At 29.0% G+C, this 69405-nt stretch overlaps 5 protein-coding genes across 11 annotated transcripts; 3 read left to right on the top strand and 2 right to left on the bottom strand.

Moving 5' to 3' along the window:
• The first annotated feature begins 8849 nt into the window (after positions 1 to 8849).
• LOC132943826 (uncharacterized) lies at positions 8850 to 14076 on the top strand. Its single transcript, XM_061012945.1, has 3 exons — positions 8850 to 8920; positions 9016 to 9277; positions 13642 to 14076. The coding sequence occupies exons 2-3, from the start codon at positions 9168 to 9170 to the stop codon at positions 13871 to 13873; spliced, it is 342 nt and encodes a 113-aa protein (XP_060868928.1). The 5' UTR covers positions 8850 to 8920; positions 9016 to 9167; the 3' UTR covers positions 13874 to 14076.
• Positions 14077 to 19889: 5813 nt separating this feature from the next.
• On the top strand, positions 19890 to 35183 carry LOC132943663 (LIM homeobox transcription factor 1-beta-like). 3 transcript variants are annotated; one of them, XM_061012687.1, is made up of 7 exons: positions 19890 to 20285; positions 29091 to 29280; positions 30316 to 30554; positions 31274 to 31413; positions 32283 to 32484; positions 33467 to 33568; positions 33919 to 35183. In XM_061012687.1, exons 1-7 carry the CDS (start codon positions 20219 to 20221, stop codon positions 34200 to 34202), a joined length of 1224 nt encoding a protein of 407 aa, XP_060868670.1. In that variant the 5' UTR covers positions 19890 to 20218; the 3' UTR covers positions 34203 to 35183. The 3 variants fall into 3 exon arrangements, with proteins under 3 accessions (XP_060868670.1, XP_060868669.1, XP_060868671.1); XM_061012686.1 differs by having other exon boundaries at positions 29088 to 29280; XM_061012688.1 differs by lacking the exon at positions 33467 to 33568 and having other exon boundaries at positions 29088 to 29280.
• A 1922-nt stretch (positions 35184 to 37105) lies between these two features.
• On the bottom strand, positions 37106 to 45181 carry LOC132942446 (uncharacterized). 3 transcript variants are annotated; one of them, XM_061010838.1, is made up of 8 exons: positions 40720 to 40736; positions 40516 to 40598; positions 40152 to 40334; positions 39938 to 40076; positions 38620 to 38825; positions 38153 to 38406; positions 37851 to 38058; positions 37106 to 37501 (listed from the first exon to the last, which is right to left on the bottom strand). In XM_061010838.1, the coding sequence occupies exons 3-8, from the start codon at positions 40329 to 40331 to the stop codon at positions 37385 to 37387; spliced, it is 1104 nt and encodes a 367-aa protein (XP_060866821.1). In that variant the 5' UTR covers positions 40332 to 40334; positions 40516 to 40598; positions 40720 to 40736; the 3' UTR covers positions 37106 to 37384. The 3 variants fall into 3 exon arrangements, with proteins under 3 accessions (XP_060866821.1, XP_060866822.1, XP_060866820.1); XM_061010839.1 differs by lacking the exon at positions 40516 to 40598 and having other exon boundaries at positions 40720 to 45181; XM_061010837.1 differs by lacking the exon at positions 40720 to 40736 and having other exon boundaries at positions 40516 to 40707.
• A 131-nt stretch (positions 45182 to 45312) lies between these two features.
• LOC132942447 (U6 snRNA-associated Sm-like protein LSm2) lies at positions 45313 to 48651 on the bottom strand. Its single transcript, XM_061010840.1, has 4 exons — positions 46346 to 48651; positions 45778 to 45845; positions 45630 to 45720; positions 45313 to 45568 (listed from the first exon to the last, which is right to left on the bottom strand). The coding sequence occupies exons 1-4, from the start codon at positions 46346 to 46348 to the stop codon at positions 45446 to 45448; spliced, it is 285 nt and encodes a 94-aa protein (XP_060866823.1). The 5' UTR covers positions 46349 to 48651; the 3' UTR covers positions 45313 to 45445.
• Positions 48652 to 48998: 347 nt separating this feature from the next.
• On the top strand, positions 48999 to 54442 carry LOC132942445 (uncharacterized). Of its 3 annotated transcripts, none has more exons than XM_061010835.1 (7): positions 48999 to 49351; positions 49705 to 49958; positions 50030 to 50285; positions 50364 to 50486; positions 50599 to 50760; positions 51144 to 51382; positions 51849 to 54442. In XM_061010835.1, exons 2-7 carry the CDS (start codon positions 49753 to 49755, stop codon positions 52042 to 52044), a joined length of 1182 nt encoding a protein of 393 aa, XP_060866818.1. In that variant the 5' UTR covers positions 48999 to 49351; positions 49705 to 49752; the 3' UTR covers positions 52045 to 54442. The 3 variants fall into 3 exon arrangements, with proteins under 3 accessions (XP_060866818.1, XP_060866819.1, XP_060866817.1); XM_061010836.1 differs by having other exon boundaries at positions 48999 to 49570; positions 51867 to 54442; XM_061010834.1 differs by having other exon boundaries at positions 48999 to 49570.
• Positions 54443 to 69405: the final 14963 nt, after the last annotated feature.

Raw genomic sequence — 69405 nt, 5'->3', positions numbered from 1 at the left:
CCGTTTTCTAGAAAAAAATGTTATTATTTTGTAAAATTACAATAATATATACATATTTCTTTATTTAGAATAAATTGTGTATATTATGCAACAAAACGAAAATAATTATTTATTATTACAGCCGGAAAATACACAAAATAATCGAAACCAGGGGAATTTAGAAATTTGCACGGAAACTCGTGTTAAAATGTTGTGAATACATTTCAAAGTCAATATTATTTCAAAAATGTTAACTGTAGTTTAAATTGTGATATTCGATTCAATGAACATATTAATATATTATTATCAGTTTAAAATCTCATATTATTATACACTCATGATTCGCTGAACAATCCAAGGATGTATCATGTATAAAAACCTATACTCTGGCGGGCTTTTCATATTATGCAATTGGAAAGCATAAGCACACCGCCGTCTATTTGCATTCATGTCAAGAATTTCATCCCCCATTACGTGGCTGTTTCACGGATGGTTTTATAAAAGCGCGGGGGAAACGGTGAGTGGGAGTGAGAGAGTGTCGGTGTTGGTGATGGAAGGGGGGGGCAGATAGTAGAGTGGGGCTGAGAAAGAGAGTGGGGATTGAGAGAAACAAAGATAGAATGAGAGGCGACATCCACGGGGTGCTTTGCGAGCGCGGATGGATAAGGGACGAACGCTGGGTACAAAAATTCCACGGCGTGACTAACAGCTCGGAAACAGCTGTCTACCCTTCCTCGTAGATTTTTGGCAACCCCTGACAATATTAGATACAGCTCGTTTTGCTCGTGACGGATGACCCTCAACATTCCTGACCGACTGGAATTCACTAGTGTCGCCCGCACTTGCCCCGTCACGGTCCACGAACTTTTTTTCTTCTACTCAGTCCTCATCCCCATACGCGCAGTACACATTGTAAATGCGATATGCTTGGTTTTTCACAAAATATACTGACACGCTGAAAAACATAAATCCATGTACAAATATCTGATGTAAAATTATCCTGATAAATTGTCTGATAAAAATAATCCAAGGGATGTGTATGTTATAAGTATAGGACTTTTATGCTCTAAAAAACCTTAAAATATGCTTGCAATTATGCCCTAGAGAATCATTATAATATATGTTATTAACATATGTATTAAGAAAAAAATCATAGTATTGAATGAAACCTTTTTATTTTAATACCTAGATAATATTTTAAAAATTATAAATTGTATAATTTACAACAAAAAAATTTTATTTTAACAAACAATTGATTTTAATTTCCGATTTGTTTCTCACATTGTGAGAATCACATCGAGTGTTATAGGGAATCACGCGTGTAGTGCACCGATAAGTAACAATGTGAGTGATCGGCGAGGAAAACAAACACTAATTTTAAATTAACTATTTTCTATACATTATCATAGTAATGTCTCAGGTCCAGGAAATCTATTTAAAATTAGGTTTTTTTTGTATTGAATAATAAACTTACACATATGTATAAAGAACAATTGTAAAATATGCATTAATAAATAAAAAAAATGGTCAAATACGCAAAATATGCAACTATAAATTTTAAAAATAAAAACTCGTATTGCTATTTAACATATTTCTATATTACTTAGCTAGTTTTAAGTTTGTAATAATTATTTAAAAACATGCAAACTTCTACAAGTCCCTACCCCTAGTTATAAGCATATTTGAGTACTTTTTAGCTCATAAAGTTCTGACACTTGATATAATATATAGTTTCCTACTGTAGATTTCTAATGAGGAATCATATTTCGTGAAGTACATAGAGCTGTTTTTCTATATGACATCTGCTCCTAATATCTGTATATTATATGTATGGCAGATAAAAATAATATTGCGGCTCTCTTTAATAAAAATGCGTAGGTAGAATATTCTGAAAAAGAGTTTGGCAATGTTTATCTTTTTATTTTGTATGTTTGTTTTAAAAATAATATTAGAAAACGTCATCAACATTTAAAAATTGGTTTTTGTACCTATAAAATTGAAATATTGTTATTTATTATAGTTAATACTTCTAAGATAGTTACTTCTAAGATAAGACTAGTAGAAAAATAGATGGATAAATGGGTGGATCTAATAATTATTAATAATATTGGAACACAATAAATATATTATGTTATAAAAATATAAGTATAACTTACGGCAAAATTAATTGTTAGTGACATCACTGCGACATTATTGAGCTGAAAATAATCTTATTTTAACAATAATAACACAATAGTCAATAACTATTACCAATAACAACTTGTGTATGTACAACTACCTACTACCAACGTGTGTACATTTTTATATTTTCTTTGAACAATTTCTGTCATATTTGCCATCTAATTTAAGTTGCCGAAAAGACAAATTATTATTGTATTATAGACATTTTATGTTGTATTTTGAGTAAGTTTTTAAGTGTATGAAAAAAATAGGTACCTATCATGATTCACAATAATATTTTTAATAATTTAATATCAACATATTATGAATAGTTAAATATATAGTGGAACCTTGATAAGTCAAACCTCGATAAGTCAAAAACCTTTATATGTCGAAATAAATTCCGTTCCTTTGCCTAATCTATCCTAAGCTAACATAACCTTAGTAATTCGAAAACCTTTAATACCTAAGTAAGAAAAATTTAATTTCCTTTGAATTTCGACATATCGAGGTTCCCCACTGTATTAACATTTCTGAGTTATACCAATATATACCTCAAATGTATTTTTATTCATAATACAATAGTACCTACCGATGTTAAAGAAAACTCTAATTAAGGCAATTAGCAATAAATTAAACTCTGTTTTTTGTTTTATAATTTTTTTTAAGAAAGATCAATATATCTTGGTAGTATTTACTATTTATTATTAGGAATAATATTAAGCTAATATTGTAAAACGACTTTATATGAAAATATAATATGCATTTTGGTAAATAAATAAACAGCATATTTCAATAAATTATTACGTATATTACATTAAACGATTATTCAAAAAATAATTTAAAAAGTATGACATTGTGATTATACATGTTTACAAGAAGATATAAGAATTAACTGTGAAAAAAAATAGTAATCAATAAAATGTGTACTAAAATAAATACATTTTATATTGCCAATATATTTCCGTATGATTGGCGTTGAATAACTGCAGAACAGCTCCTGATAATTTTCTAAAAATATACATTTATGATTTACAATTGAAGATAATATAGATAATAACTAATAAGTTATATAATATGTTTAATCAACAAGCAATTATTAAGTATAATTTGATATATAAAATTACAATAAAATAATTAATAATATGAAAGGGTGAATAAGTCATAATGAGTCAGAAAATAATAAATTATATACAATTTTATAAAAATTGAAAAGATTTGGAAAATAGGTACCACAATTGTTTTACAATGGTTGCACTTAATGATACGCATCCATACATAATATAGAGAATGGCTTATAGCCTTTAGGATAACATGATTCGATTTAGATATTTATATTTTATACTTAACAATGTTTAATGTTATACATAATTATAAATTATCACATAACTACTACTTACTATATATATATACATAACTACTATATATTATACATATATACATACATAATGTATATACATATATACATAAATAATTAAAATAATGTTTTTAATTATTATACTTATTTCAATGCATACTCACGCATTTGGTAGAATAAATATTCATCGACGAAGGAGAGTGATGTATGGATTGTAAGACACTGGGTTAGTGTAGGCGTACGGTGGGTAGGTGTACAACGATGCGTAGTTATTAGGTGGGTAGTAAAGTAAAACTTAAGATGATGCAACAGCGACCAAAGCCAAAGTGGCCACAATCAATAACTATGAAAAATATTTATTTAATAATAATTCATAGAATGTAGGGGGTATTTTATTTTACAAGCAATCCAGTATTCTACTTTTTTTGTTACGATGAATGAAATATTTTGTAAAATAATTTTCGCATATTTTGTAGATACCCAAAAATTGTATTATAGCTACGGGCAAATAATAATTATTGACAACTCGTGCAGTTTTTAGAAAATAAAGAAAGACTAATACAATTTATTCAAATATAAGTATACAAAATAAACTAATTTGAAAAGGGAAATTTAAAACTCGAAACATTTTTAAGCATTGCACTACAACATAATATCATAGGTAGGTACTGATGAATTTCAGAAAAAATTTTTTTCAATCTCCAGTAGTCATTAGCCTCTAGTCCAAGAACACTACAATACATTTATAAGTACGTACTAGCTACAAGTTACAACTACCTATACAATATTGTATTATTATCTATATAATTCTACCAAAAAAGGGAATATTTATGTCGTACTTACACCTCCTATCATACCACCATAGATCCAATCAATCAATTGGGAAAAAAATGAGCACAGATTGATATTAAGAAAGTTCAGTTTAAAAATAACTTCTTCTTGATTTGAAAAAAAATATAGCATCCTTATAGGTAGTAAAAACATACTTTTTAACAATGTTTTGACTATTTTGAGACAAGCAATCTCAGTTTTAAATTGTTTTTAGGTTGTAATGATTACGCATTTCTTTTAAATATAGGTATTTTAATGATGGGATAGATATCAAGATTCAAGGACAGCAGCTGTACGATGCGACTTTACAAGTTTATTAACGTAATAATGTAGGTACCTATTGTAGCTTGGCGAGTCGTAAGTCGTAATACCTACTGAATATAGCCTATAGGAATATCTGAATATCCTATATTATATAATATATATTGAAATACATTAAATCATCATCTTATTTCTTTATTTTCCATTGATATTTACACATCGCTGAACTATGAAAAGGAGATAACTATAGTTAATAATAGGTCCACCACTATTATGATTTATGACCAAGTATCTTTATTTTATTGTTACTACTTATTATTATAACATAGGTAGTGGAAAACTAATAACTATAATGTATATAATAATTTGTAGAGTGACTAATATTTATATATATAATGAATATTATACCTGTATACTAGTATGTGGGCATATAGCTATTTATATTATACACTATATTAATATATAAGTTAATAATTTATATCATTTAATTTGCTAAATTGATCGTAGTTTTCGGTAAATTTAAAGAAATCTTATTAAATCTTGGGAGGGGGTTAGTGTAATTGTGTTGCACGCATTTTTCTCCTGTCGTGTTTACCAGTGTTGCCTCTACGACTCTACCCTACCTCCACTCTTTAAAACGTAACTTATTGTACTATCCCCAAAGCAATCTGTGTTTATGTGTACGTGAGTGTAGTATATGTTGTGTTTGTATATAGGAACAGCAGTAATTTTTCTTCTGGATTTTTCACTTATACATACCGAATCAGTTTGCCTGCTGCTCTTTTTCCACTAAGTCGTTGCGTGATTAATGATGAAATTTAATTAAAACTGCCTCAAGACACTATACCTTGAAAAATTATTGAAGAAACGACATACTAAAAATGCAATAACAACATATAAAAAATAGAAAATGTCAGTTTGTTGTTGGAGGAGGGAATAATTTTACCAATAAAACATATTACGAGTACACAGTTAAACATATTATTTGCAGAATCGCGAAAAATATCCGAAGTAAAAAAGTCCGGTATACAATAATATTTTAAATAATTTATTTAAAAAAAATATTCAATAATTTTAATTAGCAACAAGTCGTTTTGTATAAAAAAAATCAAATTCATTATTTATACAAAACCAACATACATACATAATAATAATTTCTATCAAAGTGTGATATTGCAGATATTAGTACCTACCAGACTATTTGTTAATTTTGTCAGGTTACCTATATATTATATTTATATCAATACTAATTGGCATATTAATTGTGCATCAAATCGTAATTTTCCTTTTACCTCATTTTATTTACTGGAGTTTTTCAACATGGTCTATTTTTAGGCTTTAAACTTTTTTAACTTTGAATTTTTATGTCTTGGACATTTTAACAATATATTTTTTGGTAGTTTACCCAATATATTATACGCTATGGCGTAAACAGCGATTTAATAAATATATGGGGGGGGGGGGGGGAACCAAAAATTACTATTTAAACTTCAACATGATACAGATCCGTATAACAATTAATAGCATTAATAGCAATATATACGGATTCCACCGCAGTACCAGCATATATATAATACATATTATTATGTAATAATAAGTTTATTTTTTCCTTTAAAATGAAAATATACTTACCTATATTTAAGTTTAATAAAATCAGCCAAATATTACAGACTGAAGCGTAATTGAAGTGGCAAGATGAGGAACTTGCCTCCTGAAATTTAATGTAAGCGGTGGGGGGGAAGAATGTTACATTTGCCTCTCAGATATGCCAACAGTAGACATTTTTAAATCTTCGAAAATAAAGAAAGAATGCATTTCATACATTTATAAGTTAAAAATATTTTTTCCTCAAATTATTACATATAGGATATAGTATCTCCTCTCATAGTAATCTCGTGTTGGCTGTTGTAATAATATGTTGACGCAGTGTCAACTGTATCGCATTATCTGGGTTACAAAAATAACCCAATAATATTATTTCATAAATTATGATTACATGGTTATCATCATATTATTTTTTTCAAATAAGTTAAAGGACCTTTACTCTTAAATATCTAGATACTTAATATTATTTAACGATATGGGTGACAACGATTTGTATCTTATACTCACTTATAGCTATTAAATGAGTTTTAAGACTTGTGTAAAAACAAACAATAAGGTTATAGACTTATGGTTTCAATTTTGGTGAATATATTATTTTTACCTCCTCCCAAATTTGTTTATGCAGTTTTTAGTTACGCCACTAGTTCACACAAATCGTTAATATGTTGACAGTTATTTTACTTAAATATCAATCAATGTATTTAACATATACTTATGAATTCTCATTATGATGCATTCATGCATACCAATTCTCAAATATTTTATTTTCATATTTTAATAAAATTATTTTATTTTATGACATATTGTTGTGTATTTTAATCATCTAGTATAATACCACTATCTAATAATTAATATACAAATATAAATCAATGTCTAAAAATATGTTATTGGCTTGTTAATTACAGTTTACGGTAATATAAACTAAAATATTATTGAACTTCAATGTCGTTTAAGTGTCATCACATTCATAAAAAAATTATATTTTTAAACGGTTTCTGGATACTTGGGAGTTGGGATATGGTTTAATTTTAACCATTTTCTATGAATATTACATAAAATATTGTAGATAACTACAACAACGTTGTCATCATAAGTTCTAACTTTCAAAGTAACGACCACATACTGGGATTTAGCCAGTAGGTACTTAATGAACTGTTTATAAATAGGTAGGTATATATATTATACTAGAATGTACAATGTACTTAAGTAGGTACTTTTCATTATAAACAGGCAACAGCGCATTATTAAACATAATATTAATATATATCATACATGAAACAATTTGATCATAAAAGCTACAATATGGAGCAACGTGACACTAGCACATTGCAATTATGTCATGCGAAATAAATTGCACATTATCTGTGTTCTCTCTTTGGTTTCTTATCATATTTTAATTTTTAAGTGAGTTATGACATAACCAAACTAAAATATTAATATTTGAAAATGCTCATAAATCACTTAAACATAAAAAAACTAAGTTCAAAGTTTGAAAATCTATAATATTAATCTGAACTGCAAAAAAAATTTGAACACTTCAAACGTTTCAAAAAAAAAAAAATTTCCTGGTGTTTATAGTTTATTTTTAAACTTTTTTTGTCTATTACCTCTTTAATCGATGAAAAATACACCTTTATTTTATACTAGTTAATTATTTTGACATAAACTAAGAAGTTTGATTCGACATTTAGTTCAAAAGTTTTGTTAGGATTCAGTTTGGTATTAAATGAAGTGTTTTGATGAAGTGTTTGGTATAGGTACGTGTTCGTTTCGAATTCGACATCACACTCTGTTGTTCAGTTCGTTTTCGGTTGGACATTCCATTAAAATTTCAGTTTGACTTTCGACGTACGATTGAAAAGTTCGGGCTATGACCATATATTGAGTTTGACACTCCTAATAATAAAAACCTATTTAATAACTAATTAGTGGTAAATATTTTTAAGTGAAGGCCTCTTTACCTGTAAGAAATAATACTCAATAATCTCATTATTTTTAAAATAAATATTGAAATTTTAAACTTGCATAAAAAAGTGTTTTTATAATTTCATATTTACAGCCTTCCACAATTTACAATGGTAATATTGTCTTATAATGTTAATAATTAATGCATTGTTTTATCATAATATTGTTAAGTATACGGAAATTATTCTTTAAGTTATGTGATAATTTTTTAAATTAAAATTCAATCTTTTCAAAAAACATATTTTTTATTATTTGCCAATACGTATTTAATAGGATGTTAAATAAGACAACTTGCTTGTTTATTTATGCCCGTGTTTTGTTAAGTCATATAACCCCAATTCCTATTATAATATTTAAGCAACCATACATTTTACGTATATTTTATACAGTATTTATAGTCCTTGCCCGGTTTAATTTGTTCATATTAGATAAACATTATTTGTACCCATACTCCATAGCATACCTAATGCATAATATTGCACAAACAACAAAAATATAAAAATGTACAATCTAATCGAACGTAAAACATTTGATATAAGAGCCAATGTTGGACAAACTATCGTTCGTCACAACGTTCCAAGCCTTGGAGGAAAATAACATAAATAACTAATAGTTTTTATTTTGTCCCTATTATATATTGTGTACGGCGCGTCAATGCAGCTGCAGCTGCAGGCTGGAAGCCTGGAAAATATTTTGGTCGACCCTGCGGCCTGCATGGCTGCAATCATAATTCATTATTCGTGAACACTGATCGTGATTCGAGTTCGTACAATATCGTAGTTTGTTTATAATATTATCGATTTACATGGACTGTAATCGCTATTCAATGTGAATTTTATCGTTGACGGTCAATTTAGTTACAAGACATTAAACTGCTACTACAGGTCTGTGAAAGTGTGAACTCTTGAACGTAAATATACCAAGTTTTCCACCGCAACAATTGTCGACCGTTCTGATTCACAATATTTCAATTGCGTGGACGTCCAGTCGGTCCGTACGACATACAATCATGTTTACAAAAATCATGTCGCAAATGAATAACAAAGGCATCCCGTTGACACCAATGTCCAAGAAAATGATGCCAAGACTGTACAAGACTACCGTCGCTTTGAAAACATGGTAATGCATTCTATTCGAATATAGTAAACTATGTTATCTCAGCAATAACCGATGACAATAACAACAAATCAAATAAAAACATTTTTTTTTGTTTATAAAACACAATCACTGAAACACGTAAAATACACGTCTATAGCTGGTGTAACGATACAAATTAAAAACATAAATACCTACCTAGTAAATATTATATTTATATTACACAATTTCTTTTTTATTTTACCCAGGTATACACTATAAATATAATATTTAATTATTTAGATATTTTTGTTATTAATCGGCTGCTTGTACTTTTAAGCTAATTGCACTAAGCTTTGTTGTTCGTGGGAACATGATTTTTTCCACAAAATAAACACGAGTCAACAACAAGTTCTAAAGATTGCGTAAAATGTATTGGAAATATTTTTTCAAACAGATTATAATATATGTTTTCCAAATTTAAATAAGTCATAAAATAAACATATTAATATATCAACAAATAGTCAACTGTTTTTAATTTTTTTTTGTTTTTTAGTTGACCTTCTAAAATTTATTTTAATTAAAAATGCATGTTTTTACAATTGATGAGGATTGAGATAACCGGTTTTCTTATCGCAACTCTAGAGTTCTGTCCATTTACAAATACGAATAAAACAATATTCCCATATTGGCTACAAAATAAATGTATTATTATTTTTCAATAGGGCATTGTTTACAAACTGATTACATACCAGTATGATAGTACATTTTGGTCATCTTGCTGATATAAATTATATAAATTATCACGATGACACGATAAGAAATATTTTATAATCAATATTTGTCAACATTGCCCTACCTGAATATGGCCGCTAGGCGTCATTGATTTGAAGAGAGCCGGCTATCTAGTTCACTAATAGTATAATACCTATAATAGATATTTGTGACCTATATTGACTATCGAATATTTATTATCAATTTTCAATATCTATATTTATATATACAGAGTGTAACAGAAAGAACTGACTTTTGGAATAACTTTTGTTCTAATCAATATTTAAAATTTTTTTTGTTTATATATAATTTATAGCCACTAGCGTTACACGTGTAATAAAAAAATTAGAAATTTAAAACACATATTTTTTATAAGCATTTAAAGTTCAAATTTTAACAAAATTTATCAAATTTAAAATTTAATAATTTTATTATTTTGTAGTCAACTATTTATAAAATGTTCAACTTTTATAGCTAAGGATTGAAAATTTAAAACAAGGTTCCACGTAAATAGGTTATATATAAATTATTTTATTCACAATAATATCATCAAATATACTTGGTAATATCATAGGCTGACTGACCGTTTTCGCTCAGAATCGTTTTTCTTATACAATGATATTATATCATTGAATTCAGATTTAACACCATCTTTTACGACGCACTTTTAACCTACTGTACAGCAGAGCGACATCCACTTACCCACCTTTTTATAGTTAGATATTATATTATAATTTATGTTTAAAAAGTAAAGCAAATAGTTTTTTTTTTTTTTTTATCATATTATAATAGCTTAAACACCCATGGCAACCATTTATAGACAAAAATTTCCATCTGAAATTTCAAAATTCCCGTTTTAGCACCTCCCGGGGTTGATCCTCTCCCTTTTAAAATTAGCCTATTTTTAAGTTCGGCCAAATTACACACATTGTAAAAATTTCATTGGTCCAGTAGTTTCGGAGTTAATTCCGGAAAAAGACATGACACGGGATTTTTATATATAAGATATACATAATATATTATACAACCATAACATACAAAAAGCTAAACAAACAGCCTCAAAATCTTATCAGGTCAGGATCACAAAACCACAAGCCTAAAATGTGAATGTCCTATCCATGCTTATAAGATCTATGTATTTTACACAAATATAATAATATTTCATCATTAGACATCTATAGACTCTAATGTTTTTTTTTTTTTTATTATTCATTTAAGTAATTTATAATCTATACCACGTTATGTACAATGAGCAAATAGGATATTTAATATAGTATAAGTAGCAGAATTTAACATTTTTGGGCAGGCACTCAGCAGCACCACCCGACCGAGTACATTTTAGATGTCGTGGTTTTTTTTTTTTTTTATTTTAGTAGGGACTCTAATGTTAAAATTAGTTTAAATCAGCTGAAAAAAATACAATTATAGGTACATAATATATACAATATTATTTTTCAACTTGTAGGAAATTCTACAATACAACGTAATGTTTATTTTTGAACAGAAAACATGTTAATTAAAATTGGTTAACCTACCAAAAATCCATACATTATATAAATAAATAATTAATAAATAATAAATAGTATTGTGCAGACCAAAAGCTCAATACATAAAGTGATTCGATACAATTACATTAACTGTTCGAGTGTAACTTTCAGTTGTTAATATCTAAGTACCTAGCACTTTAATTGTAATAACTATTGTTGAGTTATTATTATCATCCCCGCATAGACAACACCTAAAATGTTACGAAATGAGGGTCAAAATTGTTTTTTACTAAAATATTCAATAAGTAAAAATAAGTAAGCTGGCAAGCTTTACAGATTACACATATCTTGTATACCTATCGATATTTTATATCGTGTATACTACCTATAAGCTATAATTCTCGTTTTTATATTTTATCTGTATATGTAGTTTATAGTATATACTATATTATTATGCATAAAACTTAAATTGTGACTCGGCGCGGCGCAGTGGCTGAAATCAATCACGCGACGTGATTAAGAGTAAGCAACTGCCGCTGCCACTAGTTCTCGGATGGGTGACCATCTGGGTTCGTTGTGCGCAAAAACCTTGTCACACATACACGTGTTCTTAACCGACCGTACTAACAGTCCCAACCCTACTGCACCAACCCTACCAACCTTACAGGCTAATGACCTCAGTCGTCGAAGCCTTAAAAAAAAAAAAACTTAAATTTGATACTCAAGTAGATCAAAATAAATTTGCTACAAATGGCACGGATCGTATTTTATGTCCGAACCGCATCGGTGCCGACACCGTGTGACAAATAATACCAAAATGTATTATATAGTCAGTAACACCAAGTAAATTGTATACAGACTACTCGATATGCGCAGATCCTGGGGTATTTATTATAGGGGAGAGGACATTCTACAGTATGAAAATAAATTGTAATATATAAAATACTGATTTATTACGAATATATTAAAATACAGTATAAATGTTTGTTCAAAGAAATGATCATTGTCTAAGTTATACATTAAAAAATTATTATTATCAATTAGTGTAGGTATGTGTGTGAAAGGAGCAACTAAAATTACAACTAGTCATTAATTATTGTATATTTAATGAAGAATACACGGCATATACGATAATATGACACCACAATGGTTACATTATAAAAAGATACGTAGGTTCAATATTTATGTATACCACGTACTGCGTACTGCCGTACTTATATATTCGATTATAAGTACAAGTATTATCTATTCTAGTCTACTTTCTCCATCATCCAAACGATGAGCTGATGAATGTACAGAATATGTACAATACTTGACTAGGCGATTATAGCGCGTAATGTGTATTGTAATTTGTAATTAAATTTATAATTAATCGTTATAGACTCAAACGCGGAATAAACTCATAAAATCATAACACATTTAAAGCAACAATAGGCAATTATTATTTGTGGTTAAATTAAATTACGATTATAGTAAGATAATGAAATAGTCGTTAATACTCGTTATACATAATTTTGTAACTATAACTTAAAAGAAAATTCTATAATAATATTAAATGTTGACGTATTTTCTAAAAATGTGATTTTACAGTAATAGTATTTACATTTTTTGGTTGAATTCGGGGACACTACTTACTTAGGTCAAGGGTGAATGCGTATTTCTTATAATATACCTATGGCTTGTGAACTCCATTATAACTATTCACAAAACGTTTCTAACATACTAAAGACATACCAATAATACTATACAATGCTATCAGTAATTTAAACTTTTCCTTACGACTATCGGACTATGAAGCCAATCATTATTTAATTAGAATCCCATATTTATTTTTTAGATAAATGTTATCTATTTTTTATTTTATAATTTAATATTTTAGTTAAGTTATTAAAATAACGGTTATAATCCTTTATATTTAATATAACCAGTATTCAATAATATTAATGTTGGAAAACAAATAGTTATTTTATAAAAGTTTTGAATAAAAATAAATCTTAAATTATTTGAGTCGATTTATAAAATGTATTGTAACATAATATTACACATATAGTGAATAACCCTGTAGTTTTGGGTCGTATGCGATTCTTAAATTCTTCACATCAGACTAAATGCTTTGAGCTCTTAAATTATAATATAATTTTTTTTTAGGGGTCTGTCCGGATTGTCGTTTGGTGTAACAAGTTTTGTACTGCTTTGTTATGTAACAGAGTGGCGCACTGTGTTACAGTTTTGTCCTTACTACAATGGTAAGTATAATGAATTGGATATTGAAGATAAATTGAATGAAATCCAAGAGGCAGCAGATAATAAAGAACGTAAGGAAAATTCTTTAAGAGATTTTCAGCATGAGAGAGATGTAAAATTTGACAGTCAAAAATAATAATAATCCGAGTAAACAAATGTGAATGAACCATGTACCCATCTTAGTGCATATTTTTCAACAAATATTATTTAAGGAATTTGTGTAATTCAATATTAAATTGCATTAGTAATAAATATATTTCTATTTTTTGTATTCAAAGTATTTTTACAGGTAATACAATTTTTTTTACATTTACATTTGTTATTTAAATATAATTTCAAAAGCACCCATAAATACTTTTATTTGTTTTTATTAAAAAATGTAATAAATAAGTATTAAGTAAACTCGATGTGATGTAAGTAATTTCTATACTATAACACTATGTATTCCGAATACAAATTCCTCAGAATGTTCACACTGCAGATAATAATTTATTAAAAATACTATTTCACCGATTTCAGATTAGATATTTAAAAACCGGGAAGTAACTATGCTGTATAGTAAGTTAGTAAGTCTATAGTAGTTGACGGACTCTATTTCTTTGGATATTTTACATTATTTTTTCTATACTTAATACATGAACTAATTTTTTTAAGCTTTTACTTATGTTTGACAACAAACATTTCATACTTCGAAGCTCTATATTTTTCTAAGAATTTTTATGTATACAACTGAATGTAGTACGAATAATAAATTATTTATAGCCTATAGGTAAGTATACAAAAGTATACATTTAGTACTGCTAAATTAGTAGAGTAAGTAATAGACCAACATTTTCCGGGGCAAGTACCGCTGTGCAAATTCATATTGAGCAACGATTTCTCATTTAAATACCATGGTTACTTATGTGATTTAATTTTTATAACTTGTACAATTTAATATACCCGTTGGCTATTAATGCTTTAGGCTGTGAGATTTCATTTTTCTAGACTGTTTTTAAGATAACTTTTATTATTCTGCTTAATGCTTATACCTATATACTTTATTAAATTTAATTATTTTTAGAGAATATATTAATATCATTGTACCTATATTTACCTAAACTTATCATTTAATAAAAATAAAAAAATAAAATATACATTACATATAATCACTTCTATAACGTCTAATCTTAATTGATAAATGATAAATAAGACCCAATAGATAAATTAGTACCTAGTAGTAGGTATCTACCTATATTTTGATGGATAGTATAAGAAGCTGTTATAAACCATCAAACATGCTAGACGCGGATTCTAATGATTTTTTAACTCAAATACTTTACTCCAAGATTAGAAATCGAACACTGATAATGGTATACCCATTTTTTTTAAAATTCCTACTATAATTGTTGTGAACGTTTATTGATAAACAGCAAAACGAAGCTTGAATATATATGATAGATTTTGAAATTATTTATCATTACTTTAAGATACGTTTATATATACATACAAAACAAATATTCTATAATACTACAGGTAGTGAGCAAGTCCTGCAGTATCCAAACTTATCTCAATTTAAAACGACGAATGGAAAATTATTATTTATAAAAAACATTGCTATGAAGATCACTATTCCAAGTAAGTACAAGTACCTAAACCACAATAATATTTTCAATTTTGTGTTAAACATTTTTATTATTTTTTTTTTTTTATTGGAAGAAAAACTCACAAATTATTTTTATAACAACAAGTAAATGAGATGACTAACATATAGATACATATAATAATAACAACACTTAGAAACATGTAAGAGGACAGCCATCCAGTGACGAAATTAAACCCTTCAGAACAACATTTGTTTATTTAAGCAACTAATTTAGTAGATTACAGTACTAACGCCTTTTAAGGCAGTGTACCTAAAGATTGTCAGGAAGAGTACGCCGTGAATCGTGATGATAGTTGAGAGATTATAAAAGGTTAGAATGGTGTTGAAGTTTTAAGTGAAATCTATTGTATTGGGTTTTGGATAGTTATCAACAGTTTCCATTTTTAAGTCTGTGTAGAAATTCATTAGTTACGGTTCCATATAAGGTTATAAGGCTGAGTGTGATGGACTTGAAGTCTTGGATGGTGCGGGATTGGGAAGGTTTGGTACAATCTCATATTTTGAGAGTTAAAAATGAATATAATGTAGATAATAGATTGATTAAGTACCTATAAGGCTATAACACTTGCAGAGTATATGATACTGTGATTGTTTAAATTGATTTATTATATAGGTATTTAATTACTAATTAATATGAATACCTAGTTAAGCTTTTCAATCCCATTGGTCTATATTCTATAATAATAGAGGTTACAATAAAAATAAAAATCGTGAATAATCGTTGGTGAAATAATACTCTTAAAGTAACATCCATTACATTTTAAGTAGGTATAAACTATAAAAAAATTAAATTTCAATAATTTCAATAAATCGAAAAAAACTAAAACTAACAAAATTAATTTAGAGAAAAAATATTCAAGTTGAATTTCTAGAATGTATATATACAATAGGTATACTCACATAGTCACATTCACAATGTAGGTAGGTGGAATGTAGATACTATATATATAATATATTCTATAAATATGATATTATTATAAAAAACTTATGTCATTTTCAAATTAATTTATGAAACTCATGCAGCTATAGTCATCTACAATCTATATATTATATAGACTACAATTTTGTGGTCCATGGCCCTCAGAACAGTGGAACAACTAGTTAAATTGAGGCCCCAGCGCAATTTCAATGTAAAAACTGAGGATGCTAACTGCTGAAGCCTTATATTTTTTCAGTTAGTCCACAAAAGGCATAAATGTGAGAGTGCTAATTTCAAAACTAAGTGTGCCTCTAAGCACCAATCATTGCACTTATATGGGTCCATTTAAATTAAGTTTAAACTACTAATTTAAGTTTTTTTTAGTTGTACGCGCTTATTCATGTAAACACGATTTGTGGTTAATTATTAATAGGATTCTAACATATTTCATGATACCAAATGAATACAGTGAAGCCTCCCTTAATGGACACCTCTAAATAGCGGACGTTTTAACGGGAACAAATTACAAAATGTCTACAAAGTGAACCCTCTGAATAGCGGACACCTTCGAATAGTGGACAAAATGTCGGTAACCGAGAGTGTCCGGTATTTAGAGATTTCACTGTATACATTTGCAATTTAAAATATATATATATATAGTAAGTACCTATCTAAGTGATTAGTTTTAATTTTTTTCTGTCTGTTATCTTCTTTTGGAGCAGTAAAAATGCTTCATAAATATTTCAATAAATATACAAAATATTAGTTACAACAACACATACAAAAATCAAACATAATATCTACTTTTTGTGGATCCCAACTCCCAGCAATATAACCGGTAACGATAGAGTCGACGATTAATACCTTTATGAGCCATATGAAACAAGCACAACTTCGCAATACTGAACAACGATTTGTAAAGGGTTTCATAAAGGAAATTTTATCGACGTATTAGACAAAGGAATTAATAAGTAATTGTAATCCTCATTAATATGTTTCAAATATAATTTTAAGCAGTGGCGTAGCCAAGAACTTTGTATAGGGGGGCTAAGACTCACAAAAAAATACAAGAAATACAAATACATTATTGTTTTTTTTTTTGGTTTTTTTAATTTACACTTGTTTTTTATTAATAAATAATATTGATAAAATTCTAATGTCAATACAGGCGATGGGGGGGGGGGGGATAAGGGGGCTACGCCACTAGTTTTAAGGTATTATTATGTTTCAAGATGGACACCTAAATTTATTTTGCTAGTATAATTGCTTTATATTCAAATTAATTAATATCCGGTGCGTAATTTACTGTATGTGGCTTGGCGCGGCGCAGTGGCCGCAATAAATCACGCTATGTGATTGAGAATAAGTAACATCCGCTGCCTCTAGTTCCCGGATGGGTGACCACCCGGGTTCGTAGTGGCAAAAACCTTAACACATACATATTATGTTGCTTAACCTACCGTTTACACCGTATACCTGTTGTATATAATCCCTACAATAGCTAATGACCAGTTTCCGGGCTCAAGTTCAATAAAAAAAAAAATTAACATATTATTTATTATACAAATAAACTAGGTAGGTGTACCTATATAATCATTATTTCTCAATGGCCACAATACCTTGGATTTTCGACTTATCATACCAATTTTATCTCTTGAGTTTTTTCATATACACACTTGCTATAATATAATGTAATATTAAATTAAACTAGGAAATTGCAATAACCTGCTTTTTTATTCGTGGTGATGATGTGATACCTATAATATCGTTATTTTTTATATACCTTATACAGTTATACATTTATGTAGTACCTATGTATAAACAGTAGGTACCTATATATACAATACACATATTATTATATTATATGTACTTTGTGCCGGCAAATATATAGTAGGAAAGTACCATCCTTATATTATATAATATTATATCCTACATATAGTAGGGGCGCAATGAAAAATTATCTTTAATAAAGAAAAATACTGATGTGGAGACATGCTGTATATAGTCGAGTGAATGTCTGAGAGATATGATCATATATGATAATATACAAGTATACTATTATATAATATTATCCAGCAGTTTATTCCTCTTAATGTATATATACATATACAATAAATATTATTATATACTATACAGATAAGTATAAAACGAGCGTATATCTATGCATACATATGCCTATATAAGTATAAATACAATAAGTTTATGGTACCTATTTAAGTATTTTTGATAGAGGCTAAACTCATAATCTACTCATCTTAAATTCAATTTTTGTATATTGACACATTCAGAAAAATATTCTGCTTTTGAAGATGCAATTAAAACTGTATATTGTGGTAAATTGTAATATAAAAAAGGTTAGGTTAGGTTAAAATAAATTTATTTGGCGACGAGTGTCATTAGATTTCCGATTTAAATGTATGAAAAAATATGAAATTGCATTAAAAGATATGTTAAATAAAAAAATGTAGATAGCTCCTAATTAAATTTATACCAACTATTTCAATCAACATTTTTAGGAAAAAATCCTTACAAGGATCTATTCCAAAATACAGTTGTTGCTATTAGAAAAAATTAAGTCGATTTTTTTGTTGATGCAACTGCGTGCTTAAGAATTTTGAAATGATGGTAAAAAAAAATTGCCAGGGCAAAATACCCGTCTTCTTCGTTTCTTTGAAATTCCTTATTATCGATTCATATAATCGGTGAAAAACCACGCGTATACAACGACGTAAGATACAAAGTGCGTAAGTATATATATAGTGGAAATTTGTGGACATTTTACGTGCTATACGCCTACGAAGCTTACAGCACCGCCGCGTATTTATTAATATAATATACCACAAATAAAATACCGCGGTATACCATAAATAGGTATATCGTATATGTACATATGAAAATTGCACAACCACGCCGCCGCCGTCGGGCACACGAGTGACATATTATTATATTATATGGAAACGGTAACGATGATAAAGGTATAAACATGCGGCACTGCATGTTATATTTTATTATTACAATATTACCTATATATACAACACGTAATGAAGTGGAGCGAACGTAGGTATACGATATATATGCGGACATGCGGCAGCGTATATTATGATGTCTGCATATTATGTGGTTGCAGGGCGGACGGGCGGCGACGCGTCTTCGGCGGTAGATATACGCGTGTATACATCATGCGTTATTATATCCGCCGACTTTGCGCGACTTAAACGTCGATAAAACGGGTGGCCGCGGCGGGCGAGTGGCGACATCGACGATGGCGTTTTCGCATGTATAGATGAGGTGCCTCTATATTATTATCCGTGTCCCCGTCCGCGAGACGACGACGCCGCGCCACACGCCGCCGCAGGAAATGAAAACGGCTACGGCTTGTGGTGCCAGTGCGGGTGTCGTGTCGTCGGTCGGCGAGGGGTGGCGAGAGAGCAAGTAGTAGCGCGCCCCCTCCCATTGGACGGCCAGCCGATCGATGGGCCGTCCCGGGTGCCAACGGACGCGTCCGGTGGGCGGCACCGGTGCTCGGGGCGACAACGCCATCGACGCCGCCGCCGTGGCCGTCCCACGCGACTTGTGCAGTCGTGGTGTTGTAGCGGTGCAGCGACGGCGTCCCCGGTGACGATTGACGAACACGGATACCCGTAGTTTTGTGCAATAATAATAATAAAAATATTGTCGTTTCGCACTGCAAGTTATACCGTCGTGGTGCAAGACGGACGCCCGCGCGAACCGAACATCGCACGTCGTACAGATATTTGTTGTACATGAGCGTATGACGACGCACGCGTACCGTCGTATAGATATATAGGTGCTGTGCAATAACGTAACGACGTTCCACCGCCAAAAACGTTCTTGTAAAAATACACACACTGCGCCGGCTGTCCGTTTCGACTGCGGCACGAACCCGACCCGGTCAAATGATGCTGGACATACTGCACCGGCACGTCGTCAGGGACATGGACGGGTTTCCCAGAATCTCCAACTGTGAGTATTTACATATTATTGTTGTTGTGCACAATACCAATATTAGCTGTAAGTTGTAACCATCATATAACATTATAATATAATTTTACAACAAGTGACAATAATTGTTAGGTACCTACATGGCGTCGTGAGCTATAATGTTAATACTGTCGTGAGCGTCCCGCGATAATGTTAATATTTTATATTTATTTATGATATTTACCTTAAAGGCAGTGGCATAGTGGATGAATATTATAACTCATATAAATGAGTGTATGGCCGGCGCGAGGGAGTGGAGAAGACGTGTCTTTTTGTGTTCCCGGGTCTTGTCATATAGTCATGATTATAACTCAATTACTATTGCCAAGTTAATATATAGGTATACCTACTATAACCTAATATAAATATTAAAACCAAGTGCAAACGAGCTTACAATGAACTTGCTGGTAATTAATTAAAATATAAATAATTTAAGTTCTTATTTACATTCAAGTCAACCTACAGTATGTGACTGTGCAGGCCTGTATAGTGGGTATATAGGTGTTATCTTAGTAGGTCTGTGTAGCATGTTACCTCTACCCACAACATAATATTATCTTTAAAATTATCTGTATCTATAATACATGCATTAAAACTAGTGCTATAAAGTGATACTGTATTTCACTGGTAAGTGGTAGGTAACGCAGATGGTAATCATTATATTCATATTGTACGATATTAAAAGGAACCTACACTCGCATGTGTTGTCGTCTTACACAACACACGCATAACATGGAAAATCTTTAGGTATACTTACCGGATTCTGTCTACGGTTTATTTAAAGTTAATATTATAGAACAATCTTGCATATTATCCAATTTGTAGAAGTACTTAATACATAAACTGTACCCGGGTAGTTTTTTTTCCATATTTTTATTTTAATTCGTTTTAAAATAAATATATATACAAAAAAATATTCTTCCACTACAGGACAAAGTTTATATTCTCTTTTACAGATTCGATAATTTATATTTGATCTCATGTTAACTATTATAAATAAACTTATTATTGCATAGTATAAGAATCCGGTATTTAGGTTAGCAGTTTATGTTATGCACTTATGCATGTGCAGGACAGAGATGTCAGGTCATGTAAATGTTGCGTCCTCTTATTATACACTGTATAGGTAATTATTGTTATTATTGTTATTATTGTTACACTTTAGGATTGATGCGCTATTTGATGTAAATGGTCTATACATAGTTGATTTTTTAAATGGTTCCATATTTAATTTATTATCTATATTTATACTGCAGGTATAATATCTACTTCAAGTTCAATGTTTTTAGTTCGGGTTTTAAAAATAACCTAGGAAAAATGTTCACAGGCTTTTTTACAAATGCAAAATGTTCGTTTCTGTCATGGCTTTTGCTTTTTTTTTTACTGTATGGGAAACCCCGTCCACGACCGTCGTTGTTTCCTGGAACTGCAGGCGTGGAATTCGGTTTTTTCTCAACCGTATTCGCCGTATTATTATAGATATTTATAAAATTAAAAGTATAAAAAATATAATACGTATAGAAATTTAACATCTACAAAAACTGTCAACAACAAATTACAGAATGATGTTTTTTTGATACGTGCAATAACAAATATTAAATTGTACGTAATATATTTTTTCTAATGGCCGAGTATATGAAACGCAATCAGTCTACCTTTAACTATTAGGCAGTGGGGAAAATTACACTTTTATCCCCCCCCCCCCCCCCCCCAATAACGTCACCGGTCTACTTTTGTTTCCTGTGACCTCCATATACATGTAGGTGTACCAGAGTATTTATTCAATTGTACCTACAATATTCAATAGAAACGATTAAACCAGTCTTTATTTGTGAATACTTATAATATGCACTAATGCACTATATTTATATAGGTACATTGCTAAACAAAGTATTTTTCATAGGTACCTCCTAATTTCAATAGCTACCACCCCAAATGCAATTTCATCAGTGGACCATGTACCTTAATAGTTCCGTAGGGCGCGGGAGACTTTATTACTTTCAATAATGCTAGCGGCCAAAAAATCCAACCACATTCCCGGATATCGCATATTTCATGTGTCTGGTTTTGGTCCTATATAATGTGGCTTCATATCCGTATGCGTCGACTCACTTTTACTAATGTATGACATATTTTTACGTTCATAATAGAATCCATTTCACTCTATTTTAATTTTTAACCCGTAATCAAATTTAAAGGTAATAACAATATATTATCCAGAGCCACCATGTATGGATTTTTTGATATTTTAATATTGAAGCAAATTGAGCATTTTAATATGTGTAGTATTGTGTACCTATAACCTATGTGCAATTTTTAAATGCACATAGCTTGTTTCAAAATGGATTTTTCTGAACGTAAAATTTGACAGGCATATATATAAGACGGATACAACACAATATGCTATTATAGGTACCTGAATACGACGCTTTTATGTAGATAGGGTAATGGTAAATGGGTAAGGTATTTGAATCCGTAACACAAATCATATGTCATAATTTAAATTAGGGTAACGAGCGTAACGAGAGGACCATAAGTATGACGCCCACAAATTACAACTATACCTATAAAAAACTCACAATGCAAAAATGTTTGATCATGGGCGTCAGAGCCAATGCGTTTTTGATAGAAAAACTCTTATGCCCTGTAGAATAGTCCCATTAATTATTTTTTTATTTAAAATAAGAGAACATTTTGCAGGCAATCACAAAGTATGGTTTTAAAATTATAATCATAGAAACTAAAATGTGTATTATAATAATGCTTAGTATTTGTTATTTTTCAAACATTTTACTTTAGCTTTAGGTACTTAAAGTAAAATAAAAATTCGGGTTTTAATCCGATCTGAAAAGTTCTTATCTCCCCCCTCCCCCCTCATAAATAGGTATCAGGCAGTAGATTAGTGGATAAGTATTATAATTAAAGTAACAACAAAAAAATAAAATAAAATTTTAAATTTTTATAGAATTACGGAAAATTGGAATAACTGGAACCGACCCCTTTAACAGTATTTTGCTTAGAATCTCTTAGATAATAGAAGCCGATAATTAATTAAAATATTGTGTATGTATACGGCTACACATAATACATATATTATGTGATCTATAATTTGATCTTATATCGAATTACACACCAATATTATTCATCCGTATGCAAGCATTATAGTTTATATATATATATGTGCAACAAGTACTTAAGTGCTTTACTAATACTCAAATACCGCGTATAGATGTATAATAATATAACTATGTATAAAACAAAAGGATCAACCGAGTGTTTTAGTCCCTGTATATAGGGTACGGATATTATACAATACAAACATAGGTTCATTATATATACAATATACATCGTGTTTATGAAGTAATTTGAATAACTTAATATATAATTAATTTCATATTGAGTTAATAGTTTTAACATTATTCTGATTTATTAATAAACCATAAACGTATCTATAGATTTATAATATAATATTGATAGCAGCTATACTTTAATATGCAATAAACTGTATAATGTATATAACTTAGTTAAATAATATTATCACTGATTATGAATTAATACTATATATATATAGTATTAATTATCAATGATAATATACTATGTTAAGTCGTATAATTTATATATTATTGTTTTGTTTTGTATTTGGATTAAACATTGTATACACTTGTTCTATGGTAATAAGCTTAAACGAAGTTAAGAAGTAGGTAGTAGGTACCCAAGTTTTGATTAGCTTGATCTTGGCGTCTTGGGTGGAGAATGCACCCACGGCCGAATGACGACATTCGTGTAAACCTATATTAAAATATTAATATAAATATTAAAAAATCGGGTGTTTCATGCCTATATATGGCATAGAATTACCTATTCCATTAAGTTACCTATAATAATCGTATATTAACTTTATTTTAATCAGTGACATAGCCAAACAACATTACAATAAACTTAACATAACCAGTAATCACCTCCGCGAACATTCTAATCACCTCATCTCGAATATCTCTTCACATTCACTTTTGGAAAATGGAAACCCCCGTGAGAATGGCCTAGGGATTTTCTTTATTCAACTAACTAACGTAATATCATCTACTCAAATAACTTAATATTACTATAAACCTAGTAGGAACCTTTTTATAATTATCTCTATTATTAGTGTTATTATTCTTATTATTTTCTCTTCTTTATTTTTGTAAATTTAAATAAATGACGTTGAAGTGCAATTATACTATATACTATTCACCCACTCCCGGTGCCGGCGCAAGGTTTTGCGGGGCCCAGGGCAAGTAAAAAATATGGGGCCCTCATTCCTATCTTATACATTACATCCCCATTCTAAATTAATTATAGATTTAATTCAAAAAGAAATTTTGTCTATCGATTTTAAATCAAACGATTTTTGTACATTAAGTAGGTATGTAAATAAAATCAAAACAATCAATGATAAATGTATTATCTTATTATTTGCATAGAAAATAAACTCATCATCTTAATCACTATTATAAAATATCAGAATACAAATATTATTAATAATTAGCTAGGTACTTAAAAAAAAAATACTATAATTAAATACTATAAATACTATAATTAAATGTATAATTGCATAATAGGTGAGTAATAATATTAATTTATAAAGGAAATTAAAAAAAAAGTGGGTAAGTGGATGTCGTTCTGCTGTACAGTAGGTTACAAGTGGGTCAATGTATAAAGGATTGTATTAAACTTGAATTCAATGACATAATATCATTGTATAAGAAAAACGATTCTGAGCAGAGTCGGTTTACCAGTCTAGATATTGTTATTATTTATTATATCCTGTAAGTTGAACTTATATTATAATAGGTATTATTATTTTGTATTCATTTCTATGGTGATGAACAAAGCGTTTGAAATTAAAATCCAATTTTTTACGGTTTTTCGTAATTTGTCGGTGATTTTTCCTGTGGCATTAAATAGCTATTGAGAAAATCGAAAAATGACCTTTTTAGAGTACCATCTTGATCCAATTTGCTAAAAGATAAGGTACTGTAATATGTTGAAATCGAAGTACTCCTTCTGGTAGATATTTTGTATAAATAAATAAACACCATTGTAAAACCACTATAGTTTCCTCGCTCCGCTCAGAATCAAAAATGAGTGTGTACAACAATTTATAATATTTTAAATACATAATACATTGTTAAAGTAAAATATTGTCAGTTATAATTCTTTAATTTTTCTAGCTTTTTTGGATGCAAAATCATTTATTATATCTTCATATTTTAGTTGTTCTGTATTATGATTAGGGCTATGATTTATATGAAATAAAAAATGATGAAAAATATGCATTTGTTTTATTAAAAATATGCTAAAATACTTAAATATACTGCATAAATATTATTAAATAAATAGTATTTCTATACATTTTTAAAAAAAACTTCAAATTATCAAATATCTTTCAATAGCCTTAAAAGTTAGATATTTGGAAATTTAAATAAAAGGAAACCTAGCCGTATCACTGTTTATCGAATATTTTACGTTTTTTCAATTTATTTATATCTTTCATAGACAGTTGGTGACTATTATAAGTACTAATATATACCTACATATTATACATACTAATGGCTACACCAAATGCGATAAGCCGATAATGATTTTAAATAGCCGATAAATGAGCACTTTAGTTTTAACAAACATAATATTTTCAACGTATCCAACGAATATAATCTGGTAGCAATCAACTTAAATTTACTGTACTTGGGTATTTTGGGTAATATGTTGTTAGTTTTTGTCGAGTAATAGGTACAAAAACTCATGATCAAATCTGAACTTGATTTTTTTTTTTTGGTTTCGTTCAGGTGGGAGCACTAAATAACGAGGCCCCAAAATCGCGGGGCCCGGGGCACGTGCCCCGCTCGCCCCGACGCTTGCTCCGGTACTGCCCACTCCCCTACGATGTTTACATACCACAAATCTTCTAATTGTATACCTATATTTTATGTAACTGCAGATTGTTGATTTATCAAAAATATACTAACTATTTAATTTATTTTTATAACTTGTTAGTTATGACTTATGACCCTTAACTTATGACTTAATATGTTAATAATGTTCAGAAATTAAATTATTTAAAATAAAATATTATCCTCGAGTAGGTAGAAATAAAATTAGAAAATCCCAATCATTTTATATTCTGATTTCTGAGCAAAGATTTTATTGTACCTATTGGTCTACAAAGTTTTTTTTTGGGTTCGTCATCACTTTTTGGGCCGATAAAAATGCTTCAATCTTCAACTTTGATGTATTTCAAGTTGCTAATACTGTAATAAAAAAAAAGTAATAACAATTTATGATTCAATGATTGTAAAATGTTGGTAACTGATAATATTAGCAAATATTAACAAACGAGTTGTGTAGTTAAGCACCTGTATATTATATTTTATACCTAACCGGAAACTTAAAGAATACCTTTAAATATAATAAACTGCAAGTATACGATTACAATAACTATATGGAAACGAAAATCAAAGTGTGATAAAAATAAAACATTCTGTAAAGAGGGGTCTGATAAAATATTATTTCTATCAATGAAAGGTTTAGTATGTACATTGTACATACAAAACAATAAATCATCAACATTTACACTTTTTCTCAATTTCATGTTTATAGCTACAAATTTATAAGCATAATAGTACAACGTCATAATACAATAGACAATCCGTCAAGCACTATTACATACTATGACACGCATATACTCAGAACAATTGGGGGAAATGTTTTAATACAATATTTATACATATAGGACATACCTAGATATTATAATAAAAAGGTACTAAACACAGGGCTTAAAGTGGAAAAATAATATAAGAAGGGGGATGTGATCTCAATAATATAGTATTATGAGTTATGACCGTTGTATACGTATCAAGTTGACTGCCTTGAGTATCATATGTCATAGTGTGATACACTCAAAACTTTCCACTACTGTCCTTAATATTTTACCAATTTTTACCAATTTTGTCTTGAGTATCATATGTATCATTTCTTGGAACATTTCGTTAGGCGTGTTTATAGTCCTTTATAGTCCCATATATTCTTATATGAGTAATTATTTTTTTTAAATTCATTAGACGATTAAGTTATTGCCTCAATCAATTTTTGAGTAGGTATCAATTAACCATTTATTTTTCCATAGCCATCATGTGATTCTGGTGTAATGTTGATCGAAGTGGCGGAGTTTTATTTTTATACATTTAAGCTTCGAAAATACCTTTTCACAAGTGTTTTGTGTTGATGGCAACAACAAAGAAAACTTATAAATGACAAATAAATTTAACTGGCATAATAATTTTTGTAAATTTAAATTTCACGGTGAACACATTTGTTGAATTTATTACAATCAATTATTATTTACTGATTTTGATTTTTCATCATTATCTTCATCACTTACAATCTTCATTACTTAAAAATAACTTTTTTTCTGAATCACAACCTGTAAAATATTTAGGTATTTGTGGTATAAAGTTTTCATATTGACTGGAAAATTGTTTCAATTCTGCTGTGATTACTTGATGATTCAATCTAGAAAAACAAAGAAAAATTATATTTCCATTAAAGAATTTCAACTTTGAAGACCAAATCCATTAGCTATAAGAATAATATTATTCAGGTAAACTTTCAAAAGTAAATGTCTTATCTTCATCATTATTATATTATATTTATATACATAATATAGGTATAGACGTAATATTTTTACATCATATACGTATTTTTGTATGCAATATTTGCATAATCCCTGAATCCAACAGGGGAACCCCTGCAGGGCTGTGCAAGCAGGGCCCTCGTGGCCTCGTCCGATCCCATTGTTTTTAAGACGGGAGATCTTAACCTGCAGTAGCGCAATTAATCCAAAAACTTCATCCTACTTGTTACTTGACACTTGCACAATTATATATCCTGATAACACTATAATAAGCAAGCATCTTATTATTGATTCAATTTCTAAGACCTTGCAAATTTTGTTTTCTCCTATTTTTCTTTAAAAATTCTCAGGACAGCCCTGGGCCCTATAAAGACAATTTGCGCCTAAACATTACATTCGGTTAAATATTTCAATAAATACATTATGAGATCCCTAGTCCCTTATATAGAACGGGAAAACGCTAAGCAAATAAAAAATGTACGAGACTCTAAATAAAAAGAAATGGAAGGGCCCCGGCCAAACTGAAAAAAAAACGCTCTCTAACTATATCACATTACATTACATTACAATTGCATTTTTATCTCAATACAAATAGCCTTCTTACATAATTAGTTAGTGCCATAGCCAATTCATAGCATACTATCATAGGCATAAAACCCCATTTTTTTTTTTAAAAGATAACAATGACTAAATAATTAATACATATGTAGATGGAGTATGGATAGGTACCTAAATATATTACCTATAAGCTACTATATGAAGGCCCAAAACTAGCCCATACCCGGCCCACTAATGACAATGGTGGGGAGGGGGGGGACAAATGCCAACCTTGCCCCTCCCCAAATGACGCCACTGACTCAAGAGTTAAGAGTAGAACAATAAGGTCGTCGGTCGTACAGTGATACGCAGTAATCAGTATACATTTATTATTTCAAAAGTTGACAAATTATTTCTCCTATTATCGCCTACCGGGTTTCGGGAGTTTCTACCCCATCCCTTATTAAATAGGTAAGGTAATAATTAGCACCTATTATAATGCGTAGGTATAATACAGTCTACAGAACACTGCAAATAATAATAATAATTGAGTTGTAATAAATTGTTGTTGCCAGCAGACGGCGATTGTGGCGATGGCCCGGCGAGCTGCGAGGGCTGCGGTACGAAGATCGTGGACAGGTTCTTAATGCGAGTGGGTACAAGCAGCTGGCACGAGCAGTGCGTCACATGTTCCGCGTGCGGCGTCCCACTGGCCAAGTCGTGCTACTACCGGCACAATGGATTGTACTGCAAAAACGATTATGACAGGTAACTTGGAACCATCGGTCGTGATAACATATTATTATCATATTATTCATATTATGCTATGTATACTATTATACAATGATAATATACACCGTCTGCCGCGGCATGTTGGTGGTAACTAGTATATACCTACTTATTTTTTGTACATTTGGTATATTGGTTTGCACCTTAAGAATTTTAAATTCTGTCAATAAATGGAGGGGGGGTCCAGACCCAGACTATATTAAATAAATTTAGCCGTTTTTAAAATAAATATTTGTGTCGTATAACTTGGAAAAAGACAATACCTCCCCCCCCCAAAAAAAAAAGTTCTAGATCCGCCACTGCAGGCATCTAGTTATTAAGTCAGTACTAACTTAGGTACCTTAAAACGGTGTAAATAGGTAAGCGAAATAACTACTCAGAATCTAAAACAGAATATTATGTTTATTACTTCTCATATCTCAATATATTATACTCTACTATCGAAACTTGTGCGTAGATCGTGGGTACTATCAAAAGAATAATCGATTTTAATTTTGATACAAATTACAATTCGTATTTCTAACTACCTGAGATGGTGTAAATTATGTATATTTATTTTGGTGTAAATTATAAGCGCATTTCGAAAATGTTTGTGCAAATTGACTATAGCCGCAAATTTACGTTCAGCAGAACCAACACTTGCGTATAATTGTTATACCTTCAATATTAAAGCGAATTGCGACTATTACATCAAAGTATTAAACATAAATTGTTGGACAGATCTGTCATGGGCGTGTCCAGGAAATTCTAATGGTGAAGGGGGGGATTTATAAGTAATAAATAATAATACATTTGAATTAATTGTGGGAGTTGTACCAAAGGCACAAATAAGGGGAATTATGGATCGATGGGGGGGGGTTCAACCCTTAACCTCTCCCTCCCCTGATAACGCCACTGGATGTGTGTGACTGTGTACACTTTTTTACGATGCCTCATATTGCTAATGACGTACATGTGTCAGGCACACCGTAAAGACTTTATGTATGTGAGTAACGTGTTTATTGTCTGTTTCAGACTATTCGGCGTCAAATGCGGTCGGTGTGGCGAGCCTTTGGGAGCCAGAGAGCTCGTAATGCGCGCCGGGCCCAGTCACGTCTATCACGTGGGATGTTTCGCGTGCGTGGCTTGCATGCAACCGTTACAGAAAGGCCAGCAGTACGTGGTCAAAGCAGGTGGCGGACAACTATTCTGCCGCACAGACTTCGAAAAGGAAATATTTCTCATGCAACAGACCGTTGGGAGTCCACAACCAGGTACGTACCTATAATAATATATAACTGGGGCCTGGTATAGCTCGTTGGTTGGCCTCAGTAACTAACTGAGTGTTCTGAGGTCAAGCATCTACCGTCGGCGCTAGTGTCGGATGGATGACCTCCCAAGTTTTTAGTGACGAATCCTCACCCTACGGCCCACATAAGCCAACTGTAACCCCCTACAAAATGCTAATAAATAATAGCCATAGTTACCGATGCTTAAAAACAATAAAAAAAGTTATAATAATATACTATTTTGTACATAGCGAGTATCGACATATTTGTCCTTGTCATACATTATAGCAAAGTGGTATAGTGGTATACTTAATACCCGCCCGCCGCCCGCGTACTATAGTATTATATATTATGTCATACTATTAATTATTATTACATTCTCATACTTAACACTTAATATGTAATTTAAATAATGACATTTATATTTTGAGCTAAGGGAAGCCGAAAATTACTATAAACATATTATTATAGTTTATAACAATACATTTTTATTTTTTGCTCTTCGTTACTCTTTAAAAAAAAGTCATTGGTGGGGACAAACAGTGGTGGGTCCAGCGGGTTTGGGGGTTATATTCCTCAGTCACCACCACTGCGGCACCACGCATTAGTGCATTACATATTTAATTATACAATTGTACAAAGTAGAGAATAATGTATAAAATATTTCGCTGTTTAATCGAAAGTTCGTCGTTGTTTTTGTTCAGATGATAGTCTAACTTTAGACGAGAACTGTAGACCTAGAGACGGGCGCCGTGGACCGAAAAGGCCCAGAACCATATTAACTTCAGTACAACGACGGCAGTTCAAAGCGTCATTCGAAGTCAGTCCAAAACCTTGTAGAAAAGTAAGTTTGTGTCATTATAATGTTGAGTACAGTATTGAGATAATTATAAAGACGCATATTATTATGATAATATACGATATATTATATTATGCATGTTTTACAAGTCACAATCTATATTTTTTTTGATTATTTCATTACTGGATGGTAACATTCTTAAATTCAGTTTAAGTCAAACTGTTATAATATATGTTTACTTGTTCTGTTTAACACTGTATATAATATATGAATAATTGAAAAAAATTATTCATTAGTAATATACGCAGTGGTGTATTGGTCCGGGTACGCGGGTATACGCCGTATACCCATCAGAAAATTTTCGATTTTCAGCGTATACCCAATATAAAATCTTATTTTACGGGTATACGCTTCCGAAATAACCAGAAAACCAAATAAGATTTAAAATTTATTTAATAGTTCATATAGGAAAAAAACGTTATTCGTATTAATGAATTATTTATCAATTGAAGTAGGTATTGAATATAAGTTATATAACAATATACGTTGTGTTTAATGTATTTTAAGACTTTAAGTTCAATTTAGTAAACCCAATATTGAATACATAAAATCTTTGTGGAAAATTCTATAGATTGTACCTATAATAATAATGTTATTATTATTTTAATTTTTTTGACATTCGAGTTGATTTTGTTTTATTTTCTATTGTTACATTATACAAAAATTAAGAAAATAATGATAAAAACTATATACTAATTGAACTGCAATAACGTTATATAATATATACGATGATATAATTTAATCGTTTAGGTTACATACATATTTTATTGGTGCGTATACCCATAAATATATTTACCAATACACCACTGAATATACGTTACAGCGATATTATATTTTATGTAATTTATGTTCAGGTACGAGAAGCGTTGGCTAAAGACACGGGATTAAGTGTACGAGTAGTGCAAGTATGGTTTCAAAATCAGAGAGCAAAAATGAAGAAAATCCAAAGAAAGAGTAAACAGGACGATAAAAATACGAACAATAATAACGCGAACAATACGGATAAAAATGAAACTGAACACGCAACGAATACCACATCTAGCGTATGTTCTGGAGGTAGTACACATCATATCACATTATATATTTGTATAGCATAATATTGGACATTGATATTGAATCAAATTTTAATCAATTACTGACATGATGAAAAATGAATATGGTATTTTGGTTTTACATATTTAAGTTTTAAACGGGCCAGGCCCAATCACATATAAATTAGATAATAATATAACAATCATTTGTGATTATATAGGTATGTAAAATATTTCCCGTCACTTATGTAGTTATGTTAGTTATATCCGAATACTAATGGGTAGGTACATTATACACAGCTTAATATATAAATCATAACATATAATTTATTTAAAAGAAGAATTTGAAAGCCTTCAACTCACAACTTAGTACCTACTTACTACTTACTAGTGTATAGTTTGTTACGATAGGTACTCAAATGATTATTGTATGAGATGCTAGCCCATAGCTAAAAATGTGCCTATTGACTTATTGCTTAATTGACGGATCATATTATTCTCATATCATATTTATGTTTAATATTTAAAATTACGTTCACTTTATTTTTATAGTGTGGTCCACGATCAGTGGTTTACGAATATTGATACTGTAGGTATATAATTATTGTTAATCATCGGCATATTATGATGTTTAAGAATTAGAACATACCTATTGTACATAAATATATAATAAATATAGTAGAGTCGTATAATTTATATAGTTTATAAATTATGATTCTAAATATTTTATAATATTATTACCCGATATCATCAATATAGCGCAATATACTGGTAGGTAGTATGGGTGCGCACTAATAATTAATATCACAGCTAGGTAGATATATATAGGTACAAGTAAATTCAGGTAGGTAGATTCAGTAGTACAGGTAGGTACATCGAGAAGATAGTAATACAATATATAACATACTAACACATAGGTACCTACCTACTAAATCCCATGGTAAACAAGTAAAAACTGTATTATTAGGTAAACTCAAGTCTAAACGTGCGTCTGTTTTTGTCTGTAGATCATTATTTGAGCTTGAGTACGCTGAGCATGCACGACAGCAGTGACTCGAACTATCAGAACAGCCAGCCGCTGAACCCCAACATACCGTACTCGCCCGAAGGTAAATAATCGCGTGATAATAATATTGAGAACAATGTGAACCATTAACTCGTGAAAGGCTACGTCATAATATTCCGCATTGAAAATTAAACTACAATAGAGCTGGTCACAAAATTTATTAAAACATGTTGATCTGAAATTTGAATTGACATTCAGTGTATTATAAATTATTAAATCGTATTTTAATTGTACTCTGTATAAAAAAGTTTGTTATTCTTATTACTCTTCAGACTTGTCTGTCGGTACCCTTTAATTACAAAAAAAAAAAATAATAATAATAACCAATCCGATTGTGTGCGTTTATATAACACACAATAATATCTAACGCAATATTATTGTCGGATGCTGCAGGTACGTACACCGGCGACCATTCGGTGGACAGTTTCTGCAGTTCGGACGTGTCCCTGGACGGCAGCACCACGGCGGCGGACGAGATCGGCTCCGATACCATGTCGCTAGACCTGTCCGTCCACCACGGGACCCATAACCAAAACGTGCACCACCAAAATCACCACCATCATCACCATCACCATCACGTCGGTGGTGCCGCGTCCGTGGTGCCGGGCCAGCAGATCAACCCGATCGACAAACTGTATCTGATGCAAAACTCGTACTTCAACAGCAACGACCATTAAAATAATATTATAATAATAAATAATATACACACAACACACCCACTCATATTATAGTATATAAGTATATTATGCATAATTATTATTGTTGCATTTTATAATTATCTCGTATATCATACAAAGGCGGTTGCTGAATTATTGGACTTGATCGATAGGTTAGGGTCCTCCCCTGGTCCTTCTAGAGCCCGCCATCATTATCGGATACTCGTATTACATCAAATATATAATAATATAACATATATACCTGATGGCTGATATTAGTATACTATTTTAGTGTCTTCGCATTCACAATACCCATATTATAATAAAATATTCTTCTATTATGTTTACCTGCCTATAACTTATAAGTTGTAATATTATCATGCATTGGTTACCTATGCTAAATTAGGTCACTTGACTACCTATATGTATATTGTTCTGTCTATTATACTGTTCTATTGCAGGGTGTTACAGAAAGAACTTACAAATATAATATTGATAAAACAACTACCTATTTAATACATTTTCTTATATTATTATTAGGCATATTATATACCCATGTGGTATATTATAATCATTATGATTAATAATAATTGTATTTACTAACGTTTTTTTTCTAAATTTTGTTAATAACAAAAGTTATGGTGGCTAGTTCATTAGTTACAACTTACATTCTGTCAGTTATTCCTGTTGCACCTTGCATAATATTATTATCATATACTATGTATTGTAAACATTGTTGTATTGTAGTATTTTATTGTCTCATTTGAGTTCATTACAAAAGACTGTCATAGGTATGCAATTTTAAAAGAGCTTTTTATCATTGTTTACTATGCCTGCAGAGTTGAGTTATTATTGCTTAAGGTCTAAGAAATTATAAGTGTGTTGTAATTTCTAAATAATATGATTATTATTGAATATATGCCTAGATATAATTTGTAATCTGTATATATATGTACAATGTATATTATATAGTTATATACTTTCATACTGTTATCAATGTTATTTGTATTTTATCGCATTATTTAATTTGAAATTTAGATAAATAGATATACCTACTTCAATCATAGTAATGTAGTTTCACTGTAGTTAACCAAAAATATGTCGTTAAATTAATATTTGTGTTAGGTAACTTTTTATAATACCTATATATATGTACACACACAAGCTATACTAATCAATAATAATGTGGTATTTATTGTGGTTATAATGAATAATATTCATTTGAAATTCTTGTAAAAAAATGTATGTTTACTACAATTTATATGTATGTAATCTTGTAAACTTATTTAGTGCACTTAAATCGATACATCGGACAAAAGATTAGGTAGTTAATTAATATGTGAAAATACAGTGTAAACGATGAATGAAATCGTAAATAAAAAATGCTAATCGGAGTATAATATTATGTATTCATTGTTGTCGTTTGTGCTATGTTATGATAATATTAAAAGATATCAATAAGTTTTCACAGAAAATTTAATTAAGTGACATATTGTCACTTAACTATTGTCGCTAAGCTCTCAGGCCTGAACAACAAATTATAAAATAGATATCTGATGGCAAATATGACTTATGAGCTTCCAAAACCCATATGAATTCCTAGATTATACTTATTGTATGGGATATTGTAGAACTGCAGTCAATTCTTGTAAACATTTAGAACATTAATTAAAAGAAAACAACACCTGCCGGCAAGCTTTAGAATTAAGATTGTTTTTAAATCTTTGACAAAGTATCAAATTATACAAAATTGAGTTTCAAAAATTATGGAGATTGGAAATCAAAAAATTATAAACATAATTGACAACAGCAATTAATAAAGTTGAATAATAAGCAAAATATGAAAGTCATTATCATCAGTGTTCGGACTTATCTAGATAATTATTTGTTCATCTTTTATCTTATCTAGATAAATAGTTACAATAGGTATCTAAACGTTCATCTTAGATCATTTTTTACTCATCTAAATGAATTCACCTAGATACATTTTTTATTGATAAAAATGTTATCTTTTTTTATCTAGATAAAAAAGTATTTATCTTTATCTTTATCTAGATAAATATGAGTTAAGTTATCTTTTATCTATATCTAGATACATTAGAGTTGCATTATCTTTATCTTTATCTAGATAAAAAACTACTTATCTAATCCGAACACTGATTATCATGCATAAATGCATACAATATTCAGCTCAATGCGTACCTATAGAGAAATACTCACAAATGAGATTGATCATTGGTACCAATAGATCATTGGTTGACCTATAGAATATATACCCACAATAACTAATAACCTATTTATATACTAAATATACATAGATACCTACTTTCATACTTTGCATAAGTACCTAGGTATTTAAAGAAAAAAAAATATTTAAAAAGGCCCAAAACTTAATGACTTTTTAAATGTAATATAGTTGATGCTTTGCTAGCGTCATATTTTAATAACGTATGAAACTAAATACCCAACTATTTAGGTTTTTTAGGTCATTTTAGATGAATGAAGCGATGAGCGATGTGAAATTTTTCTATAAACCAGAATTGTTGAATACTTGTACATTACGCTGTATTTCCTGTTGATTTGCTAAGTACTGACATTGGTTTGAAATGGATCGGATTAAGTGGAGGCTGACCATTTTGATTTGCAAATTCTAAAAATCAATTTGCAATTAATTCACAAAATATTGACACTGGTTTGGAGTTTATCAGACGCTTATGAATGAATTTAGCCCCACCATAAAAAATGTTTTTTGCGGTGTTCGTATTTATTTCAAATTGCAATTATTTGCAATCAATTTGTAAATATTGACACCAGTTTGGAGTCCATCGGACTAGTTGGTGGGGCTAACTTCACAAATATTATTTTCATGGGATAATTGATCAATGAAAATGTATCTTGTAGAATCTTAAATGTTTTTATATTTAAACAAAATTGAATACATAAATATAAATTTAGTAAAAGTTTTACAATTAGTTATAAATAAATATTTTGATATTTATTGTAAGAATACATAAAGAATGAATGTATTAATAGTATTGTAGTTATACATAAAAAATGCATTTTTTATTATTCATTATAATATTATGGTATATAGGTACTACTAAATATAATAAATAAATTCAATGTTTCAAAAAAAAAAAAATAATAATATCATCTTTTATTTGTAAGCAGGTATTAAATTTTTTTTTATATTTATCTAATAGTTATTCAGACTTATCATTATATTTTTCACTTGCAATATTAATGTTATTCAATATTTTTCTAGCTGTTGATTCTGTCTCTGTATACCTTGTTAGTTTGAGTATTTCTTCTAAATTTATCTGCATACATAACATACCTCTTAATCAATTCTTATAGGTACATAACTAAAATTAGGTGTTACCTATTAATTTATAGTTAGTTATGTACCTATATGCATGGCCATAACCTGTGGGTCCAGGAGTTTGGACCCCCTTGAAATCTTTTAGCAGTTGTATTAAGAATAATTTTATATTTTTGTTAAAGTAGTAATCATGAAAATAAAGAATTTTAAATGTTGAATGTAATAATGAGGATTAATGAGTATATCATCTATATTAAAATAATGTTGGACCCCCACCAGAATTTTTTTTAAATACATTTAATTAAAATTATTTAAAATAAAAGTGTCTATAATTAGATGGTACTTACTTCATTCTTAAGAATTGTGTACATTGATTTATTAATTTTTTCAGTTAGAGAAAGTAGCAAATTTAAAGAGAACAATATTATACTGTTATTTCCCTTGCTATGTACTAATTTGATGTCATTATTTAATGTTTGTATGAGTTTATTGTTTTCCATAAGTGAGTGTCCATTAAATTGATTGCTCACATTATACAATGTTGTATAAGCAATCCTACGGAAAAAAAACAATTTTCAATAATGTAGAATGCAGGTCTTTATACAATAGTTTAATATGCAAGAAAAGTAATAAAAGTTGAAATATTTACTTTTTTAAAACACCATGTGAAGGAGGTGTGTACAATACCAAAGACACAACAAGGTTAACAATATTAATTCCATCATTAACTTGTGAAAAAAAATGACAACCACTTTCTGTGGTTGATAGGTTAGCTACTATTCTTAACATATGTAACACAAATTTCATTTCATTTGTTTTTATTGATGGCATCTTGTTATTATATCTTCGAATAAAAGAACTAAGCATATTAGTTATTAATTGAGCCATATTTGTTATGCAATCCTAAAAAAAATTAAATGTAAATGTAACTGTACGTGAATGCAGACATAGTACCTATATAATAGGTATATATAATGCATTTTTGGGTACATGAGAGGGACTTGGTTTAATAAAAAACGATTGGGCTTATTAATATTTGCTCTTATGATATAGTGACATAATAATATGTACTTTATATGTATTTATATTATTTATACATTATACTCTTATTATTACTTCTTGTAAAACCATATCAATCGCTGAAGATGTTTGAGTTGCTTTTGACAAAGAGTAACAAAATGTAGACCCAATAATACAACTAAATGAAGATTGCTGTTTGAGATGCAAGTTTAATTTTGTGACTTCAAGTTGTAACTTATTTATAGTATTAAGATATTTGTTTTCCAGTAAATATAATTTCGATCTTAACTTTTCAACTTCAGCTTGGAAAAAAAAGATGAGAAATATACTTAAATTAAAAATGTATGAGGTCAGTGAACACAAATGAGAGAAAGGCAACAAGCATAAGAATAAGGATTATTTTGTATTTAGGGATGATAGGATTATCATGTTTAGTTAATATTTAACAATATTTTTATAATATAAGCTACATTATAATAAAACCAACTATTATAAACCAAATAAAAATTATAGGAAGATGTCAGCTTAATATTTATTTTCCTCAAGCCCACAAGGAACAAAGATAAAAATAAAACGCATTCATGTAAATTTTTGTTTTTTTTTTTTATTATGATTTTTGAGTAATCTAGAGTAATATTACCTATTACAAAAGTATAGAGGATAATATTTAGGAAAGTTTGACAGTTTTATTTTTTGAAATTATGACTAAAAATTATTTATTTTTTTTTATAAATTTAAATGATTATTAAATTATTTTGAGACAATATTTAGACAAATCAATATGCCATACCCTAAAAAACATAATTCTCTATAATTTTTTTAATGGGTGATTTTAATATAAAATTATTTTGCAGGAATGCATTTGTCTAAGTTGTGCGTGGGCCAGAGACAGAAAGCAGACAGTGAGCTGAGTACTGCTGACATACTCATTAATATATTTTTTCACTTTTAAAATATACTAAGGTAATACTTTCTATATGTTGTACAATATGTACAATACTTACACAACAGAACAATATTAACTCCAGAAACATTTTTTTTAATTTTTAAATATTAGGCAGTGCCACATTTAGACATTTTGCGCCCCAGTGTAAAAAAGAATTGACACCTTATACGAGGGCCTACCTACATATGGAAGATAAATCCTCAATTTCTTGGATTTGAAGTAAAGAACAGAATCTATTGGTTTTACAATAATTTTTGTTTTTTTAAAAATAATGTTTAATAATTTCAAGAATCCCCTCCCCTTTTTTGAAGATAATATTGAGTGTGTACGCCATATTATGAGCCATATTAGTTGTTTTATTTTTTACTTACTATTGTGTTAAAATATTATTATGAACAACATGATAATAAATATAATAATACTATACTATTAAAAACTATAAAAATCAATATTATTGGTAATCCTTACTTGATTTGATTTGAATCTTAACTAAATTTATCAAATGTATACAATTTACTTGCAATTCTTCAGCCATTTGCAGGACTTGAATCAAATTCACTTCATTATTGCCATAAATTGTTTCAAATGCATCATCAAATGCTTTAAGCTGAATGATATAATCAAAATTAAAATTATTTTTTATATTTTGATCTTAAATAATTGTTTTAAGGAAGTATTTTACCTTAGCTTCGCATTCATGTTTGTTCAAATTAGTGTTTTCATAAATTGATGAATTCTCATCATCCATGTTCATCGTTTCTCTATTATTTGAAAAAGCAGATGTAGACTCTTCATTGTTAATTTCTTCTGAAAACCTATCAAATAATGATCTTCTAGAACTTTTGTTAGTTAACTTCTCCATTGCCTAAGACACAAAGTTTTAATAAAATAATAAATGTAATAACTAAGTCTTTCGAATTACTACTCTTTTGAAGTTTTGAATATTATGTACATATATTATATAAATTATAAATAATTTAATTATTCGGTACATAACTATGATCTACAATAGGCGCGCGACTAATTACTAATATATTAGTACCTACCCAACGAGTAAAGGTAAACAAGTAGGTAATGGTTATTGTTAATGATTGAATAATATATTACTCATTAGACAAATGGTTGAAATCTATTTCAAAGAGAAAATAATTTAGAATAGGTATTACATATAGATGATAATTAATAAGTATAAATAACTAGACTACCATGACTAAATTTAAACTACCTACTACCATAGAAAAACTACCAACCGATTACCAGATTACCGAATGTCTGAAATACGAACTTAAATGGCGAACTGTGAATAGTGAATACTGAACACGATATAATAAGATATAATAATAATATCATACTTGGTACTCATTGCTAAGTACCAACCATAGAAAACCGGCCAAGTGTGAGTCGGACTCGCGCACGAAGGGTTCCGTACCATCATCTATAAATATGTTGGCAACACTGCTTGCATTATATATTCTAGGATTTTTAGTATATTTCGCAGTTATAGCGGCAATAGAAATACATAATCTGTGAAAATTTCAGCTTTCTACCTTTCATGGTTCATGAGATACAGCCTGGTGACAGACGGACGGATGGAGGAGCCTTAGTAATGGCTTTAGTCGTTTTACCGTACGGAACCCTAATAAAGTATGTACCAACCATGATATATAGTATACATAGATAGATATATATAAGATAGACAGATATATTATGATATATATATATATAGACTATATAGTTATATAAAAATGTACGCAAATTTACGCTCAGGAGAACGCGTTTAGCTCCGTTGTATATTATAAAATGTATTCCTTACAACACACGGAATTGTACAAAGCGTATAAATATTACTGACCGCTGCCTCTGACACAATAGTGACGAGTGAAAGGTCATTTTCGAAACTAAAATTGTTAAAAACACGATTAAGGTCTACTATTGTACAAGACAATTTAGAATTATTATTCTTAATGCAGTGTCAACGAGACATAGTAAATCAAGTAGATGTAGATCAAATCATAAATGCTCATAAATGCCTGCTGTATTATGCGGCCCAGTTCGCGGGCGGTGACTCGTCGGAAACCCTTCAAGGCGAATCCAGTACTCGTACTGATCGACCGGTTGAATGGATCAAAGGCGGCGGTGGAAGGGCCCGGTGATGAGACGGAATTCGTCACCCCGGCCAGGGGAGCTGAGGTCAAGAACAGCTTTGGAGACTTGATTGGTTGGACCCGCGGGGCAAGTCTAGCAAAACGCGCAGACGGACGGCGGCGAGGATCGCGTCCGCTGCGTGGAGAGGTATCACGAAGGCCGTACGCGTTTTCTGCTGTTGTTCCCCGAAGTGAAACCGTCCGAGAGTTTCCCCCAGACCGAGGGCAGCGGACAAGGCGAGGCGATGGCGTGGGGGCCGAGGTTTAGGTACGCGACAGTGCACTTTTGGGGTGATCGGCGGTAAGCGTGACGAGATCGCGGACTTCGCGCGCTCGAGGTCGCCGACACGCGAGACCCTCTGGCGGCGCGGCGGGCACCCGGCTGCTTCGGTCCGAAATTTTATCAAGTATTGAAACTGATAAAATAAACATATTTTGGTATAAATTTCAAGTACCTACACAGTTATTCATTTTTGGATAACAATTAAGAAAATCGTTAAAAGAGAAATCGAGTGAATACAGCAGCCGGTTCAATTCGTACAAACTTCATAAATGAACACTCATAAATAATTAATTTGCCTTTCCAGTATAGGTAGTCATTTTATTGGTTGAAGGCAGAACATTTCTAAGGAATCTTCAATTCAATTTTAATTTGCAAAATTTCGTGATTTTGACTCATAAAATATTAGTGTTAATTTATGCTCAAATTAAATGACGCTCAAAAAAATATTTTAAAAAAACCTATTACTATTATTGTAAAATGTTAAGCTTAATATTGTAATGTAGGTTTTGTTACGCATGACATTTTCCTATAATAGTAAATTTTGACCTGACAATCTATATATTATATATATTTATACTACAGACATAATACTTATAAAATATTTTGAATCATTTTGAGTTATTTATAGTCAATTGATATTTTAAATTTCTTTTCTATAAATATCGCCAAAAAAAATGTTTTCTGGTTCAAAAAGCTTGTCAATTAAATACAAGGTTCGTCGTAAGTTGTTATAACAGCAGTTCAAAAATATTAAAGATACACAAGTACAATTTTGGTTTGAAAGTTCAAATGTTAATAAAATCACGAAAAATTGCATATTATTTTGTAGGTTGAACAATTATAAAATGATTAATTTATATAGATAGCTAATGTTGAACATTTTAAACAAGGTTTTTCATAAATAGTTCCTACCGTAAAAATATTAGTTATTGAATCTACTTGGTTAAAATATGAAATGTGTATTATTATTTATTTATATACCTATTTAATATATTATTAGGTTGAATAGCTTCAACTTTCAAGTCTTTCAAGTATTTTATAATAACGATAACACGGAACTCTGTATAGGCTATTTAGCTACGTTATTGTCGCAAGTGTATTTTTGTCGGTACCTTATAATTTGGCAATAATATTATGCTACTTTCAGTTTAATCGTTGTATAGGAGGTACCTATACGTTTTGTGGCTAATGTACGACCATAGACATAGGTACCTATTAGAGTCGGAAAGTACGTTATTGTTACTTGTCATAGTACCAGGTACCTACCGATTGTTGATAAATCGACTTTACAACGCAAGGCCGTTTCTAATTTTTAAAATTTACAAATACATTATTTCAACTTTTACATACATAACTAAGTTTACAACTTATAATAAGTAGGTACCTACCTATACTTAAAATTAGAGTTTATCTAACAACCAGTTTACGATACATTTTAGATTTTTTTTTTGAATTGATTTAAAATTTTTATCAATGATGCCCGAAAAAGCCTAGAGTTATCATCATTATACCTAGGAAATATTTTTAAATGCATCATAGCCCGGCTTTTTTTTAGAATCCGAGCAGAGCGATGAATGTATTGATTTTACAATGATGTGTGTTGTTTTATTTTTTTATTTATTATTTTTGTGTCTGTAACCACTGTTTTCTTCAACAGTATCTTGATTTATGGGAAAGTGAATATAGTTGGTGTATTTGGGAGGTCAAATTTTAAAATTCTAAATAGTTTTCAAAAGCATCGAGAAAAACAACATAATAATTAAGAAAAAACAGGAATTTTTACGCAAAATCGATTTTGGTTTTTGTTAAATTTAACAAATGAACGTATACATGACATTTTCACTGTTTGTTTATATTCACATGAATTCAAAATATTTTGATTTGTATTGAACTGTTTATAAACATTTTCAGTTTCCATTTTATTAGTCTTTTTTTTATAAATGTCAATAAAACTTTATTTGTTGGGTAAAAAACGTGAAAATTTAATACAAGTCTCCTACTATATTATTGCAATGACATTTGAAAAATATTAAAAATCCTTAGTCACAGTTTTTTTTTTATAAGTATTTAAAGTTCAAATCTTGACAAAATACATAAAATTTCATATAATTCACGAAAATGTGCAAATTATTTTCAGTAAGAAATTTTTCTATTTAAATCTAAGATTTGAAAATGTAATACAAAGTTCACCATAAGTTTGTCTACCTTTATCAAAAATAAATGCCTACAAGCAAATCAAATTTAATTTTTATGAGCGTTTGAAGTTCATACAGTTCATTAGTTGACTCTTTTTGAGCTGTTTACGGACCATTGTCAGTTTTCATTTTTTTTATTTTTAGATTCTGAGCGGAGCGAGGGATCTAGTGGTTTTACAATGGTTCTTTTTTTTTATTTATTTATCCTGTAACTTTTGAAAATGTAATGGATGATTCCCCAAAAATTTGATAATAATATAAATTATATTTGTATATATTTAATTTTCTTTTTATGCATTAAATGCTTATATTATTATCATCATTTTGTAGTTCTTCATAAAATAAAATTCCGTCTACATGTAAAATAAAATATTTGATAAGCAAAAAAAACGTTATTTGGTCAAGTGGTATATGAAAATGTTCAAACTATGTAGGTGGTACGTGGTTATAAAAAAGTTGAGAACCGCTGGTCTATAGTAAATAGTATGTCATTGTACTGGACGTGTTAAATGATAAAATCATTATATAAGAAAAATGATTCTTAGAGATGATCAACCCAGCATACTTGAATAAATAATCAAATTTAATAATTAAAATAAAATTAATTGAAAACCAAACATTTATTATGGCTATAAATGGAGTTACTTTCCGGTAAACTTTTTTTTTTTTGTGAAGATATAATAAGAAAAACTTATAAGGAATATTCTATTAAATTTTCAAATATTAGCAATGAAAAAAACATTTTTATAAATAAGACATTTGAAAATTTAATAGAATATTCCTATACTCTGTCCAGCAAGAGAACGCCCCAGTTCTACATATCCCCCCGTATCTCCTTGCTATCGAAACCAGTTCCCCTATGACAGGGTGTTGCGTGAGAGAACCAGTTTTGGTCAGTTTTGGTGTTCTCTTGCTGGACAGATCATAGTAAGTTTTTTTTTATCAGATCTTCACTTGTCAACCTTGTTTACATTACTTTTCAGTTAAGCGCCATAGCTTTTAATTTGTATTACATTAAAACAGTGGTGTGGCGAATTTTTTTTTTTGATGGACCAACAACCCATCCACCCTCTAATTTTACTTCCACTAACACAGCTTACTAGAATCAAATAAGAGAATTAACATTTTTATCATAATACTATAGTGATATTCATGATTTTTCTGTATGTTTATGTCTGGGTTTAGGAGATTGAACACCTTCTCAAAAAACATTAGGCAACGATCCTTAAAAAACACACCATGTGCTACTGTATTTCAAAACAGAAAATAAATGTTTTGAAAATAAATTATACAGTTATTTTTATATTACTTCTTAAACAATAAGTTCCTTAGTTGTAATTAAATGTAAAATATATTAGCGTGTGACTGTTGCTTCTTTACGTGCAGCATCTTGTAACAACTGTGTATCAACTTCATCTGCTGGTAGTTGTACATAGCGAACCACTGAACCTCTAATGAAACAGTTCCTTACAGAAGCCTAAAAAATTAACAGTATGAGTTTTTTTCTTCATATTGAAGTAAAACTAATTAGTAATTACCATATGTGGGTATTTTTCAGGATCAGTTACACTTATGTCAACGAGTTTGATGTTCAAATATTGATCCACAGAATGTAATGTACCACAAATACTAGAAATAAAATGTTTTTAATTTCAGTATAGGTAATAAAAACAATTCATCACTTACCTTAGATCATTTTTTAATTCAACAACGACATCCTTCCCAACGAGTGATTTAAAAAATGAGTAGAACAACTGTGAAAAAACAGATTAAAATGTAATGTTGTCAAGTATTTAATTATATACTTCATATGAGTGTTCCATGTTTACAGTTTTAAAAAAATCAATGAACACAAATATATTGTACTGTGATACTTAATAGTTGACCACGAAACACACAACCAATGTCACTTAACATTAAAAAACTTTAAGGTTGGAATCAAAATGTGTTTTTGCAAAAGATATTTTTGACACTGCCTATTGTGTTGTATGAGATTGTTGCATTTCCACAAAGTTTACTATATTTAAACTATGTGTTTAAATGTTTTTAAAATCAATCACATCTATAAACACACAGTTCAATCTGGCTAAACACATAATATGACACAGGTGACCGGCCTCATAAATGTTATCAAACTATAACATTATTATTGTGCTAATAATGACATTTTTTAGATCCACAAGATTTTATTAATATAATCTATAAGATAATCATTTTCATGGTCAACAATAAACGACAATAAACAATCACCTACCATTTTTAAAACGAAGTGGCTATTAACACGTCTGATGTGAATCAATGAACCACAAGTCTACACAGCAAACACTAGTGACACTAAACAGTACACAGGAGTACAGACTATTTAGACAGAAGACACACAGATAACATATACAATTAACAGTCTATAGACTAGCTGATAGACAGTCAGTGTTTAACATATAAAAATATTGAACAATAAACAGAAATTAGAAAGAGAAGTCAATTACAATTTACAACTGTCAACTACTGGCTTATAAAGTTGAAAAATTAAATTATTGAATATTGATACTAGAAACAACACTAGCGCTCCCCGGTATATTTGTATCAAAGACTGCATAAGCGATTTATCAAGTTATCAATATGTATATGTAGTACGATAAGACCATTGTTCTATGATAAGACCCAACTGGTAGTCGCGGACCACGGACTAAGATAATATTATAATATCCGTCCTGTAGTAAACAATCATATTAGATATATTTTATATTTAAGGACTAAGATATACCCAGAGATTTTAAATAACAGGTAACTTTAAATAACTAATGATAGGTTATTTAAAATCTCTGGATGTACCTTAGTCCGTGGATATATAAAACAATCGATTATTCAGATTATTGTTATAATTTAGATGGGGGACGGAGTGACCGAGGGCGCCGAGCAGACTACGGCGTCGGTTGTAACGCGCACCGGCGCCGGTTCGAATCCCGGCCACGGACGTAGGGCGGCATCGCTCTCTGGGCAGGCAACGGTCTAGACGGAGAGACCGCCATCCCCCAACCAGGCACGGCAGAAACCTACGGGTGCCCAAATAGAAATTCTGCCAAATAAGCGTCCGAACTAGGCTTTTGGGCCTATTCCCGGACTAGAGCCATAAAAAAAAAACTTCTTAAATAATAGTTAATACACCGATTTCTATATAGTAGGATAGTACAGATTACAGAAGTGTAGGTACTTCTACTTTCTATTGTAATTTAGAAGTCTGTGACTTAATACCACGAATTAAGATATTATATTATATTAAATAGTATCTATATAATATGCTTATTAGTTATTAAAGCATTGAAAAAATAAAAACATATATTATAATCTTTATAATGCAGACATATTATAATTATATAAAAGTATAAAGCTACATACATATCTATATATATTATTATATGTCTGTGGTATAATATTATGTTGTATATTCGTACAATATATATCTAATGTTATAAGTTATTATTATTTTATTGTTAATTGTTATAATTATTATTATAACTTATAACCAAATACTGTAATTTATCATTGGACATAGGAATGATCATAAATCATTTATAGTATCTAGGTATAAGTTATAACTTATAAGTTATAAGTTTATAACCCATAGCCAATTTAATAAACCAATGAACATGAACAATCAAATATATTTTGGAAATGTCACATCCACGGTGTAAATAAATATAAAAACCCCTTGCAGCTTGCTCACATCCATAAGTTTTATAATGATATTTTCAAATTTTCAATAAATAAAAAAGAAATGAAAGGGACAGTCCAAAGTTGATACATCCACAGAGACAGAATATATGAAATTTCCTATACATTCGTCAGTCAAACCGATATAAAAATATCCTCATATTATCCCGCACGGGGATTAATGAACAATGTCAATGAGTATAGTTCCTCTAAAGCTCGCAAAAAACCAATGTAGATTTTATGTTTTGTAATTTGTGGATAATAAATTTATTATAAATAAATATTGTATAAACTGTGTTTTCTTTTTAACTAGCTTTTATTTAATTTCTTTTGAAAAGTAGGATTAGCCGGTAGTAACAGTTTTATAAGGCAAGCCTTATAAAAGTGATTAAAAGTATTCTACCTTCTATTATTTCATGAAGCATAGTTCAGTACTTCACCTATTACAATTAAAAAAAACACATTATCTAGTGTAGGTAATATATTTTTTTTATAGAGGGAGGGAAACATTTATAGCATCTGGAGTCCTGGACCCGGGTGCCAAATTTCAGAATACGACTATGTCTGCATATGGACTATGAGTTGGATTAACAAATTCCACATATAGATATTTGCTAGGTTATGGATTGCTGATCACCGAACGCCCAAATTGTTTTGTGAATTTATAATTTCTGTGCAAAAATGTAATTTTCGTTTTAATAATTTGGAAACGTTCATTTTAAATAACTGTAATAATTATGTAATTTATTCTGTGATTGTACAATGTACTGTCGAAGATTTTAAACAAATATAATTATTGTAATTGTTTAAAATCCATCATCTGAAATGTCTAGAATGTCTAAAAATGTACAGTGCAGACCGGGTGTCGGGCGACAAAAACCGACCGACGGGCAAAGACTGACGATATACCTACATATTATTATACATTGTTGTTCGCATAGGCATTAGGACATAGACGATTGACCTATAAACTAATAAATCATAAGACCTATAATTGTTCTATGCTGCTAACCAGATAATGTAGAGCTATAGAACTTACCACAGGACACATACTATAGCTTACCTTAGATCCTAGTATCCTACACGAATCATTGAAATTATTCATATCATTGCGTATTATATCTATATTGTATTATGTATTTACTTATCTCATTTATGATTGTGATTGTGGTTGTTGTTGAGTGTTGACAATCCTGGCCATTGGTCAACGATGTGCGTCATAAAAAAATTAAACATAATAATATTATTATCGTGAATACATTTTACGTTTTTATTATTACATATATTATTGTTACAATAACAATAATAATTATCAATGACTCGAAGTTATCACCGAGGAGTATCCGAACATCAGACATTACAATATTTTTACAATCGCGCACAATAAGTCGGAACGCCGAGTCGATCGTCATCTCGAATCTCGATAATAAATAATATTATTATCACCTTTATAGTATTGTTATTGCGGAACACAGAAGATGGAAGAATGAGCCCTGCTGCAGTCCGAGTAGTGCCAGACGTTACGCGATCGCGATCATAATTTGCATAGGTAGTAGTATACAATTTATATTATCACATACACTGTTCCGTGAGACGTGTCCGGTGCGATATTATTATTATTATTATTATTTTACTGACGATCTATATATAATATTGAAGTCCGCAAACCCAAAATTCACTTCACACGACCGGTCTTGTTCTCATGCGCCTACCTATTATTTTAATTAAAACCCGAGTGGCACACCTCACCGACTCTTAGCCGTAGCGGGTGAGTAATGTGATGTGTACCATTTTTCGTGTCCGTCGACCACCATTGTAACAACCATGTATAATGAATGTGTACAATATACGCCTACTATATGTTATCATTTTTCATGTCATGATCGGTCCAAACTCATTTAGGTTGCTCATATCTTGTCGAAGTCGTTGGCGATCTGAACATCCCGTAACATGGAAAACAGTAACAAGAGACCATTGGAAGATGAATGTCAATATTCGCACACAGAAACAAAGAAACCCAAAGCGTCTCAGGTCACACCAACGACATCACATCCTAAATCCTCAAAGGAAATTGTTGGTTTCCAAGATTTATCCGACGATGTTATCATGTATTTATTTAAATACCTGTCACACGATAATCTTGCCAAAATGGCACTGTGAGTGTACAAACTTCAAAATTAGGTTAAGCGACTGAAGTTTATTAATAATTTTGCCCTTGGTTTTATAGGATATGCCCTAACTTGTTAAGAGTTAGTCATGATTGGACTCTATGGAAAAAACCAAGATTTGAAAAGTTTGAAAAATCTATGGAAGATGTATACTTGAGCTACTTAAAAGAGGATACCACTGAATTGTTTATATCGTGTAATGATGTTCCAAGCTCTGATTATTCAGTTTCTCACAAATTTTTAATACAATTAGAAACAAAATGCCCAGAATTACTCCATTTAACGTTAACAAATCAAGTATTTGATGCCGGTGAAGTAAGAATCCTTCTTCAGTTTCTGTCTCGAGTATTTTAATTGATTATCTACCTACTAATAAGTACATTTTGTGTGTAGATAAGTGTAAAGATTTTGCATCGGAAATTAAAAACGCTGACGATTGATAATACAACTATTGAAAACATTCCAGACAGCTCTTCTTATTTATGTGGTATAAACAATGCTTGCCCAGATCTAGAGGTAAATTTGTTTTATTTTTGTATACTAAATACATTTAAAACAAAGTGATTTTAGAATTATTTATTTTGATTACACATCGACATTTTTATAATAATTGTTTGTTCTTGTATAGCAAATTATAATGACAAACAATGATTGGTTTTTGCCAAATTGTTTGTATGCATTAGCCAAGTTGGAACGTTTACACTACTTAAGTCTCGCAGGTTGCAAACAGTTTAAGGACTGTATTCCATATGCAAGTATTACTGCTATAACTGGATTCAAATCTTTACAGGTTAGCAATACAAATTGAAATATAACAAATTTCTAAAAGTAGATGTTATTTTTCTGATAACGATAACTCAGAATATATTAAAATAAATAGGAATGTGGTGATTCTACAAGTTAACTAAAAAATTTTTTTTTAAATTTTTGTGAAAATTCCAAATATTAGTATCAATTTATTAGTTATTAATTATCTGGGTATTTAAGTGCTTTTTAAAAATGAATTTTAAATAAAGTAATATGAGTTACTAGTTAAAAGGCTGTTAATTCTATTGTTTACTAACTTTACTATAATATATTATTGGGTTTAATAAAACAATACTATACATTTATTTACCTGTTATTTAATTTACGAATAAATATTTCTTACCTGATTATTTATATTATTTTTAGACACTTGATTTGCGTTTTACTCCAGTAAGTGATCATGAACTTGTTTGCTTTCAAAGATTAACAACTTTGAAAAATGTTCTTTTGGAAAGCCCTGAGTATATGAACCACGAGAGAGATGCAACAATTACCGATTTGGGTTTGGCAGGATTCTGTACTGCTACCTTTGAATTCCACTATCCATACATACAAATTTTGATTGATAGACGTGGTGGAGTGAACTTAAGAAGAGTTCATGAAAGGTAACTTAAATTAATAATAAATTATTAGGTATAATATAAACATTTGTACATAAAAGCTCATTCATAATTTTACTTTAGGTTTATGTATTTCTATACAATATTCTTTTTTTAATTGCTATTTATTATGAAAATAAAACTAAAAAATCAAACATTGAAAAAAATTAAACAAAAATTAATTTTATTTTAATCATTAAATATAATAGTAGTATTATACTGTTACAAAAAAAATTGTAATATTGGTTGTTTAACACCAAAAAATGTATTTATTAGGTCATTTTATATTGTAGTAGTAAGTATTTAAATTAAATATTATATCTAAATCATTGGATTTGATTCCACATGCATGCTTTGGTTTACAACTTATTTCAATAATTTGACTAATAAGTTTTGAATCATGAGATATATTACTTACTGTTGAATGGATATTAGGTTAATTATGTTATATGCTACATTTATTTTTAAATAGGAATGATAATGTTGATAGATGCAGTATTGAAACTTTATATGTCCGCAACTATCCAAAAGTAACCGATGCATTTTTGAAGACTGCTGTCAGAACTTGTCCATACCTGAAATCGTTAGACATAACTGGATCATGTTGCACTTCAGCAGAAATTGAATATTATAAAGCAAATAGACCTAGTACAAAGGTAATATGCTAAAAAGACTGAAAAATAATAAATATGTTGACATAGGGTAATATATTGATATGTGAGGTAATGAGGTGAGGTGAAAGGGTAGTAAGACATGTTCAATCCTTATATATTTTGTGTTATATAGAACTTATAACTAATTCTACAATATATTGATATTAATGAACCGGTTTAAAATTAAATGTATTGGTGTTTGTAAATAATTTATTCTTTCTATTTGTCATTTTATTACTTATGATTCACAAAAAGAGTTTAAACTTAAATATAAAGTTAAAAAAAATATAATTTAATGTTTAAAAAATATGCTAGATAACCTTAAAGTAATTTTAATTGTATATAGGTATAAATTATTTCACACCTAATCTTTTTATAAATTAATCTTTTCATATTTTAGTGTAAGGTCACTGAATAAATTCTTTTTATTCTATATTAAATTATGAATATTAAATTTTATAATGCACTAAATATCATGTATATAAAATCAGTTATCAATGAATCTTAGTACTTAAATTATAATTTTAAACACTAATTATTATATATACAAATATTGTACATAATATACAGCTATAATAATAAGCAAAGTGGATAAGATGATACTTTTTAAAAAAAATTAGCAATTTGTAACTAAGTTAGATAAGTTTAAATTTAAATTAGTGTTTTTTTTTGGTACCTATTTACTTAGTCTGAAGACCATTACAATTATAATATTAACATTTTTATGTTCCAAAAAAATCTGGAACTATCAATACTCTATTTTGTGTCTGTAGACATTAAGTAGTTTCAGTAATTTTGTATTAGTAATTTCATCCTCTTCCAGAGAGTTGTGGAAAATTAGTTTCTTTTTATTATATAATAATTTTAATAATATTTATATATATTCTTATTTTTATGTATTTTGTTTTTTAAACATTTTTAAATTCTTTAGAGATATGATGTATATATAATAATTGGTTACTTAATATTATAATTTAATAACAAATCTTTAAAAAAAAATACTCAAGTGCAGTTTTTAGTTACATATTATTTATAATATATAAAAATAAATACTAAATATAATAATAAAATACCAACAATCATAATTGTTAAAAATAAACTTTTAAAACCAAATACATTAGTTCCATTCATAAAATTAATAATACTTACAATATATTATAGTAATATAAATTTCTAAGAATATTTATCAATATAATTGTAAAATAAAAATGACCAGCAAAATATATTATAGCTAAATATAGTGTCAGTAAATATTTAATAGAATATTGAAAAATATAATAATTACCATACATATTGTATCCAATATTTACCTAATTATAATTAAATATTCTTAATTGTTATATTGTGTGCTCTATTCCTTATAAGTTATAAACAATAAAAATGTTATGTAACACAAGTCTCTTACTATGTTTGTATAATATAATTTTACACTTCATGGTTAATTTCGCTGAATATAAATATAATAATATATTCCTATTTTCTAATTTATTCAATACTCATATACATCTTCTTATGTGTTTCTTTAAATAATACTTCTAAATTTGTTAATTGTATACAAGTTTAAATATGTTATATTCAGATAATTTTAATAGTATTAACAACTTTAATGTTATACATTTGTACAGTATAAGTTCAGATACTAGCTGTTAATGATAAGTTCTTACAGTAATTATTATTTTAAATCTGTTAAAAGTTATTATAAATATCTATTTGAGAGGATGTCAACGCACTATTGGTTTTCTCTCTCTGGTCTACGCGCAACATAGACAAAACGCATTTACGAAGAATCATTTTTTCTATGTTTTAAGTAATCTTAGAGTAAAATCACCTATTACAAAAAAGATAGAAAATAATATTTTTAAGGGAATGACATATCGATTTGTCGAAATATTGTACCAAAACAATTTAAACATAATTTAAATTTTATAACATTTTTTGTTTATTTTGAAAGTCAAATACTAAGTTAAATAACAATAAAATATAAAATTGATATATCATTCCCTCAAAAATATTATTCTCTATCTTTTTTGTAATAGGTTATTTTACTTAAAAACATAGCAAAAATGATTCTGCGTTAATGCGTTTTGTACATGTTGCACGTGGGCCAGAGAGAGAAAACAAATAGTGCGCTGACATCCTCTTAATGGCTAATAGAATAGTTGGAATAAATACTGAGAAAATTAAAAATATTGATAGCAGTTTATGTTTATAGTTTTAAACATAATTATATAATTAATTTATTTGTGTCCAACATTTTACATAGCATTGCAAGTAAAAAATATTATTATTCAAATTATATACCATATAATAATATAGTATGTTTTGAAATTTTTTTTTTATATTTATAAGCAACATGAAATATTAAGTTGAAATAAAGTTGTTGTATATAATAAACAGAACATTTTTAAAATAATTTTTCACTTGTTACATATACATATTAGCTACTATTATAGACATTTACTCCTATTTGAAACTATTCAAATTAGTTTTATTTGCTTTCTTTAAGATTACATTGAATTGTTTACACATTGTAATTTTAAAACTAAATGTTTTTTAAAAACAAATGTTTACTTATTTTGATGTAAAAAAATTGTCAGCTATTATTTCTAATGTCAATAGAACATTTAGACAATTTTGTATATTATATATGCTTATACCATTCAATAAGTTGAATATATTTATGATAAAACTATTTTAATTTTAAATAAATTATAGGTTTGGTAAAAGTACCTATGTTATTTATTTTTAAGAGTTTGTATCATTGATATTTGAATCAAGCAAATGATTTTTGTATTGATGTATTGTTTTATATTGTGTTTTATGAGTTCAACTTATTTTTAGAATGTTACTGGAGTGGGTCTATAAGGAATTTGTCCAATACAATATCTATGTTTCACTGTTACACGCAAACGATTTACTAAAATATTACCTATACCTACGTAAAGTCGATGCATACGCGTAAAGGCATTGATATCGCTAATATCACAACGATTATAGCGATAAACGTTCGGCTTACCCACCAATAAATAAACAACAGTATTTTTAAATTACACATAATAGGTAACGATGAATCAAAGTCACTTAGATACTATGGGGGCAATTTACTATACCCACTTTAGACGCCGCAAAATCCCGAGTGCAATTTAGTATACCTATTTTGGAAACCAAAAAATCTGCATTTGGCCCTCGTTTCATTTTTCACTATAGTATAGTTCGAGCTACATTTCAAATTAGTTTATAAAAATATAAAATGTTAAGATTTTTCTGTATTTTATTCTATTACTAGCTGAACCCGTGCACTTCGTTGCCCGTTAAATGTACGAACTATATGACTCAAACTTTGTTCAATTCGTTATTTAATATTCGGTGTATGGTGTTCAAAATTAATCTTAACTTTTCCGTTGCCCAGAATAAACATTCTGATTCGCAGCAGTGTATTATCAGGTAGGCAATCTACCTGCGGTAGTGCGGTAGATCGCGGACACCATGCTGTTTGCACGTAAATGTATGATTTAACTCTGAAGTATAAAAGTTATACCAAGTTTTTTGTATTCTACCTATGGTGGATTAATATAATTAATTAATACAAAATCCTAACCTAACCACACTAAAATCAGATTAATAAAAAAACCCAAATTTAACCATTTTTAAATTAGCTTATCTTCTTCCCAGAGGTCTAATCCACCCACAAACATTCAATTATATATATATATATATATTGACAAAAAATAATAATACAAATCAACAAACATGCCCAATTAACCAATAGAAACCAATATAATATAATACTCTATTATTATTTTAATCTGCAACAATAAACTACATTTTTTATTATTTTTCTGGACAGATGGCGCCACTGTTGTTGTATTTCATCCATATTTCCTACTTTTCCGGTTAAGTTTTAAAATTGTATTACATAAGAGCCTTCTCCTGACAATTACGAACACAACAAAAAAAGAATTAGCAAAATCGGTCCAGCCGATTCACGCGTAATGCGATGACCAAGGAAATCGAAATTCATTTTTATATATAGAGATATTTATAAAATTATCTAAATTTGACAAATGGTCAACAAATTATTAATTTTTGAGTAACGACAATAAAATAAAATCGATTTTTAAAAAATAGGTTTTGTATTTGCGTGAAACTTCCAACTTACCACTGAACGGTAACCTGTAATTTTGAATCTATTTTTTTTTTTTTTTATAGAACCGGTAATTGGTTACCGCTAACAACAGGACAGTATAAAACCGGTAACCAGTATCCAAACAATTTTCGGTTCGACCTAAACCTAACCTAACCGATTAAATTAATAACGGTTTCAAGCCCTGATTTAAAGTACCACATGCAAATTTTTTTCTGTAAAAAAATAATTGGTAAATTTACCGAGCTTACATCTCTACTTAAAACTACCAACTCGATTCACTTTTCTACCAGAAAAGATGCTGATCTCGAATATCAAAGAATTTTTGCTACTCAAAATGTTGCTGACAGACAGAAAAAAAACACATCATTGTAAAATACAATGCACATATTTTAAATATATCTTTAAATGAAAATTTAGGTTACTTAAATAATAATATTCGTAGGTACCATATTGGGTATAGATTATTTCTTTGTAGGTATTAGATTCTGAATGTATAATGATGGAAATGTTGTGGTTTAAATATTAAAATATGCCTTCAGACACAGTCGTACTGTTTAAAATTACTTTTTTAATTAGGATTTTAATTTAAAAAAATCTATTGAATATTATTTGATAAAAGGTTATTAGTCGTTCTCAGATTATAGGTGTGTAAATGTGAGGTAGACTCGAATTATTATTGATATTAATATATTATTAAAATCCATCACTATATAACACTACATTTCCGAATCAGTATAAAAAGTAGCCGGCATAGTTTCAAAGTTATATGGTCATGTCAGGTAGTCTTCTCAAAACGAGCATTGTTCGAATTTAGATGATTAACGTTGGCTTTAAATAGTTGAGCTAAATACAAATTATAATTAGGTACCTATATTGTGCATTATCAGTGCTCTACACATGAAATTTAAATGTACTTATTCCGGTTATGAACATCCTGTGCATGTTTATATATTATGATGACCAGGCTGTGACAAGTAATTTAATATTATAATATACGATATAGGTAGGTAGGTACCAAATATACATAACTATTAACTTCCACAACTCGTTCTTGGCGATCAATATCATTAACACATTCCTCAGCCCAAAAATCGTTTTTCATCCGTTGTAACTACTAACTTGTAACTGACTACTATTACGTAGTTACATCCGCGTCGTTTATAGATATCACAAGAAATAGGTAGGTAGGTAATCTATTAGTAAACCACGTATAGAAAACTTCTCAGCTTTTATAGGTAGGTTATAACTTAACCTAACCCTACCTTCGCGGCTTCATACCTATTTTGTACAATTTTGATTACATTTACAGGACCCAAATAAAATATTATATTAGGTAGGTATATTATCACTATAATGACTCTTTATTCCGATTAACTTTCGTTAAAATAGCGTAAATCGTAAAAGGGTACCTACTACAATTGTATTTGTGGCTTGGTGTTCAATCTGGCTTCAATCCCTGATGTGCTCCATATGGGGAATATGGGAGATAGATCCTCGTGAACTTTTTAAATTTTGAGCAAAGAACAGGTATTGGTTTTACAGTAATGTAAAACCATATTACCATGTGCTTTTTAACATTTTGTTTAATTCTTAAATCCCCTTCCCTCTCACTGAAGATAAAATTGTGTGTACCTATGTCATTCGACCCTATACTTATAATTTATCATATAAGCTGTTTTTTTTATATATATTTAGGTAGGTACCTAACCTACTTTATGGGTCATATTATTATAAACAAAATACAAATAAATGTAATAAAACTTTATAAATATATTTTTTATTAGTTTCTTTTTTAAGCACCGACAACTATGGCTATTATTATTTTGTCGGTGGTTATACTATACTGTTGGTTTTGAGCTACTAGCCAATACGTATGTGTGGAGCGAGGATTCGTCGCTAAAAACACATTTTAGCGACTCCGGCCAACCACTGCGCCATGCTAGCCCCCTAAAACTATATTATAGGTAACCTATGCAAATTAATATAAAATTTTTTTAATATACATATTAATATATTAAACTGTATATAAAAACAATGTAGTAGAAACAATTACCTATATAGTTTAAAATCGTAATACTTAAATTGTTAATATAAGTAAGGTACCTACAAGTACCTATATATAAGTATAATTACAATCGGCTCACCTGTTCTGTCTATGAATGAGTGTTACCTACCGACATTAGCAAATTAGATAAACGGTAGCGAAAGTGACATTTTAATGGTTGAGGAGGGAAAATGACGATTCGGTTGAAAGACCATCAATGTCTCAAAATTATCTGAATTCAAGCCTCTCCTTGGTTCCCCTCGCCGCACGGAAATGTAATTTTATATCTGTGGACGTCGTTTGTGGATAATGATCCGCATTAACTGGTATTTATAAATTTATCAATATATACATATTCGAGATTTACATTTATTATTTATACCTATTTTACCTGTATAGGGATTTTGGTTTGGAGAGTGAATATCACCTACAATCAGCATTCTACATTTAATTAATTAATTAATTAAATTTCAATAAAGTTGATAAATATTTTACGTACAAAATAGAAAAAGGTAGGCAAATTGGTGTCGCTTTGCTGTACAGTAGGTTACAAGTGGGTCACTGTAATATATGGTGTTAAATTTGAATTCAATGATATAATATCAATGTATAAGAAAAACGATTCTGAGCGAAGACGGTCAGTGAGCCTATGATATTACTAAGTATATATTTGATGATATTATTGTGAATAAAGTAATTTATATATAATCTATTTACGAGATACCTTGTTTTAAATTTTCAATGCTTAGACATAAGAATTGAACATTTTATACATTTTTAACTACAAAATAATTATTAAATTTTGTCAAAATTTGAACTTTAAATATACTTGTGAGAAAAAAATTGTGCCTATGTATTTTTAATATATTTAAACTGCTATTGTAACAATATATCAGGAGCCTTGTGTTAAATGTTCATGCATTTTTATTCAACAAATAAAATTTTATTGACAATTATAGAAAAAAAAACTAAAAAAATTAAAAACTGACAATGTCCGGAAACAGCTCAAAAAGAGTCAATTTAATATTATAAATTACAACAAAATAACTAAAATCGATATTTTTATTTTTATTTTAATTCGTTTCTATGGTGATAACTGATAAACAAAGCGTTGGAAATTAAAATCCTATTTTTAGTGGTTTTTTGTAATTTGTCGGTGGTTCTTCCTGTGGCATTAAATAACTATTAAGAAAATCGAAAAATGACCTCTGTAAAGTACCATCTTGATCCAATTTTCTAAAAGATAAGATACTATATATTGAAATCAAAGCACTCCTTCTGGTTGAAATTTCGTATAGGTACAGGAAATAAAAAAAAAATAAAAAATAAACACCATTGCAAAACCACTAGATCCCTCACTCTGCTCAGAATCTAAAATTGCTACATGAGAAATCGAGTGAACATCCAATCTTGTAAAAATATGAACTTTAAACGCTCATAAAAATTTAATTTGATTTTCTTGTAGACATTTTTATTGTTGATAAAGATAGACAATCTTATGAGGAATCTTGTATTATATTTTCTAATCTTAGATTTAAATATAAACATTTTTATGAATTTCTAACTCAAAATAATTTGCACATTTTCGTGAATTTTACGTATTTTGTCAGTATTTGAAAATATTTTTCAATATTTTTTAAATGCTTATAAAAAAAAATTATGACTGGATTTTTAATTTTTTTCATCTGCATTTGAAAAATTATACTTAGAGCCTTCTATTGAATTTTCAAGCTTTTTTAACCAACAAATAAAATGTTATTGATATTTATAGAAAAAAACTAAAAAAATGGAAACTGAAATATTGTCCGTAAACAACATAAAATAAGTCAACATTTTTGGAAAATGTTATGGTATATAGAAAATGTCAAAATTTGATGTACCTACGGTAATTTGTTTTAGAGTTGCACTAAAAACCAAAATCGATTTTCTCGAAAACAAATTTTGCGTAAAAATTCCCGTTTTCCTTAATTTTTATTTTGTTTTTCACGGCGCTTTTCACAACTACTAGGAAATTTTTACTTTTGACCCCCCCTCCCCCAATGTAGCAACGAGATTCACTAACCTATCAGAAAAGATACTGTTGAAGAAAATCTAAGCATTTTACTGTCCTAAAAGGTGATGACAGACACAAAAAAAAACACATCATTGTAAAATCAATAGATTCATCGCTCTGAACAGAATCTATAAATCATAGTTTAATTTGCTTGCAAATTACTTGCATAATTTAACACAGTACCTACCTGTTTTTACTTAAAAATATTTTGTAGCTCACGTATTAACAATATACACATGATACAACGGTTTAAATATACCTATATAATATATCTTAATTTTAATAATTACATCGTATACTATTTAATGTAGCAAACCAAAAGATATTTTTTCGAAATTTGGGTATGTATTATACTATATAATAATAAGTGGAGGTATTGGAAAATAAATGGTTCCTACTTCCTACGATGGCATTCTATTCTTACTTGAAATAATTTAATACAGTTACATTTTAACTTAATACATAACAATCGTAAACTTTCCTAGGTACCTACTTTTAACATAATTTTAAGTAAACTGTTAAATGTTTATTAAAAAAAAAACATCGATTGGGATCAAATGTGAAAGTTTTATAAATAATGTTTAATTAATAAACTAAAGTGTAATGATGATTAAAACAATCGTGGTATTATTAAGTGTTTAAACTATAGTTAGAAAGTAAAAAGAGGCTTAAAATGTTGCAATATAAAGATAAAACCTAAGAAGAAGAGATTCATTGAACTGAGGTTAAACACCTTTGTTCTGGATAGATAACTTAAACGGCTTTTTTTAAAACTAAAAATATTTTTTAGTTGCCTACATAGGTAAGTTTGATATAATTAATATTTTATTTAAAAACGATTTTTTTAAATTAAATTATTTTTCTTATGCCATACAGTTTTAAATTCTGAGCGGAGAGTAGTGCAAAGAGTATTTTTATTCTATTTTGATGTATTATTTTAAGAACAATTGATATTTAATATACAATTTAAGGTATAGTATAGTTTACTATAGGTACCGTAATAATAGGCCCTCGAAGAGCATTTTTTATATTAGTCATCTATATATAAGGCTATAAAGTTGTCATTTGTTGAGATTTTTTCCAATTTAATTTGTAGTTACCTATTGATAAATTTTTTTATAAGCATTTAAATTTCGCATTTTGACAAAATACATAATAATCCCGAAAATTTTCAAATTATTTTGAGTTAGAAATCCCTAAAAAAATTTTTTTTGAATATAAGATTTGAAAAATGAATACAAAATTCCTTAAAAGTTTGTCTACCTTTATCAAAAAAACTTTTTTAGTATTTTTTCTATAAATGTCAATAACATTTTATTTGTTGGGTCAAAAAGTGTGAAAATTTAATACAAGACAAGTGAATGTCCTGATATATTGTTACAATAGCAGTTAAAAGATATTAAAAATACATAGGCACAATATTTCATAATAAGCATTTAAAGTTCGATTTTTGACATAAATTATCAAATTTAAAATTTAAAAATGATTTTGTAGTTTAAAATGTATAACATTTTTAGTATTTATAACTAAAGATTGAAAATTTTGAACTAGGTCCCTCGTTAGTAGTTAATTCTGAAATCAAAAAATCAAAAAATATACATAAACATAATTTATTTTTATAGTTATTTTAAGTTAAAATTTGGACGAAATTACACATACAGTTTTAGTTTTTTGTAATTTTATAATATATCAATTCAACTTACCGGCTACCGTATTAATAATAAGTAATAACAATATAAATATAATATAAAATATCCGCACTGACAAACCATCTCCGCTCAGAATCGTTTTACGTATACAATAATATTATATCATTGAATTCAAATTTAATAGGTACTATCCATTACAGTGACTCACTTAACGTAACCTAATGTACAGCAGAGCAACATCCACTTACCTGTTTTTTTGTTTTAAATAATAATAATAATAATAACACGTCAATATCCTGTGTGTTGATAAGTTTGATAAATCATATAATATGTGTTGAAGCCAGGCCCGACCCAAGGGGTAGGCGACATAGGCCCATGCCTAGGGCGGCACTTAAGCTGCACATTAGAAAGAGGGCGGCATTTTTAAAATACTGATAATCTATTGTTAAGGGCGGAAAAATTTGATTTTGACTAGTTTACTATCTTCCCTCGAGCCGGTCCTGGTTGAAGCGAGACGACTGACGAGTTTTTGCTCACATCTGCAGGTTCCTGTATCCTACAGGAGTTTGCCTTTTTGGTTCTTGACCGTTTAACTCTAACACTGTAGATAACTGCAATTTTACCTTTAATATCTATACACTATAATGTAAACGCAAATAGACTCCAATATGATGCTACCTATAATATTATTATTTATTTAGTAATATAGTTTAATAATGTAGACACGTTGTATGTACTACGTAGTACCTACCTATATATTGTGTATATTGTAAGTAATTTTCTTTACACAAAATACGGACAAAACGTGATGCGGACTTGTCGTCATACGTATTACATTATACACATCACAGCACATTGTGTTGAGAGGCAACGGCATGTTACATAAACACAAAAAATAAAAACCATTTGTATAATATAATAATAATAATACTCTCCCTTTCTAACTCAGACTAATACAAATCGGTATTATCACTTTGATTTTCGTTGCATGATTCGGGAGAATTTGAAGGTAAAGAGGAAATGTAGTAATAATAATGTATGAAATCAATGTGTTGTTTATCTGCAAACAATATATATAAAAAAAAAAAAACAACAACAATATAATATATGGTTTGCCACGGACGTACCTATAGTCCTATTAAATATAATATACGTATACGTCATGGTATGTGGTTTTGCGAGTCATCCGTATGGATTTATGTGTCGATTTCGTTAAAATCAATTCGTGAACGTCGTCGGTGCGGTACCTACATCAAAAATAATATACCTATTATATATCCTATTGGCCTCTTATATTATATAGGTATGTAAATATATGTATTGCGCATTAAAAACCGCATAGAAAATAATATGGAAACTCGACGCGCTAAGGGATACAAAATTATATATAGGTACCTATTTTATACTATACAGGTTAGGTACCAGCTATCTCATTTTATATGTAAATAAATTGACGAAATTATATACATAGTTACTTAAGTGCTATTTAATGCTGCAGTGCAGGGGTGGATCCAGTACGTATAACGGGTGAGGAGGCAGCGGTGCTATGTCATGATTTAATTTTAGCACCCCAACTCTTTTTTTCCCATTATTATCACTATATTTTAATGAGACTATTTTGAATAGTTATAATTAAAATAGTATACGTTAATATGCTGGTAATTAACTTTGAAAGTATATAATATATAGCTACCTATCATTTTCGACGTCCAATGTCGGTTTCTCATAACCGTGAATTTTAAACGGTTCTTACAAGATATGTGAACACTGTGTACTATTAAACCATTGGGGTTCAGTCCAAATGTTTCGGCGCAGCTCTTAAACTCAAAATTATATTATGGTTCATTGTTCATGGTCGGTGTTTCAGACATTGGACGGTGCTGAACTGCTGAGAATTTAAATTAGATGGTCAGTACACATGTTTTTACACCTTCGGTTTGATCACAAAATGTTTTAGACAATTAATTGTCAGTTGCACACTTACACCACTCACATATTTTATTCGCTAAACCGTATAGCTGTGGAGGAGAGGCACATAATATAACATCTTAATATGAAATCATGAATAACTTATTCTACTGTAAATAAATTATTGTTATATTTAAATAATAATATTTTTCCATAATTACATAAAATATGTTGCAATAGCTAAATGTTTAATCATTATTATCAAATAAATTAAAAGAATGTACTTATACAAAGTACTAGCTACGCTTTTAGTTAGTAATATAAATTATATAGTTACACATATCATTTTTAATGTTAAAACTAGGGTTGTTTAGACAAAGTTGCCTTAGACACAATTACAAATTTTTAAATCTATGATTTAAAACTTAAGGAAAGTACCTACAGAAAATGCCACTCTTTTAGATTTCGAGCGGAAAGAATGAACAATGATTAATTTAGATATATTTAAATTATACCTTATGAAAAATGTCTTCACATTCTAATATTTTATTTTATTTGTTGTTTTGGATTTACTACTAAATCGTGTAAGCTGCCGTTAAACTTTATTAACATATTATTAGTCCTTAAATCTTAATCAGTTATAAAACAATCTTTTTAAAATACAAAGTTCAAATTGTATTAATTTATTTTCGTTTATTTAATAACTAAAATTGTTTTTAAGAAATACTTTTAATATTATGCCCTGATTAAGTTATTTAATTTTAGCACTCCCTGCTCACTCTATATATTTGGGCCAGTGTCTTTATAACGTCCATGGATAAATGAAATTTCTACTGTTTGATATTCTGGTGTTCATTATTAATTCAGGTGGATATGTTTAATTATCGTATTTAATTTTTGCGCAAGACTACATTAGGCGGTGCCTAGGAAATAAGTAGCATACAAAAAATAATCAGACTATATAGAATTGCAACAAAATTATACACCTCGTCATTTTGTATAGGTATGTCAACTACAAATGTATAATATAATAGGTCAGTCCGAATATACTTAAATATTATAATAATAATTATTAATTATCATTGCATTATTTAATTTAGTATATTTTGTGTGTAGTTATTTTAACGAGGTTGATGTAGATACCAATACGCACACCGAGGTATTAATTTATTATATAACTATACGTCTATACGCTACAAAACTCGAATACAGAATATGAAATTCATCGTTAAAAACCGGGAAAGTCGCTCTACTGTGTCATAGTTTTCTAGTGTATCTCGTCATTGAGTCACTGTAATATATGTTTAATCTTAAATTTGAATTTAATGATAAATAACTGCATATGAAAAACGATTCTGAGTAAAGACAACGCGTGTCAGCCTCCATTTCTAAGGATATTTTATAATTTATTGATACTGATACATGTTGTTATTCGTAATTTATTTAAGCTTTATTTTTATATTAATTATATACACTAGGTTAGTTGAACTAATTTTTGTCGGAAACATTGCACATCCTATTAAATTATAATAGTATAGTTATTACTTGTTAATTTCATATCTAACTTAAAATCCAGTACGTACCGCGTATACCCGCAAAGAACGGCGAGAATTATAGGTTCATGGTATAAAATATTGTTTTAAATAAATCTATATAATATGTATTTAAAAAAATTGTATTGTGTATAGAAAATATTAGTTTACACAATAGTAAAAAGTTTCAATTTCCTATGATTAATATTTTTTACATAATAACTAATAATTAGAGGAAAAATCATTATTTTTCTTTTAAATATCCAATTTTGTCGAAATTAGAAAAATATCGAAGTTTTATGGAAACAATTGATATTTTTAGAACGCTGTGACTCTTCTAAGAACTTTTGAAGAACTTTTGAAGAACGATGTATTAAATTATCAATCCTTAGCTATACCTCAATTAAAAATATATTCATGAATTTATGCCTAATTAATTGTACTTCAAACGCCTATAAAAATTAACTATAGATTTTCAACCCATTAAATGATTAGTACATATAAATACAATTTATTATTAACTTCAGCGGAGCAATGAATGTATTGATTTTACAATGTGAGATTTTTTAATTTTTTTTTACTTGTGTGTGTACACGAAAGGAAGTCAAAATAATGCTTCGATTTTCTACTTCAGTATCTTGTTCGATGGGAAAGTAAATCTAGTTGGTGCATTGGGAAGTCAATCAATTATTTTATATTCCCATATCCCCATTACTGTTCAAAAGTGACGGAAAAAAAAATTAAGGAAAACCGGGAATTTTTACGCTAAATTGGTTTTTGGTGTAACTCTAAAACAAATGACATTAGATACTTGACATTTTTACAGGTTGTTTATATTACCATTTTTATACACAATAACACTATCAAAATATTTTGATTTGTTTCGAACTGTTTACGGACATTTTCAGTTTCCATTTTTTTTAGTTTTTTGTATGAATGTCAATAAAATTTTATTTGTTGGGTAAAAAAGTTTTAAAATTTAATGCAAGGCTCTTAATATATTGTTATAATGACATTTGAAACAATAATAAAAATCCATAGTCTCAATTTTTTTTTATAAACATTTAAAGTTTGAATTTTGACAAAAGGCGTAAAAATCACAAAAATGTGCAAATTATTTTGAGTTTGAAATTCCTAAAAATTTGTTCTTATTAAATCTAAGATTTTAGATTGCAATACAAGATTCCTCATAAGTTTGTCTAATTTTATCAACAAAAAAAATGTCTATAAGAAAGTCAAATTAAGTTTTTATGAGCGTTTGAAATGTTTACAACATTGGATATTCACTCGATTTCTCATGTAGCGATTTTCTTATTTTGTTGTAATTCAAAAACGAATAACCGTAGACACTTGAGATTTATATCATATGTTTATTTTATCAATTTCTATATTTGATAACATTTTCAAAATATTATGACTTGTTTACGGACAATTTTAAATTTCAAGTTTTTGGTTTTTTTTTCTATAAATATAAATACAATTTTATTAGTTGGGCCAAAAAGCGTCAAAATTTAATACAAGGCTCCTGATATATTCCTTAAAATATAGCAGTTGAAAAATATTTAAAATACATAAGTATAATTTTTTTTTATAAGCATTTAAAGTTTGATTTTTGACAACATTTATCAAATTTAAAACGCATACCTACCAAATTGACACCATTTATTCTTGGCGTTCGCTAAAATATAATATTTGAATGAACCATTGCCAACTTAAATTGATCTAAACTAGTCTGGGCGAAACGAGAATAATATAAAAACAAAATTTGAGCGAAATGGGTCCCGTCCATATACCTATTACCTGATAGTCAGATAGTTGATACATATAATGAACACCATATTATACTATTTGAGACGTGAATATTATTCTTAATTCCAAAAAGTACTATTATCTTAGTTGTTTATAGCTTATAATTATATATTATTATTAGTTACATTTTAATAAATACTTATCCATTACAACTGAGAAATTTACTAATAATATATTTTAGTTTTCACATTTTATTGTTTATTCCTCGAGGATCGAGTTCGGACCGGCTGTGCCGAATCCGTCGCGTTAGACCGCTCGGCCACCTCGTCCCCCCAAAATTGTAGGTATATAATATGTAAGAATTGGCAAAAAAATATTTTCATGTTGTTATGGTTTGTTGATAATTTCAAAATAATACCTATATCTACTTGAAAAAGGAAACATTGTGAATAATTAAAATAATCATCAAACAAAACAAATTAGGTATAACCATTATAACAGCCGCCAATTGTAATACATCGTTACCATATTATATCGAGTTTATAAAAATATTTTTTTATCAGAATAAAGTATGTAAAAACACCAATTAATAGAAATTTATTGTGATTGCAACTGTAAGGAAAATCATGGACTTGCCACGGCTGAAAAATGAAAATGATTTTTTTTTTTTAGAAAATCACTGTTACGTTGACATTTTGTGGTAGGTAATGTTTGGTCGCAATCACTTTCAAATTGATTAATATTCCGATGATAATAACAACTAGGTATTTATTTACACGAAGTCATAGAATAAGGTTAAAATCGCGTTGACCTACTTATGTTGCTACATTTACGAGTAAAAAGAAAATTTTGAACATGGGCGACAGAATTGCGGTTTCTAGACATTTTTATTTGCAGAGAAAATTATCAAAAAAAGAAAAAAATCAAGATGATTGACGATTGTTAATGAGGTGAACTGAAAAATGAAATAATACTTTAGTTACTTCTTAGGGAAAAAGAATATTTGTTCTGTGAATATTTAAAATTTGTTGTCATAATATGTGATAATTACTGATAACTGTATTATTATAATTGAGCTTAATTTCAAATACAATTATTAAATGTAAACAAAAAAACTGTGAGTATAATATAATATATATATATATATTCAAACAGTTACGGTCTTACGGGGTACCTATTAGTTATTACAATAAATATAAGTATGCATAGGTAATTAAAAAATGTTATCACAGTAAATTCACAGAACAATAGTGTTATATTTCATAATGTAGGTACACGAGACGTGACACTATAAATAATGTAGGACTGGAAAAATAAACAATTAGTATTAGTTTATATTGTATGTATAGATCCACTATATATATAGGCACAACATTATTTATACGAACTAATATAGTATTAATGATTCAAGTATTTAATTCATAAAAATAAAATATGTGCATTTGGTACCTAAATAAAAAATATTCGTTGTGTTACATTCATAGGTTTTTGGATATTCAGTGAATTAAAATCAAAATATTTAAGAATTATTCGGTGGTGTTCCTGTAGCACTCTTATATTCAAAATGTAAATTAGTAATTTAATTTTAATATATAATATTTAATTTTAAAATATAACGCGTACGGTACCTATATATACTTCTGCAGTTATCCGATTTTAAGTACAAACATATTAATTTTTATTTGTACTTAGGTGCTATGTGTTATGTCTTGGTCTATAGGCCTTGGTTCAAATGAACGGTATCCACCGTTGTCCGTTGTACAAAAATAGGGACCTAGGTAGGTTGATATTATTATTATTGATATCATTCGATATCGATGTATGGAGTTCTGCATATACACCATAGACCTAACCTTAGTATACTAAGCGAGTTTGAGTTACTAACCTAACCTTAGCATAATATGTCTATGCCCTATGGTAATGGTATATACCTACACCGACAATGAACAGACGTTGATACATACATTATTATTGATACGTTCGTATTCCTTCAGTATCAAGACGCGTGAGACCGTGAGAGACTGCACTATCATAAAAGTCGTGTGAAAAAAAAAAATTTGGACCATCTAAACGAAGACAATTATTATTCTCGAGGAACAAGTGGAGAAATTCAGAAACGGTCGTAAGTCTCATTGTACTGATAATAACTTGTACACATTTGTTCTCGGCCGAGGATGACTTGGTTACAGACGATCATCATCATATTATGATAATAATCATCGTGAAGTAAAAAAGGGAAAACGTTGAACATCTATATTATGTGCATTATATATTATGTACTCTTTTACGACGGA

Source organism: Metopolophium dirhodum, chromosome 4 (genome assembly GCF_019925205.1).
Source record: "Metopolophium dirhodum isolate CAU chromosome 4, ASM1992520v1, whole genome shotgun sequence".
Taxonomy (NCBI): domain Eukaryota; kingdom Metazoa; phylum Arthropoda; class Insecta; order Hemiptera; family Aphididae; genus Metopolophium; species Metopolophium dirhodum.
The sequence above is the reverse complement of the archived record's forward strand: the minus strand, read 5'-3'. Positions and strand labels throughout refer to the sequence as shown.

Bases quoted from the DNA above. Each gene is read 5' to 3' on its own strand.
- LOC132943826 (XM_061012945.1), top strand. From the start codon at position 9,168: ATGTTTACAAAAATCATGTCGCAAATGAATAACAAAGGCATCCCGTTG. The intron at 9,278-13,641 runs GTAATGCATTCT...ATTTTTTTTTAG, and splicing joins ACCGTCGCTTTGAAAACATG to GGGTCTGTCCGGATTGTCGT.
- LOC132943663 (XM_061012686.1), top strand. From the start codon at position 20,219: ATGATGCTGGACATACTGCACCGGCACGTCGTCAGGGACATGGACGGG. The intron at 30,555-31,273 runs GTACGTACCTAT...GTTTTTGTTCAG, and splicing joins CGTTGGGAGTCCACAACCAG to ATGATAGTCTAACTTTAGAC. The intron at 33,569-33,918 runs GTAAATAATCGC...CGGATGCTGCAG, and splicing joins CATACCGTACTCGCCCGAAG to GTACGTACACCGGCGACCAT.
- LOC132942446 (XM_061010839.1), bottom strand. From the start codon at position 40,331: ATGGAGAAGTTAACTAACAAAAGTTCTAGAAGATCATTATTTGATAGG. The intron at 40,077-40,151 runs GTAAAATACTTC...TATATCATTCAG, and splicing joins AACATGAATGCGAAGCTAAG to CTTAAAGCATTTGATGATGC. The intron at 38,826-39,937 runs GTAAGGATTACC...TTTTTTTCCAAG, and splicing joins TAAGATTCAAATCAAATCAA to CTGAAGTTGAAAAGTTAAGA.
- LOC132942447 (XM_061010840.1), bottom strand. The intron at 45,721-45,777 runs GTAAGTGATGAA...TTTTATTTCTAG, and splicing joins GAATTAAAAAATGATCTAAG to TATTTGTGGTACATTACATT. The intron at 45,569-45,629 runs GTAATTACTAAT...TTAATTTTTTAG, and splicing joins CTGAAAAATACCCACATATG to GCTTCTGTAAGGAACTGTTT.
- LOC132942445 (XM_061010835.1), top strand. From the start codon at position 49,753: ATGGAAAACAGTAACAAGAGACCATTGGAAGATGAATGTCAATATTCG. The intron at 50,761-51,143 runs GTTAGCAATACA...TATTATTTTTAG, and splicing joins CTGGATTCAAATCTTTACAG to ACACTTGATTTGCGTTTTAC. The intron at 51,383-51,848 runs GTAACTTAAATT...ATTTTTAAATAG, and splicing joins TTAAGAAGAGTTCATGAAAG to GAATGATAATGTTGATAGAT.